At 37.7% G+C, this 65,432-nt stretch overlaps 1 protein-coding gene across 1 annotated transcript; it reads right to left on the bottom strand.

Moving 5' to 3' along the window:
* Positions 1-28,050: 28,050 nt before the first annotated feature.
* LOC103121010 (beta-taxilin) lies at positions 28,051-60,735 on the bottom strand. Its single transcript, XM_060184635.1, has 7 exons — positions 60,473-60,735; positions 47,177-47,371; positions 44,449-44,568; positions 38,902-38,976; positions 34,068-34,160; positions 31,208-31,303; positions 28,051-29,541 (listed from the first exon to the last, which is right to left on the bottom strand). Exons 2-7 carry the CDS (start codon positions 47,252-47,254, stop codon positions 28,765-28,767), a joined length of 1,239 nt encoding a protein of 412 aa, XP_060040618.1. The 5' UTR covers positions 47,255-47,371; positions 60,473-60,735; the 3' UTR covers positions 28,051-28,764.
* Between the last annotated feature and the right edge of the window lie 4,697 nt (positions 60,736-65,432).

A 65,432-nucleotide genomic window follows, 5' to 3' on the forward strand; every position in this document is an offset into this window, starting at 1 on the left:
TAACTTTATTATTGTTGTTATTGATGTTGTCATTGTTAGATAGGACAGAGAGAAATGGAGAGAGAAGGGGAAGACAGAAAGAGGGAAAGATAGACACCTGCAGACCTGCTTCACCGCCTGTGAAGCGACTCCCTTGCAGGTGGGGAGCAGGGGGCTCAAACTGGGATCCTTCTGCCAGTCCTTGCACTTTGTGCCATGTGCACTTAACCTGCTGTGCTACCGCCGGACTCCCACACACATGGAATTTGTGAATACAGGAAAAGGGTTAGTGCTTTGAAGATTATACTGACAAGAGTAAAACATCTAGTTTGAGAACAAAATACCAAGTGTGCTATTTATTAATTGGTGACCAAAAACAAAAACAATCAAGCAAATAAACAAAAACACCAGACAATAACAACAAAATCCAGCATTAAAAAATATCACAACTTCTTAATCTCAGTTTTAAGGAAGTAGAAAATTCATTTGCCTAAAATTTCATTCTTGGATTCATGGTCCCCGTGAAATAAATTATAGGGTTACCTGAGTACTATTGACTGTGAATTCAGGTAAAGGCTTATCAACTTCCTTTTGTTTTTCTAGTATAGAACGTTCACACGTGTATGTATACCTAGTGCCTCATGAGAAGTTCCGTACAAGGTAAGCGTTTAACTGTATCCTGTGTTCCATGCTGCTTTTGCTAATTTGATACCTTGTCACTTATGTGGTATGTAGCCTGGATCTCAATTGCAATTTGTTTTCGTTTGCTTATCACAGAGTAAACTTCCTTGAGACTTTTCAGTCTAATAGTGGTAAACAAACACTAACCTTGACAGACCAACGGGCCTACTTAATCCTTGCACAAAGGTATTTTTCCTTTCCATTGCTGGATGATCAGTAGGTCCCGGATTGAAGTAGAAATATATTTCCAGTAGGTGGCGCTCCTGGTCTCTCTGTGCCGAAGCTGGTGGCAGTGCAGAGACTAGGTTTGGGCAGACAGGAAAGCAAATTGCTGATTCAAAGCAAATTATTTGGCAAGGGAGGCTGGTGAAGAGACAATCAGCACAAGCCTATTATCAGCACGGTGGCAACAGCTTCTCTGTCCTTTCTTGTAGATAGTTTCAGAGTATAGGCACTGGGAATCTGTTGTGTGATTGGAAACGTGAAGAAGAGAAGCCACAGGTTTAAAACCAGCGTTTTAGTACTCAGCTATCTAATTCCTTGGAGACTCATCTGGTAACAGCTTGAAGCCCCAAGTCGGACCACAGGAGCCCCTTCCCTCTTGTAACTCTTACTGCGGAAAAGCTTATGAAAATGACTGACTCTAAAATCCTTTCTTGGAATCCAGTTAATGAATATCTAACCAATTTTAACAGGTGGCAGATTTGTGTTCTTTTGATATCTTTTTATTGGCTTTTCTCCTAGCCAGTTCTCATTGTTAGCATTCTGACAGATGAACGCTAGCTCTTGGCAAACAGTGCTCCTATAGTAAGGTTTACAAAATATGGTCAACAAATATGGTCTGTTTCCTCCCAGCTAAGTTTGTGTCCTGAAATTCCCGTGTTGAAATTTTAACCCCCTGTTGTGTTGGTGTTAGAAAGTGGAACCATTGGGAGTGATTAGATCACTGATGTTAAGTATTGATATGTAGGATTGCTCAAGACAGTGAAAACGAGGCAAATGAAAGATTGGAAAAAAAAAAAACACATACTTTTCAAAGGGAGAAGAGGGCCAAACACAAGAAACTGATTCCATAATATAGGATATATTCTATAATATACGGATATTATGGGTGTATTTGAAAATTTGGGGTGGGAGATGGAGAGGGAGGAAGACCTGCAATGTATGCAGGTGTCCGTTGATAACAAGGCCTTGGTTCTTTCTCTCAACTTGTCTTTGGGTAGTTGTCATACTCATCATGTCTAGTGTTTGCTGACTATATCAGGGGTTCATGGGGGCAACTTTAAAATGTTTACTAAATGCAACTGTTTGCCTTTTCCCTTGAGGAGAGAAGTCTATTTCCCCTACAGGACTATGACTGACAGATCATGCACAAATTACCTTAACAGACTCCATCTTGGTTTGCCAAACTCTATTCATAAGACGATTTTGGAGTCCTTGTAAATGGGATAAGTGTCTTTATAAAAGAGAGGCTAGAGGTTTTATTTTGCCCCTTCAACACAGTGAAAAATTAGACTTTTTAATAAACCAGAAAGAGGGCTCACATTAGACAACGGATCAATCTAATTATCTTGGTTTTGGATTTCCTAGCCCTTTGAACTGAATGGAATAAATTCTGTCCATAAACCACTCAGTCTGTGTTGAAGCAGTTCAAGCAGACCAAGACAATCAACATGTGACTCCTTTTCAAAATCCAAGCTTAAACTTGGATGCAAAGTGATGGGAATGAGTCACTGGGACTTGGTTTTTGTGAGTCATTTAATTTTGGGGATGTTTATCTGTCATATTATCAAATCTTTGTTCACCTTGAGAGAGGCAGTTAATAGCTATCTCGATCTCTTAAAATTTGAGTGGCTTCAAAGAGCTGAATCCTTTTGTAGATCATCTCTGTATCTGATAAATACTTGGTATATAAGCTATCAGCATTCCTCTTCCTTAGGGTGGGCATTATTAATTTATCACAGTGCATTTTCTTGCTAGACCAGTTGTGATCTCACACTCTTTGGCAGAAGAGATAATTTGCTTGGTTTTCACTGTGTTTGATCTTTTATATTTTTGTTATACTAGATAATAATACAGATAAAACATTAGCTTAAACAAAGTCCAAGGAGTCAGCACCATAGGGGGTAGTTTTAATTTTAGAGCTCAAAGGAAATAGAATGAATTTAGAATTTCAATATGATGAAGATAAAGTTCAAAATATAAAGTGGGTGAGAATTCTGTTTCTGGTGAAGTCACTTGTTGGAGGATAATCATACCTATAAGGACCAGAAAAGCTAGGCAAAATACATAAGCTATCTGTCTGAAGGCATTGAAAGCTATATAAGAAGCAGACATAAGAAAGGGTCAGTGTCTATAAGAAAAAGTAAAAAAAGAGAAGTGAACTAATTTTAAACTTTTTTCTTCACATACAAGGTGCTTAATTATATTCATGCTGTTGGATGAAACTTGAAACCATCATGTTAAGTGAGATAAACCAAAAAGGAAAGAATAAGTACTAGGTGATCTCACTTATAGGTGAAACTTAAGAAACAAGGACAGAAAGGGAAAACACAATGGGAATTTGGACTGGGTGTGATGTATTACACCAAAGCAAAAAAGTCCAATGGAGGAGGGAAAGAGAGGAGGCAGAGAGGGTCTTATGGTCCTGAGGCTAAAGGACCTAGGTTTGGGGGTGAGACTGTTCTACAGACACCTATCATGAGGAAATGAGAAAGTGTACCCAGATGTCAACAACTGTAACCCCCAATCAGTAACCCCCAATAAAATGTTAAATTTATGTGCATATATTCTAGCAGTTATTGAGAGGCTGAGAAATTAAACAAAAATGCCTACAGTTTTATGAACTACAGGGAACAAAAAACAAATAAACAAACAAAAATTAGGGCCCTAGAAAACACTCCAGGCTTTAGTTTGAGATCCTCAAAGATTATATACCATATAAAATAGACTACTCATTATAAAGAAACAAACCTGACTTTAAGTGGCTTCCACTTATAATCTGCAGCACATTAAATCATATTGGAAAGCAAAAACAGACTCTCTTCAAGAAGATAACACTATGAAGAACTTTAAAATATCTCAGGAATTTGCCATTGAACAAAAACTTATCTAGTATACCTCAAGGTACATTGGTAAAAACCAAGGGGGGAAACCTTCGTGAAATTTATATATGTTGACAAGAATCTTACTGGGAGAGTGCACCTGCTTAGTCTTCAAACCAAGACATAAACTAGATTTGAACTTGGCAGCTATTGCATTGGTGGAATCTTTAGTGATATGGTAGGTATCTATTTGGAAAAGTCAACTTGGAGTAGTGAAGCCCTAGTGATGACAAAAGAAAAAAAGGAGAGATCCATATACTGTAGTTATTAAGCTAATATGTTAAAATATTTAATATTGCGGATTGGGCAGTGGCGCAGTGGGTTAAACGCATGTGACACAAAGTGCAAGGACCGGCGTAAGGAGCCCGGTTCGAGCCCCCGGCTCCCCACCTGCAGGGGAATCGCTTCACAGGCAGTGAAGCATGTCTGCAGGTGTCTATCTTTCTCTCCCCCTCTCTGTCTTCCCCTCCTCTCTCCATTTCTCTCTGTCCTGTCCAACAATGAACAGCATCAACAATGGCAATAATAATAACCACAAGGAGGCTACAACAAGAAGGGCAACAAAAGGGGGAAAAATGGCCTCTAGGAGCGGTGGATTCATGGTGCAGGCACTGAGCCCAGCAATAACCCTGGAGGGGAAAAAAAAATCTAATATTTTTGTGTTAGAGAGTTTTAATAATGATGAAGAACTACAGTATCAATTTGACAAGGAAATAGAAAAAATCAAATGGAATATCTAAACCTGAATATTAAATGACAAAAAATAAGAACTCTGGAATTGGTTTCAAAATAACTTTAATATAGTCTATGAGAGAGATTATAAATTGCAAGATTAATTAGAGGAATGCATAAATGGATTAGATAGAGTTAAAATGTCCAGGAAGTGGTAAAGATGATAGTGTTCATTGTACTTTGATAAATCAAAGATGGACAGGAGTCAAGATGGAAGCTTGAAGGCAGCAGCTAGACAGATTCTCCACAAAAAAACTGATCAAAGTCCTGGGAATTCCAAGTGGGAGTAGGATTTCTGGGCCAGTAGGAGATAAACTATAGAAGATGGGATGAAGAGCAACCACAGTGGAATATTATTTATTTATTATTTTTTCAATTTTTTAGAAGAACTTATTTATTTATTCATGAGAAAGATAGGAGGAGAGAAAGAACTAGACATCACTCTGGTACATGTGCTGCTGGAGATGGAACTCAGGACCTCATGTTTGAGAATCCAATGCTTTATCCACTGTGCCACCTCCTGGACCACTTGATTTTTTATTATTATTAGTGATGCAATAATGATCCACAAGATTGTGGGATAAGAGGTATACAATGTATACATTTCCCATCATCAGAGTTCTATATCCCATCCCCTCCATTGGAAGCTATTATTTATCCTTTTGGGAGTATAGACCAAACATCTTTATGGGGTACATAAGGTGGAAGGTCTGGCTTCTATAATTGCTTCTCTGCTGAACAGGGACATTGACAGGTTGATCCATACTCCCAGTCCTTTCTTCCTTCCTCCCTTCCTTCCTTCCTTCCTTCCTTCCTTCCTTCCTTCCTTCCTTCCTTCCTTCTTCCTTCCTTCCTTCCTCTCTTTCTTTCTTCCCTTTTTATTAGTGATTTTATAATGATAGACAAGATTGTGGGATAAGAGGGGTACACTTCCATACAATTCCCACCACCAGAGTTCCATATACCCTCCCCTCTATTGGAAGTTTCCCTATTCTTTATCTCTCTGGGAGTATGGACCAAAAATCTCTATGGAGTACAGCAGTTGGAATGTCTAACTTCTGTAATTGCTTCTCAGTTGGACATGGACATTGACAGGTTGATCCATACCCCTAGCCTGCAAGGTAGAATATTAGAACATATCTATAAATTGGCAGAAGGAAGCTGAAAAGAACAAAGGAAAATCAAACCATGAGTCTTCCACCTAAACCCTAAACCCATTTCTCAGGCCAGAGGTGGCCTACTTGGGGAAATAGGGCAGAGACAAGGACGCCCACCTGTGGAGTTAGATTTATCAAGCAAGATTCCAAGGCTGATCCTTTTGTCAGAACTCGGTGGGGAGCCATATAACTGCCTTACTGAATCTTAGCTACAGATAGTACCAAGCAAGCCACAGTTTGGGTGGGGTGGACACTTTGTTTCCTTAACTTGATTTTTCCCTCTATATCTTAAGTTTATTTAGACTTAAAAGAAGAGGAAGCCCTCAAGGAACCAGAAAGACTGAAATAACTAAAGCTAAGGGAGAAATAAATATCATCAAAAATAAGAGAACCACACAAAAGATCAATGAAGCCAAATGTTGGTTCTTTGAAAAAATAAACAAAATTGACAAACCCTTAGCCAGACTCACTAAAAAAAAAGGGGGGGAGGGGGGACTCAAATAAATAGAATTGTAAATGATAAGGGAGATATCACAACAGACAACACAAAAATTCAAAATATCATGTGAAGCTTATACAGACATCTATATAACACCAAGCTAGAGAACCTGGAAAAAAATGGAAGAATTCCTAGAAACATATAACCTTCCAAAACTTAACCAAGAAGAACTACAAAACATAAACGGACCAATCACAGATAAAGAAATTGAAAAACTTATTAAGAACCTTCCCAGCAATAAAAGTCCTGGACTAGATGGCTTTACAGATGAGTTCTACAAAATATTCAAGAATACTTTAAAACTCTTCTGAAAGACTGAAGACTCCTTCCACCTTCTATGAAGCCAGCACCACCATGATATCAAAAGCAGATAGGAACACAACAAAAAAGGAAAACTTTTATAAGACCAATATCTCTGATGAACATATGCTAAAATACTGAAAAAAATAGCCAACAGGATATAGCAATATATTAAAAATATTGTTCATCATGACCAAGTGGGATGCCAGGTTGGTTTAATATACATAAGAAAGAACAGAACTGGAAGCATCACACTCCAAGATCTCAAACTGTATTATAGGGCCTTTATAATCAAAACTGCTTGGTACTGGACCATAAACAGACATGCTAACCAGTAGAATAGAATTGAGAATCCAGAAATAAACCTATGGACATCTAATCTTTGACAACGGTGCTCAGATTATTAAATGTGGAAAGGAGGGTTTCTTCAACAAATGGTGTTGGAAAAATTGGGTTGAAACATTTAGAAAAATGAAACTGAGCCAATATATTTCACCAAACATAAAAGAAAACTCCAAATGGATCAAGGACATGGATGCTAGACCAGAAACTGTTAAATACTTAGAAGGGGGGACATGTGGAGGCACACCTGGTGAAGCACACACATTACAGTGCACAAGGGCCCAGCTTTGAACCCCTGGTCCCCACCTGCAGGGGGGGAGAGCTTCACAGTGGTGAAGCATGTCTGCAGGTGTCTCTCTGTCTCGCTCCCTCTTTATTTCCCCCACCCCTCTTGATCTCTGGCTATCTCTATCCAATAAATAAAGATAATAAAAAATTAAAAATAGGGGATTGGGCGGTGGCGCAGTGGGTTAAGGACACGTGGCACAAAGTGCAGGGACTGCAGTAAGGATCCTAGTTCGAGCCCCCGGCTCCCCACCTGCAGGGGAGTTGCTTCACAGGCCATTAAGCATGTCTGCAAGTGTCTATCTTTCTCTCCCCCTCTCTGTCTTCCCCTCCTCTCTCCATTTCTCTCTGTCCTGTCCAACAACAAACAACATCAACAATGGTAATAATAATAACCACAAGGAGGCTACAACAAGAAGGGCAACAAAAGGAGGAAAAATGGCCTCCAGGAGCAGTGGATTCATGGTGCAGGCATCGAGCCCAGCAATAACCCTGGAGGAAAAAAAAAATTAAAAATATTAAAAAAATACTTAGAAGAAAATATTGGCAGAACACTTTTCCATATAAATTTTAAAGGCATATTCAATGGTACAAATCCATTACAAAGAAGACTGAAACAAAAATAAACCTGTGTGACTACATTAAATTAAAAAGTTTCTGCACCACAAAAGAAACCACCACTCAAGCAGATCTTTACATGCCATATATCAGACGACAGGCTAATAATCAAAACATATAAAGAGCTCACCAAACTCAGAAACAAAAAAACAAATAACCCCATTTAAAAATAGGGAGAGGATATGTACAGAATATTTACCAAAGAAGAGATATGAAAGGCCAATAAACAATGAAAAAAAATGTTCCAAGTCATTGCTTGTTAGAGAAATGCAAATAAAGACAACAATGAGAGATACCACTTCACCCCTGTGGGAATGTCATACATCAGAAAAGGAAGCAGCAACAAATGCTGGAGAGGTTGTAGGGACAAAGGAACCCTCCTGCACTGCTGGTGAAATGTCAATTGCTCCAACCCCTGTGGGGAACATTCTGGAGAACTCTCAGAAGGTTAGAAATGGACCTTCCCCTTATGATCCTGCAATTCTCCTGGGGATATATCCTAAGAAACCCAGCACACCTATTTGAAAAGAAGTGTATAACTATGTTCTTGGTGACACAATTATAATAGCCAAAAACCTGAATGCCACCCAGGTGTCCAAGAACAGATGAGTGGCTGAGAAAGTGGTGGTATATATACAAAATGGAATACTACTCAGATATGTAAAATGGTGATTTCATTTCTTCACCCCATCTTGGATGGAGCTTGAAGGAATGATCTTAAGTGAGATAAGTCAGAAAGAGAAGAATGAATATGGGATGATCTCACTCACAGACAGAACTTGAAAAATACAACTATGATGTTCGCCTGCCTTTCCCTGTTTAATTTTGGTAGTTTGTAGGTGTCTAGGAACTCATCCATTTCTTCCTGGTTCTCTAGTTTGGTGGCATATAGTTTTTCTTTTCTTTTTCTTTATTGGGGGATTACTGTTTTACATTCAATGGCAAGTACAGTATTTTTTTCATGCATAACATTTCTCAGTTTTCCACATAACAATACAGCCCCCAACAGGTCCTCTGTCATCCTTTTCTAGGGCCTGTACTCTCCTCCACCACCCATCACAGATTCTTTTACTTTGGTGTAATACACCCACTCCAGTCCAGGTTCTGTTTAGTGTTTTCTTTTCTGGTCTTGTTTTTCAACTTCTGCCTGTGAATGAAATCATCCCATATGCACATGTATCCATAAATTGAGAGAAATTATTGGGTCATATAGGAGGTCTATTTATAGCCTTGTGAGATTTCTCCAGACTGCTTCACAGAGGTTGAACCAATTTACATTCCCACCAGCAATGTAGGAGGGTTCCCTTGTCTGCACAACCTCTCCAAAATTTTTTGCTGCTGTCCTTTTTGATGTATGACATTCACACAGGGGTGAGGTGATATCCAATGTTGTCTTTATTTAAATTTCTCTGACAATCAGTTACCTGGAGCAAATTTTCATATGTTTGTTAGCCTTTTGGATCTCTTCTGTAGTGAATATTCTGTTCATATCATCTGCACATTTTTTGGATGGGATCATTTGGTTTTTTTGTTGTTAAGTTCGATGAATTTTTAAATATATTTTGGTTATTATCCTCTTGTCTGATGTGTGGCATGTGAAGATCTTCTCCCATCCTGTGAGGGTTCTCTTTATTTGTGTGATGGTTTCTTTTGCTGTGTAGAAGCATTACAATTTGATGTAGTCCCATTGATTTGTTTTAGTTCCTTGTAATTAGATTTGTATCATTAAAGATGTCCTTAAGGTTTAGGTGGGAAAGTGTTCTACCAATGTTTTCCTCTAAGTATTTGATAGTTTCTGGTCTAACATCCAGATCCTTGATCCATTTGGAGTTGATTTTTGTTTCTGGTGAGATAAAGTGGTTCAGTTTCATTCTTCTGCATTTTTCAACCCAGTTTTCTCAGCAGCATTTATTGAAAAGAGGCTTTTCCTCCATTTAATACTATGGGCCTCTTATCAAAGATTAGATGTCCATAGGTGTGGGGGTTTAGTTCTGTTCCACTGGTCTGTGTGCCTATTTTTATTCCAGTACCAGGCTGTTTTGATGATGATGGCCATATAATATAGTTTGAGAGCTGGGCGTGTGATGCTTTCATTTCTGTTTCTTTTCCTCAAGATGGTTTTGGTGCTTCTAGGTGTTTTCTGGTTCTAGATAAATGATTGTAATTTTTGTTCTGTTCTCTTGAAGAAATTTGGTGGGACTTTGATGGGTATCACATTAAATTTGTATACAGATCTGGGGAGAATATCATTTTGATGATATTAATTTTTCCAATCCTTGAGTATGGCATATCTTTCCTTTTCTTGGTATCATTTTCTAATTCTTTGAATAGCAACTCATAGTTTTCTGTATACAAGTCTTTTACTTTTTTGGTCAGGTTTATTCCCAGATATTTTATTGATTTTGTTGTGAACGTGAATGGGAGCTATTTCTGGATGTCCTCTTCTTTGGACTTAGTGTTTGCATAAAGAAATGCCACTAATTTTTGCACATTGATTTTGTACCCTGACACCTTGCTATATTGCCTAATAACTTCCAGTAGCTTTCTGCTGGATTATTTAGGTCTTTCTATGTATATTATCATATTGTCTGCAAAGAGTGAGGCTTTGACTTCTTCCCTTCCAATCTGTAGTCCTTTGATTTTTTTTTTCTCTTGTCTGATTGCTATGGCAAGAATGTCTAGTACTATGTCGAATGGTGGGAATGGACAGCCCTATGTAGTCCCTGATCTGAGAGGGAATGCTTCAGCTTCTGTCCATTGAATATAATGTTGGCTGCAGCTTTGTTGTATATGGACTCCACTATCTTGAGGAATTTCCCCCTTTTCCCATTTTTTTGTACTGTTTTGAGCATGAATGGTTGTTGGATTTTGTCAAAGGCTTTCTCTGCATCTATTGACATAATCATGTGCTTTTTGGTTTTGCTTTTACTGATGTGGTGAATAACATTGATTGACATGTATATTGAACCAGCCTTGCATTCCTGGGATAAATCCTACTTGGTCGTGATGAACAATCTTTTTGATATTCTGCTGGGGGCTAGGGTATGGAGCTGAGGGCTCAAACTGGGTTCCTTACGCCCATACCTGTGCTTCAAGCCATGTGCACTTAACCTGCTGCACTACTGCCCGACTCCCAAAAAGATATTTTATTTTGGGAGCTGGGCAGTAGCGCAGTGGGTTAAGCTGGCTAGGATCTTGTTTAACATTTTAGCATCTATGTTCATCAGAGATATTGGTCCCTACTTTTCCTTTTGTGTTTTGTGTTGGGTCCCTGTCTGCTTTTGTTATCAGGGTGATGTTGACGTCACAGAAGGTAGAGGGAGTGTTCCTGTTTCTTTGACCTTTTGGAAGAGCTTTAAAAGTATAGGTATTAACTGAAGGTTTTGTAGAATTCATTTGTAAAGCCATCTGGTCCTAGACTTTTGTTGTTGGGAAAATTCTTAATAGCTGTCTCAATTTCTCTGTCTGTGATTGGTGCATTTATGTTCTGTAGTTCTTTCTGGTTCAGAAGGGTATACATTTCTGGTTTAGAAGGGTATACATTTCTAGAAATTCTTCCATTTCTTCCTGATTCTCTAGCTTGTGACCATATGGTTGTTCATAGCAGTTTTGAATGATTTTTTAAAAATTTCTCTGGTGTCTGTTGTGATATCCCCTCTATTGTTTACAATTCAATTGAGTTGAGTCTTTTCCCTTTTTTTTAGTGAGTTCTGATAACGCTTTGTCAATTTTTCTTAATTTTTTAAAGAAACAACATTTGGCTTCATTCATCTTTTGTATGGTTCTCTTATTTTCAATGTTTATTTCCACTCTAATTTTGGTGATTTCAATTCATCTCAATGGTTTAGGATTCCTTTGTTCCTCTTCTTCTAAGTCTTTAAGTCATGCAGTAAGGTCATTTACTTAAGCTTTTTCTTGTTTTCTAATGTGCGCTTGTATGGCTATGAGTTTCCCTCTAAGTACTGCTTTAGCTGTATTAGCTATATCCCATATATTCTGATAGTTCATGTCTTCATTTTCATTTACTTTGAGAAATATTTGAATTTCCTGCATGGGTATTTCTTTGACCCAGCAGTTATTAAGCAGTATGTTGTTGAGTTTCCAAATTTTGTGACTTTTAGTAATTTTCTGTTTGTTGTTTAATGTTAGCTTTATTTCACTGCAGTCTGAGAAGATTCTTGGGATGATTTTAATGCTTCTGAATTTGTTGGTACTGTCTTGGGGTGAAGAACGCTGAAAATGTCCAGGAGGTCTAGTCTATCCATCTCTTTGATTAATTCTCTTGTTTATTTGTTGATTCTCTGTTTAGTTGATCTAAGTGTGTGAGTGGGGTGTTGAAGACTTCTACTATTACTGTATTACTATTGATCTATTTTTGTAGCTCTTTCAGCAAATGTTGTTGTATTTAGATGGGTCTTCATTGGGTGCATAAATGTTAATGATTGTTAAATCTTGATTGCTGGATCCTCTGATCATTAGTGACCTGGCCTACCTTTTATTACTTTATTTAATTTAAAGTCTATTGTGTCATAGAAGAGAATAGCTGTTCCTGCCCCTTTTTGTGGCCCATTAGCCTGTATGATATTTTTCCATCCTTTCACTTTAAGTCTGTGTTTGTCTTGTTGGGTCAGGTGGGATTCTTGCAAGCAGCATATGTTTGTGTTGTCTTTTCTGATCCATCCTTCTACTCTGTGCCTTTTAATGAGTTAATTTAAGCCATTGACTTTTATTGATATTATGTATTTAATGTATTGAAGTGCCATTATTCAACAGTTTTTTATTTGCTCTGATATATGACAAATATTATGGTGATGTTCTTGTAAAAGAAGAGGTCTTTTAGAACCTCTTCAGGGCAGGCTTGATGATAGTTGCCTCCTTTAACTGTTGCTTGTCTGAGAAGGTTTTTATCCTTCAATCTAGTCTCAGTGAAAGTCTAGCTGGATATGGTATCCTTGGCTGAAATATTTTATTGTTGAGGACTCAATATATATCTTGCCATTTTCTTCTTGCTTTTAGAGTTTGAGTGGAAAAATCTGCTGATGGTCTTATTGGTTTTCCTCTATATGTGACTTTTTGTTTTTCTCTTGCAGCCTTTAGGATCCTTTCTTTATCCTTACTTCTTTTCATTGCAAGATATCTTGTTGTCTTCAGGTCTGGGTTGATTCTGTTTGGGACTCTCTGGTCTCTTGAATCTTGATGTCCTTTTTGTTGTTCAAAGCTGGAATGTTTTCCTCTATTATTTCCTGTAGGTTGTTTTCTCCCCCTTTGTTCTCTTTCTTCCTCAGGTAGACCAATTATATGAATGTTACTTCTTCTGTGATCATCCCATATGTCTCTGTTGTTGTTTTCAGTGTCTCTCAATCTCTTTTTTTAGCTCTTTTACCTCCTTCATTTTCTCTAATTCATCCTCTGTCTGGTGTTTTCTGCTTCTGTTAATCTGCTTTCCCTTTCCTCAATTTTCTTCTTCACTTCAGTTATGGTATTAGCTTGTTCTGCTCAGCTATTTCAGCTTTCTGTTCTTTAATTACCTTGAGGTAGCTAGTATTTTGCTTGAGGGTCTCATCTGTTGCTTCCTTATCTTTGATAACCTTTTCCTCAATAGCTGTCCTCATTTCTGTGATAGGTTAATTATTGTTTGGACATCTCCCTTATTCATAGTTGATTCTGGTTTACTTGGAATTTTTTCTGGGATCTTGATTCACTGTGGTAGCAGTTTTATTTGCTCTTGATTTAACCATTCTTTTAAATTCATGTGGTTTGGGTCTCATCTGTTGTTTCCCTATTTCTGATAGCCCTTTCCTCAATAGTTGCCCTCATTTCTGTGATTAATAGTTCCATTATTGTTTGGATAGTTCTCCTGTCTATAATTGCTTCTGACTGATTTTGAGTTTCTTCTGGGGTCTTGTTTTCATTCATTATGCAAGCAGTTTTATTTGCTTTTGATTTGACCTTTTTTTAATTGGTGTGGTTTGTTTTTTTCTGTCCTGTTGTTCTTCAGTTGTGTTGTGTGAGTATAGGCCACAATAGAGTCTCAGATGAAGTTACAAACCATGGAAAGTACAATAGCATCCAAAGCAAAGATAAATCCAATTCAACCAAAACCAGATGGTCAAGCAACACCTCCACTCTACAAACAAAAACCAACAATGCAAAGTGAAAGAAAAAGATAAAAAAAAAAAAAAGAAACAGGGAATGTTAAGAATAGACAAAATACAAAAATAGGCTGTCAACTATAAATTCTAGAGATAGTGAGACGAGAAAGAGAGGGAAGGAAATAGGAGAGAGACACAGGGGGAGAGAGAAGAAGAAGAATATACTCTCAGTCAGGTTTCTTATACAAGATAATTCATGAACGAGTGTCAGTGAATAAAAAAGAAAGAAAAAAGCAGTGAAAGGAAAGATTTTTCGGATATGCTTTAAGGAAAGAAAAAGAGATGGCACCCCCCTGGGGGGCAGGGGTGCGTGGGTGGGATGGGACAGTCTTTTGGTGGTGGGAATGGTGTTTAAAAAAAAGAAAAAAATGGGAGTCGGGCTGTAGCGCAGCGGGTTAAGCGCAGGTGGCGCAAAGCACAAGGACCGGCATAAGGATCCCGGTTCGAGCCCCCGGCTCCCCACCTGCAGGGGAGTCGCTTCACAGGCGGTGAAGCAGGTCTGCAGGTGTCTATCTTTCTCTCCTCCTCTCTGTCTTCCCCTCCTCTCTCCATTTCTCTCTGTCCTATCCAACAACAACAATAATAACGACAACAATAAAACAACAAGGGCAACAAAAGGGAATAAATAAATAAATAAATAAAATAAATATTTTAAAAAAATAGAAATAAAAAATAAGAAAAAAATAACAAAGAAAAAGAAGAAGAAGAAAAACAGAAGTAGAGAAAAGAGAGAGAGAGAGGGACAAGTCCTTCCCAGAATGTGTAGCACACCCAATTCCCTATCATTGGAAGAAGCAGCAGTGGCTACTTTTGCTCAAGTTGGAGAGGAGGGAAGAGAGACAAGCACAAGTAATAATTATAATAGAATAAAATTAAATAAAAATCCCTAACAGTCAGTCTGCAGATTGAACCAGGACAGATTGGCTCCCTACAGCTTTGTCTCTTTCCTAAACCAAGCTGAAAATAAGCAATTATAAGAGGTAACTACCAGGAAAATTCAAGTTTAGAAGAAAAACACAGGTATTTTACCCCAGGCAAGACCCTGATTGGTCAGGTATTCTGCTACCTTCAGTGTCTTTTGAATGACACTCATTTGAAAGAATATGTTTTGAATGACACACATTTGAATTGCTAAAGAAATTCCCTCCCCAGGAGTCCCATTAGGAGTAGTTGGTGTGGGGGTTGGGAACTAGCAAAACAGAAAACTCCCAGCCAATCTCTCTGTTTCCTTTTTCCCTTTTTGGCCTCTGTTTACCACCCCAAATATACATTATAGGACTCTTCTTAAGTTCTTGTCTGCCCACCCAGTGCACCCCATCCCACTACTGACCCAGAATTCCTACTCTCACTGGAACTTCCCAGTTTTGAAGTAGCCTCCTTGCAGAGCTCAGGCTATGCTTTGTCTCTTCCCTTCTATTGATTCTCTCTCAATTTCTCTGTATCTAAAACTCAAATAAATAAATAAATATTTAAAAAATCACAACACTATAGTTTCCTCCAGTGCTGTAATGTGTAGGAGCTTTAACTTGGTTGTTGTTCATGACAAGGCATTTGAGCTACCTGGTGAACTCTCTGACTTAGGAATACATTATTTAAAATGAAAAAAGTCCATGTTATCATATTCTGTGTTATCATATATTCTGTAGTGACAGAACAGGGGAAAGGAGAACTTTGGGGATCCTTGGTTAGAAGTGGTAACTTTAGACCCTATGGATTGGAGAGTACCTGATAAATTGATTTTGCAGTGTGGTTGCCTTAAATCAAATGTCACTTGTTGACTAGTCTCCTGCTTCACTTTCATGCAGATTACTATTTAAAAGCCCCTTTCTCTAGAAAAAATCTTGGAGCTTCCACTGTCTTTAAACTAAATACTTGATGGCATACTGTGCTGCTTCAAGCCTGGTGCTGGGACTTATTAAGAAAGATAGAGCTGTATCTAGGGCTTCCTTGAAGGAAAGAATGAGGACAAGAAAGGGCCATTCATTCATTTTTTGTAAGGAATTTTTATTTTTTTAAGTCAGAAAAATTCATGAAATGTAGATACCTACCACTTTTTGGAAGTTCATGTTAGGCCACATTGCTGTAATGAAAGACCTACATCAGAACCTGTTTTCTTTAACTGAAAGAAATCTTTTTTTTTAAATTTAATTATTATTTTTTTAATTATTATTTTATTATTTTTTTATTTACAAAAGTATTAACAAAACCATAGGGTAGGAGGGGTACAATTCCACACAATTCCCACCACCCATTCTCCATATCCCACCCCCTCCCCTGATAGCTTTTCCATCCTCTATCCCTCTGGGAGCATGGACCCAGGGTCATTGTGGGTTGCAGAAGGTAGAAGGTCTGGCTTCTGTAATTGCTTCCCCGCTGAACATGGGCGTTGACTGGTTGGTCCATATTCCCAGTCTGCCTCTCTCCCTAGTAGGGTGTGTCTCTGGGGAAGCTGAGCTCCAGGACACATTGGTGGGGTCTTCAGTCCAGGGAAACCTGGCCGGCATCCTGATGACATCTGGAACCTGGTGACTGAAAAGAGAGTTAACATATGAAGCCAAACAAGTTGTTGAGCAATCATGGACCCAATGCTTGGAATAGTGGAGAGGAAGTGTTAGGGGGGTACTCACTGCAAACTAGTGTACTTCTGCTTTCAGGTATATATTTTGCAGTAGTTTATGGATATGTGTGAACATATGCTCTCTCTCACAGAAACTGGTGTATATCTAGGTTTTGGGGCTTTGTTAGAAAGTGAACCACCTGGGATGGAATTAGAGTATACTATGAAAGGAAAGGTCTCACCCGAGTAATGAAGCTGAAGGGTTGTCATTCCACATGTGTAGTCTCTGGACACAGTCTGAAGTGAAGCATGTTGAGGTGGCAATTGTTGTGTTGGTTAGGTTGTGATCGGCAGATGCAATATTATTTGATATGGATTGGGAGAGGCATACGGGAAAGTGGGCCCTATCCTAAAGTTCCAGGACTGGGGGAAGTAGAGGCTCTATAGTGGAGATGTGAGGTTCCTGCTGTCTTAGGGTTCAAAAAGACAATCGATAGTTAATGTTATCATCACATTATTTGGTAATTGGGTTAACTTTGAAAAGTTCTTTTGTTAGGGTTTGCTGTACAGTACCCAGTATCTAACTGAAAGAAATCTACAGAGGATGTTTTGTCTTGTCTTTATATGAAAGTCAAATTGAAAAAAAAATAGCATTTAGTATGGATTTTTACAGTGTCAGGGTGCTCCCAAGCAGTGAAAATAACATAACCCAGCTCCTTTCCCAAGAACTGCTTTATATCAATATAAATTATGTGTTTACTATAACATTGCAGCTTTTACTTTAAATTAGTGTGATGTTAGGCTTCATGTGCTGTTTTGGGTATGATTTGTAGACTATTCATTGACTTTGGTAAAAAGACAACTATACAGATGAGTGTTAACTGTTTCTTCACTTTGCACTGTTTTGGTCTTTGTAGACACAGTCCACTTCTAGATAGGTGGGAAAATATCTTCTGTCTAAATGCCTTCCCAAAGAATTCCTGGAAAATGGGAGTCCGGCAGTAGCGCAGCAGGTTAAACGCACATGGCACAAAACTAAGGAGAGGCATAAGGATCCCGTTTTGAGCCCATGGCTCCCCACCTGCAGGGGAGTCCCTTCACAGGTGGTGAAGCAGGTCTGCAGGTGTCTTCATCTCCCCTTCTTTGTCTTCCTCTCCTCCCTCCATTTCTCTCTGTCCTATCCAACAATGACATTAGTAACAACAACAATAATAACTACAACAATAAAACAACAAGGGCAACAAAAGGGAATAAATAAATAAATATAAAAAAAAGAATTCCTGAAAATCAGTCAGAAAAATACAGAGATCCAAATACTGGGTCAAGAGTTTGTGAATGTACCAGTTTACCCTTATCATTGCTAATGTGTGATATGAATATTTAAATTTTTGTCAAACTAATGAGCAAAAGTGATAGTATATCATTTTTTTACTTTGTTTGATTTGCTTTGGGCACTTTCATTTTCTTCTTCAATGACTATCCCATCAGATCCAATGCCACTGGTGTACAAATGAGAAATAGGGAGCATAAAGAGAGTGTTTCTCCCTGAGAAAGAGGATAGCTTTCTCACTGCTGTTATTCAGGATTGCTGTGCATGACAATAATGAAAAATTATTGTACATAATGTTGTGCATGAAGATAATGAAAAGACTAGCCTGTAGTCAGTTTTATTGCTGCTTTGAAATTCTCTGTAGACAATGTCCTATCCCTCATTGCCTGCACCTGAATAGACTGACCTTAATTCTTTTGTCTTTTATTATTGCTTTGTTTTCTGTTTGCAATCCAATCAGTGATGTCTTATTGTATTTATTGTCACTGTCTTCTCTAATTTTCCTTTTGTCTTTTAATTTTATTTATGTTTGGTAACTTTATTCTCTTTAACTTTTGAAGATCATTAGTTAACTTGCTAGTATGGCTGACAATTTGTTATAAAGAGCTCTTACACTCCTTCCACTGGGCATTGTTTCCAATTACTCCCAGACTGGATTGGAGTACTTTTGGATCTGTTTTCTAATAATGGCTAAGGGAGCAGCCAGATGGTCTAGCTATGACAATACAGTTAGTCAATACTAGATATTTTTGGAAGATGAATTGTATAACAGTAAAAAAATCTGTGGAAAGAATGAGTCATAGTGATGATGACTGATGGTTTGGTAGCATCTGCAATTATCTCTGGTTTGTTACCCTCTGACTCACTGATTAAAATATAGGATATTTTCTCTATAGAACTTTTAAAAATAATTTTTATTTTGTTATTAATAGCTTTTTACAAGATTATAAGATTACAATGTATAGTTACACACCACACCCACCACCAAAGTTTCATATCCTCACCCTCCAACCTCTAAAAGATAACCATCATAGTTCTCACAAGTCTTAGAAACAGATTGTTGGCTTCTGTTTTGTTTGGATTTTTTTGCAAGTTCATGTAAATAAGATCTCTAGATTCCACATATGAGTGAAACCATATGTTGTCTTTTCATCTCTTTACTTATTTTGCTAATCATAATCACCTCCAGTTCCATCCAGTTTGTCCCAGAGGACACAATATCATCATTTTTGATCACAGACTAATATTCTATGGAATGTAAATCTCTTTAAATTTTCAAACAAACATTCCTAATATCTAGGGGTTGGATTATATGAGTAGTTATTTTCCAGAGTTAAGGGAGATTATTATTGTTGTGCCTGCAAGGACTCTACCTCTATTGGTATGAGTGGCCATGGAAGAAACCCCTCTCTTTTTCAATAAGACCAGCATCAAGTTGGTTTATTGCTACTAGATCTCCTGTTCCATTCTTGGGCTCTGACTGGGCTATGTGAAGAACAGTTGAGTATTTCTCATGACAAATCCACTGTCTTGTCTCGGGATGGAGACTGTGAATACTGGTGGCAACCATCTTGTATGTTGGTATGTGACATGAATTGGTGAATGAATGATTGCCACCATATTTTCATTCTTACCCTTCTGCTTATCTGCTCAGAAGGATGACAAATTGAGTCTTATGACTCTGTAAGTGAAAGAATATTAGTTGTGCAAACAAAAATTTTCAGTAAGACATGATCTTATAAACAATTAACTATATGACTAAAATTACAACTGTAGTGTTTCAGTTTTTATGTTCCAGCCCCATCACAGAATCATACTTGCATACAAGCATATACAGTTAAATATCCTCACTTTAGTTTATTATGCATGCAAGACATCATGTATAAGTATAAGCATTCACATAGAAACACACACAAAACTACAAATATTCATACATACATACATATATATATATATTCATATAACATCCACTCACACGCATTTCATAAAAGCTTCCTTCTCTGGCAGAAACACAACTATTTTCCACTGGGATATCTGGTTATTATTTATAATAAAATATTATTAGGTAAAGAAGTTGTGGGAAATATTTTCAATGGAATACAACGCTGCAATTTAAGATAATGATGTACAGAATGGATAAATGGATAATTATGCTTAGTGAAGTAAGTACAGAGATAAAATAGTACTACTGGATGATTTTTCTCATGTGCATAATATTGGTAATTGAAACACATAAACTTGCAAAGGGAAAAAAATAAAGTAGCCAGCCTGTCTCTAAGACATTGTGAGAACTCTGGTGATTATCTGAGTAGTTAGATGAGCACAGAACTTTGGCAGTGTTTATAGTGTATGTCCTGTAATCTTATAATTTAAAAAAATTATTAAATCACTAACAAAAGTTTTATTAAAGTTTTATTTTAAACTTTTATTAAAGTTTTATTTTATTTTATTTATTTTTATTTTAAAGTTTTATTAAAGTTTTATTTAAGTTTTATTAAATTACCATGTGTAAGGACCTGGATTCAAACTTCTCTTCCCCATCTGCAGAGTTTGAAGCTTCAGAAGTGATGGAGCAGTGCTGCATGCATCTCTCTCTTTCTTCCTCTGCTAAAAATGGGAACAGTGGAGTTGAGCAGACAATGAGCTTCAGTGATAACCTTGGTGATCAAAGCAATAAATTAAAAGAAGAAAAGCACTCCTATGGCTCTCCATCTTATTATTTGACTGCTAAAATCTGTGGAGGCAAGTAGGATCTTTCAACAATATTTACAGCCCCTTCCCTGGGCACTGAATCCTCAGAACACCCATTTAATGAAATCATCAGATCCAATTCAAATGACCAAGTACTGTGATTCTGAGTAAATATATAGGTTCAAGGTATGAATGATCCTAAAATTGTTTATTCTTGTAACTACTACTATCACCAGCAGAAGTCCTCACACATAGATGGCCTTCAACATTTGTTGAATAAAGAAATCTGATTTCCCATCCCATCCATCCTTCATCTAACTTTTTTAAATGAAAAGATGATCTCTAAGTAACCTTATCTATTTCCCCTTGCTTGGCTTTGAGTGCCCAAGATGATATATGGATATCTTGGAATAAAATTGTCCTAGAAGAATGTAAAGCTGTGTATAACTTCATTAAGTCTCTTGAAGATTTAAATGTAGATGGAAAATCCCTGGCAGTCTTCATTTAGTCAAGTTTTCCACTTTACAGATGATGAACTGTATCCCAGAGTGTTTGAATAAGTTCTCTAAAGTCACCCAACTAGTTGGCAACTGATCAGTCACCAAGAACTCAGCCTTATTCCTGACCTAAGGTTATTCTAATTCATCTTGATTAAATTGACTAATTTTATTCCAGGAAATAACCCCTTGATAAGAATGTAAAGAAAAGAAATGAATTAAATATGAACTTCCCTACACACACACACACACACACACACACACACACACACACACACACACACACATATATATATATATACTATAACAATATTTTGTAAGGTATTGTACTAGTTGGATAGAGCATTTGCTATATTCATATAGCATTTGCTATATTAATAAATCTAGGCTATGGTGGCACCTTGGTAGTAATCCCAACTGATGTATGTTTAGCCTCATGACTTTAGATATGATGAAAGGCACCCAGCAACACTAGTTCTGTATATTTGCAATCTAAATTTCAATTTTTTTCTAGTATATGAGAGTATATGGCTGGTAGCATCTGTCTTATAGAAATGTAGCACAATCTTAGGTTCACAATAGCTACTTATCTTACTTGATAGTTGGAATATAGGTAATATTTGGGACCATCATTTCACTAGAGCAATAAACCACTGTATGCTTCCTTGATTATATAGAATTTTAGAATGTTGACCCTGATTTAGTCAATGCTGTGACTTATGATGTTATAAATACTTCTTGTCATTTCATAATCATTAGTTTGAGTTTATTGCTTGGTTCCTGGTTTAATTTTTTGAGCTTTATTTAGTCATTTCATTCTATCTATGTCTGTTTAGTAGGTTTACTTGGAAACCTGTACTTGTGTTGTAGACGGCATAAGTACATTGTGTGGTACAATCTCCTTTCTTCTTTTCTCTTTCTCTTTCTCAGATAGAGTCAGAGAGATGCAGAGTGAAAGAGACCACAGCACTGAATCTTCCCTAAATATATATGGAGGTCAGATTCCATATACTTAATAATAGTTTGGGTACAAAAAATTACACTCAATGCTTTAACATCTGGGAGAAAGACTGTAAGAGCTGGATAAGGGCAAGAGACTGGCTTATTTAATAATGGCCTTTTTGGTCAATACCAGGCTTCTTTATTATCTGGGCCTCTAGTCAAGAAATCTTTGGATTCTCACATTGATATGGTGGGCCTAGTCCTCTAATAGATCTCTCTTTCCACCATTACTGGTCACTTCCATTAGGAATGTCATCATAAGTCCTCTTGTGAGCCTCTCTAGGACCTAGCCCTCACTGTAGAGCAGCAATAGTAGGGAATACCGCACTTTCCAAAGAGGAGCTGGGTCATTCTACTCTGCCATTTGAGGAAGATTGATACTGAAATGAGTAAATAACATTTTAACACATGATGTAATTATTTTAATCTGGTAACTATTAATATTTATTATGCTCACTTGAAGTGCTGTGCTTTCCTCTAGAGATTAGATAATAAACATAAGATATAGTATATATTTATATATATTAGATTGTATATTGTATACATTACAACATATAAATTACTGTAATTTAATGAATGTTGACTGTGATTAAGACTGGATGACAAGAAGGTGACACAACCGTAAAGTACATGCCTCATATGCTTGGGGTCTTGAGTTTAATTCCAAACTATTTAGACAAATGGTTTGCCACTAGGGTTACTGTTGAGGTTCAGTGCTAAGCACTTCGAATCCACCACTCCTAGCAGTGGTCTTTCTTTCTTTCTTTCTTTCTTTCTTTCTCCCTTTCTTTCTTTCTTTCTTTCTCCCTTTCTCTCTTTCTCTTTCTTTTTTCTCCCTTCATCCCTTCTTTCCTTCCTTCCTTGCTTCCTTCCTTCCTTCTTTTTATAGGACAGAGAAAATTGAGAGAGGAGGGAAAGATAGAGAGGGAAAGAGAAAGAGAGACACCTGCAGACCTACTTTGCTACTTTTGAAGCATACTCCCTGTAGTTGGCATGGAGGGAGGGGGAAGTGGGTGGTTTGAATCTGAGTCCTTGCAGATGGTAACATATGTCACCACCTGTCCCCACAAAAGCATATTCAGGTAATGGTTTAATAATTTTTCCACTCTAGCTAAGTAACTATCTTTTCAAAGTCTGTTAGGAAATGTCCACTGAAGAAGCCCTTCCTGGATCAGTATGAAATGGAAAGAGAGAATTACTAAAAATATGGCTTGGAAGAGAAAGAACTCTCACTGCAGTACATTCATGAAGTAGTTAGAAGAACTAGGAAAGGAGAATTAAGCTACCTTCTACAATCCCATTTTCACTCTTTAGAATAATCCTGAGAAGACACATGATAGAGAAACTTCTGTAAGCCTAGTTTTAGTCTTATGGGAACTTAGCACAGAAGAGAAATTTATCTCCTAGTAACTGACAGCAAGGTAGAAGGTTCTGGCTTTTCCTGTTTTGTTAGTCCTGGGCATCCACCTCCAACCACCCACCAATCCCATCCACTCCTTCCTCCCAACACAGATTACCCTTGCCCCCCATTTAAAAAGTGTTTGTTCCATGGGAATTGGGCAGTAGCCCAGTGGGTTAAGTGTACAAGACACTAAGCGCAAGGACCAGGTTTAAACCTCCAGCTCCCCAGCTGCAGGGGAATCACTTCACAAGCGGTGAAGCAGGTCTGCAGGTGTCTATCTTTCTCTCCCCTTCTCTGTATTCCTCTTCTGTCTCCATTTCTCTCTGTCCTATCCAACAACGATGACAACAACAACAGCAATAATAACTACAACAACAAAAAAAGGGGCAACAAAAGGGAAAATAAATATTAAAAAGTGTTTGCTCCATGTACATTCTGCTCATAGATAAACATTTCAACCAATGATAGAATAAAACATAACTCTATTTATGAGATATTAAGAAGGATTAAATATAAATGCAAATTATTGTCACCCAATTTAGATAATACCAGCTAACTTTAGTGTATCTGGAAAGTAGAGTTGGTATTCTAGAAATAATTCAGGAACTTGATACAGAATAGATTTTCCTCATTCTTTCAGATCTTATGAGTTATTTTTATAATTAGAAGGACCAAACTCTAATACAAAGAACTACAATAAAACATTCTTTGAATATTAAATCTACCAAAGCTTATATTAACCTTTGTAAATTCCAGGCAATTTTTTTACCTGAAACTCTGCCCAAGATATATATGTAAATGAGTAATGTGTTTCTATGAGAGCATTTTAGATTTTTTTTTTTTAGAGAACTTTTGGTGTTAAAATATTTGATTTACTGGATTTTGGATTCTTAACAGCTTCTCTTGATAACCACTCAGAATGACACCTAGCTAATACTATTTAATTTTACTCCAATCTTGGAAATTTAGCCTCTTTAAATAGTGGGAGAAGAGACCCTTATGGATTATTATTCATAAATATGTGATTCTGGATTAAATGAATATTTAAACCTCTAAGATTTCCAGTAATGTTGAATTTGGCTGAATATGGTGTGGTTATATTTTAAGTCTTTAAAAATACATAGATACTCAAATAGTTTATTTTTATTTTAGTTTTATAAAAAGGAAACTGACAAAACCATAGGATAAGAGGGGTACAGCTTCACACAGTTCCCACCACCAGAACTCTTCCCTGATAGGTTTCCTATTCTTTAACCCTCTGGGAGTATGGACCCAAGGTTATTATGGGATGCAGAAGGTTGAAGGTCTGGCTTCTGTAATTGCTTTCCCGCTGAACATGGGCATTGGCAGGTAGAGCCATACTCCCAGCCTGTCTCTCTCTTCTCCTAGTGGGGTAGGGCTCTGGGGAATCAGAGCTCCAGGACACATTGGTGGGGCTGTGTGTCCAGGGAAGTCTGGTTGGCATCATGCTAGTATCTGGAACCTGGTGGCTGAAAAGAGAGTTAACATACAAAGCCAAACAAATTATTGAGCAGTCATGGACCTAAGGGCTGGAATAGTGCAGATGAAGAGTTGGGGGGGGGGGTCCTCCATTTTGTAGATAGCTAGTAGGCATATTTTAGTTAAATTCCAAAGGACCTGTGGCTATCCTAGTTTTTTTTTTTTTGTTTGTTTGTTTGTTTTTTGCCCCTGAGCCTGAAATCTGATATGCCAGTGGATCCAAGTTATTGTTTGGGAAGATGATGTCATGGCTGGAAAAAGAACCAGAAAGCTGGATCAGGGAAGAGAGTAGCTCCCTAATATGGGAAAAGGGTATAAATATTGTTGATTGTAAACCCCATCTATTTGATGTGATCTGGGGCCCATAATCAGCTTAGGAGCCTATGTGACCTCTGCATCCTGGTAGATCTGAGCTCACATTCTGTGGTCATGAGTAGGAACATTCCATGCTGCCCCAATATTGACCCATCTTCCTCAGGTGTAGCATAGAGTATGTTGTCCATCCTCCTTTCAGAGGATGGAACATTCTCTACCATTGTTGATCCAGGTTGAGGGCAAGATCCTATGGGGGCCCACAAATGGGTCTATTGTGTTGTTCCTGATAGAGATAACAATGGAGAGAGGGACTAATTCGAGGTCTAGGCCCATCACGTCTGTTTGGGAATCTCAGGACTCCCGAATAGGGCCCCAGCTGATGGAGTTGCCTGATAGTGACTAAAGAGTTATTGTTAAAGTATGCCAGTCTCTTGCCCTTATTCAGCTTTTGCAGTCTTGATTTGATAAGGTTAGCTTTGGAGTGAGTGAGAGAACTGTAATAGGAAGTAGGTGAGGAGGGTATCTAAGTCTAAGTAGACACTATTTCATTATGAACTTGATACTGACTCAGTACAGACTATTGTGTATTTTTGCTTTTAGCTATATATTTTGCCCTAATTTTATGGATACATGTGGACATATGTTCTATCTTACTGGACCTGGTCTATATCTAGGTTTTGGGACTTTGTTAGAAATAGTTTTTATTCATGATCCCCCCCCACACACACACACACACACAAGCTAGCATTTTGCTATTACTCTCACTGTCTACTTTAGACCAATTTTATGCAGTTTATAATTCTTGTAGCATATGGTTGCTGCCTACAAGTACTTTCTGTGCCCTGGCAGACAGCCACATGTAGCACTGAAGAATGTTTTCCTGGATGAGGATAGCTTGGTTTATATCCACTTTTCTACATAGTTCAACTTTTGAGGCTAAGTCAGAATAGAGTTTCATTTCCTTCCTTCCTGCCCCCTTCTCTCCCCTCTCCCCCCACACTTTAAATTCCTTCCTTTTCTCCCTGCATTCTTTTGGCCTTCCATAATTTTTTGTTGTAATCTTTCTTCCCCTGAATACAGTAATGTATGCTGACAGGATTGCTAAAGGCTCTTGTCAAGCAAGCAATAAAATACTCATGGAGACAATCCCAGATGTTTCCAGCTTTTGCCTTCTTCTGAATTCTCATCTTTTTTCAGATCATTGGAGTAGGGATCCATTTGTCCTTTGTATTGTTATTTCTGGCTGAAGAGAATTCCTCAAAGAAGAAAAATGTGCTAGTTTGTAAGCCTCATCACTCGCATTAAGGTTTTGTGTGGAGGTCTATTTTGAAGAACTATTACCTACCTTTCACTAAGCATCAATTGAGATGAGGATTGGTGTAACTTTCTGTTGGACCAAAAAAAAAAAAACCAAGAAAAAAGAAATGGAATGAGTTAGGGTAGGGGGAGAAGTATGAGATGTTTTCAATATAGACAGGGGCAGTGATTTTAAGAGTTGGCTGGGGACCTTGTGGAGAGAGTGGCAGCTGACAGGGGAGAACTGAGGAGTTGGCCAAATCTGGCAAGTAGTCTGCCTCCATGTCTATGAATACAAGAGACAAGAGAATAAGGCGTAGATTCCTTTTAGTCAAAAGAATTCTAATCCTTCAATCTCCTCAGCTCTTTTTTTCACTTCGAACCCTTTCCTTATAAGAAGTCACTAGTGAGCTGTGTTACCACCCAAGGGGGTCAAGACAGTGGATTAAATTGTATAGAAGCAGCTGATAGAGGTGAGCAGTCTAAAATTGTAATGGTTTCCTTTTTCTCATTAGAACCATTTGAGATCACCCTTGTTTCTATGCTCTGAAAAGGTTTGAAACTTTACCCATCTGCTATTCTGTTATTTGATTAGTTAAATTTATTGATATATCATTGGACTGCTTCATTTTACCTCATATCATGTTGTCTAAATACCTGTGTTCTGAACCTATGGCAGTCCAAAGATTAATAATTTCTGATTAGAATCTAAATATTTTTCATGGAAGAAATTAAAAAGGCTTGAAAATGCCATCTGAAAATATCCTAGATGGCATGAATATTGTTGCAAACTGATGGTAATGAGGATCCAGCAGATTCAAGGAAATTATTATTATTTTGCCTCCAGGGTTATGTACTGGAAATAGGAATCCACTGCTCCTGGAGGCCATTTTTTTCATTTTATTGGATAGGACAGAGAGAAATGTATAGGGGAAGGGGAGATAGAGAAAGATAGACTTGCTTTACCACTTGTGAAATGTTGCAGCTGTAGGTTGGACTGGGGGCTTGAACCTGGGACCTTGCACTTAGTACTATGTGTGCTTAAGTGGGTGTGCAACTGCCTGGATTCTAGGAAATTTCTTCTTTTTCTCTCCCTTAATAACCTAAAAGATTTTTGAAGGATGGTGGTGCAGAGGGGCTATATACCTGGAAGGAAACTCTCACCAGAGATAACTATTATAAGGAATGTGAACTAGGTATTGGTAGACAAGGGGAAATTTTAATAAGTCCTGTTCAAAATTCTCTGTCTCTGCATGACATGGCAAATAAATTTTTTTTTTGATAAATGAACATTGCTTTCCCCTCATCTTGTTAATTGTCTTCATCTCTTTTGCAGTCCCCAAGCCCTATCTCATTCTACTTCCCTCAGGATGGCATATAAGTATCATGCTTTTACAAGGTTTCTGTATATACATAATTAAATTTTTTCATGCTAATATGCATGTGATAACTTTTAGACCAGTAAAAAGAAAGGCAGAAGGGACTTTCTTCATTGCTTAGAAAAGAATGAGTGAAATATATAGATGCATTGTATACATGTATGTATATGTTTTCAATGTGTATATTTCTCAGCACACATATTTATGATACTCCTTTATCTGTGAGGGAGGATACCTTCCAAGACCCTTTATTAGATACCTAAATCTGTGGATAGCATTAAACACATATATACTTATCATAATGTTTACTTGATAAATTAGGCACAAGAGAGTAATAATTAATAATGGAATTATAACAATGTGTTGTAATAAAAGTTATGTGAAGGTAATCTCTCTCAAAAGATATATTATGTAATATTTTCTGATGGTGGTTAACAGTGAGTAATAGGAGTACAGAAAGTAAAACCAAACATTAGGGAGACACACAGAAATACATGCATATGCATGTATTATATATCTAATGTTTAAGTGAAGCTTGGACAACCATTGCTTACAATGAAACTTAATTATATGTGGAAATAAATACAAGTGTAGCATGTACATGTTGAAGTAGAATTACTCAAATACCAAGTCTTACCATCAATCAGGAAAAATGTATTAAGTAATATCTTAATGGAAAATCAGTATAAATTTTATGCTGATATATTTTATTGCTATTGGAGAAATTATGCTACCAACTAATGTTAAATAGAAATGCTCTAAATCAATTATATGGTAAGGGCAAATATAACAGGTTGAATGTCTGTATAGCATTATAACAAAATATCTTGACCCTACGGTAGTAGCTTACATTATGCACCCCTATGTTTAAACAACTATTTCAGAGCACAATCTGCTTTGCCAAAAATGTAAAGACAAGAACAGCCTCTGAAGGCACTATAAAGTTTTAGTCTACTCCTTCCAGATTGGTGTCTGCTGCTCTGGGGAGTTGTGGCTCGGATGAGAATCCTGCTGGTACACCCTCTGCTGCTCCTGCTGCTGTGGGTGAGGGCTGTCTACTGGGCTCACTTCCGGACATTCTAGTTGGAACTTGCTCTCTCGTTAGAGGTGGTAGAGTGGCATCATTTGCCTCCATCACAGGAAAGGAGACCTCTTCTTGGGCTTGAAAGGAAGCTTCTGCTTGTGGCCTCTGGGTCTGCTGATCAGCCTGTGCTCCAACCTTGACTTGGGCTTCTGCTGACCACCCTTCACGGGCAATACTGACTTTTGCGAGAGGGTCTGATTCATTGCATCCTGGGATCTTAGTCTCAATTGGAGGTGATAGTCGACTCTCTGAAGGACTTGATGGACTCAGAGGGGGCTGTTCTTGCTCCTTGAGGGTAGTATCCTTGGTCCCTTGAGAACTTCCCAATTCTGGTTGGTTATCTTTGGACTGATGGGGTGTGGATTCTGGACAGTGCATTACCATGAAGGCTGTGGTCAGATTTTTCACTGCGTTGTGAACTCTGTTCACTTCCTCTGTGTCAACCTCTCCACTTACAGAGAGAGTTGATTCTGGCTCTTCATCGGAGGTGTGCTGACCTTGATCATCTTTTATGGGCATTTTCGCTTCTTTAATTCTTTTATAGAGTTCATTTCTTTCTTGTTGTAAAGCTCGACATAAATTCTCTAGTCTGCCAATTTTCATCACAAAGCACTCGTACTCTTTTGCTCTCAACGCTTTCTGTGATTTGAAAACATATACACACATAAAATTGATTTGAGAGGTAAAATTGCCAGGATCCTCTCTGGAGACAAAACCATTTCTGAGCTCCAGTGGCATAATTGGCTAGTGCACAGTACTTATACAACAAAAGCATTTCTTTGGGAATTTGACTATTAGAACTGGCATCTGGTCACATAGTGACGACTGGACAGCACTTAATTGAGGACATCACTTATTTATTTATTTATTTTATTTATTGGCACTGTATGCTAGTGGCATTTTAATCATTTTGGTTAATTTTAGGAAATATAACTGGTAAAAATTTCTCTCTGCTTTAGTCTAGGAGTCCTAAAAATTTTGAAACAGACATATTTCTGCTCTCAAGATTTAGAAGGCATAAGTCAAAACTTGTAGCAAAATAAATGTTATGGACTAGAACTTAACTCAAAAAACTTGTCTTCTCTTTGGATAAACTGCTATATGCTAATCTAGCAACTGTTGTTGAGTAATAAGCACATCTCTCTGTGATGTTAAATAGTCATTATTATAGTCACCACACACTAATTCATGATGTTGGGTATACAAATTGTCCAATTGTCCTTTTATTTTCTCTAGAAAAGCTTCTGTGTTTGTACATGAAAATAGTCCTGATCATCATCTTTCTTTATTCCTTCCTTCCTTTCTTCCTTCCTTCCTTCCTTTCCTTCCTTCCTTCTTTCCTTCCTTCCTTCTTTCTTTCTTTCTTTCTTTCTTTCTTTCTTTCTTTCTTTCTTTCTTTCTTTCTTTCTTCCTTTCTTTCTTCCTTTCTTTCCCTCCAGGGTTATATTGTCATTAGGACTTGGTGATTGCACTATGAATCTATTGCTCCTGGAGGCCTTTTTTTTCCCCCCCTATTTTATTCAGTAAGACAGAAAGAAATTGAAAGGGAAAGGGGAGATAGAGAGGGAGCGAAAAAGACACCCACAGATCTGCTTCACCCCTAGAGAAGCATCCCTGATGCAGGTAGGGAGTGGGGGCTCAAACCTTGTTCCTTGCAGGGGTCCTTGCGCACAATACTTTGTCCACTTAACCGAGTGCACCACTGCCCACTGCTCCCTCCTCCTCCCAAGCTACTCTTTAACATGTTTTGCACCTGTTTGCATGAAGAGACCTTCACCTGTAAGGCCTACTTCTCAAATGGAGGATCATGTATCTTTACCTTTGTAGTCTCAAAGCCTAGCTAGAGTCTGATGTAATAATAGTACTTAAATGCCTACTGGAGAAATAAAATAATACATGGATACATATGTGTGCAACATAACACATTGCCTGGTTGCTTGGGTTGGTGTCTTCTCATATGCTCAATCAACTCTTTAATTCATTTTGCACCTGTTATGTGCTTAACACCAGGGAATTTAAAGACAAATCAGACATTCATCCAGCCTTTGAAGAATTTGTAGGCCATCAGGCCCATGGTGCTGCTTCGTGGATGAATTTGGAATTAAAAAAAAAAAGGGGGCCTTAAGTGACTTAAGGTAAAAAACTCTTTATGAGTCTGAACTTGATTTTAAATTACTTTTTAGAAATTTTGCATACCATATTCTAGAAGAAATTCCCTTCTAATGTAATTATTTGTACTGTTAAGTAGTATTTTATAGGCATGATATTGTTATGGGAAAATAATCTAAGGGAATAATTTTCTCACCTCTTCAATCATGTCCAAAAGAGCTTTATTACAGTTTTCAAAACGAGCTTTCCATGTAGCTGTGTCTTTTTCCAGCTTCTTCATTTTCTTAGTTGTCTACAGGAATAAGAGTATTTTTAAAGTTAGTCTGATGCAATAATACATCAAAGAAGTTATTAGTTTCACGTGTGATATCAAAAAAGCTCCTTTTATCATCAGCTGCTGAAATAAAGAAAAGTTCCATGTCAAGGAATGAATACTGACTGGGGAAGTGTCATGATCTATTTCTGAATCATCTAGGTCAGTGTTGAAGAAACTAACTTGCACCACAGACAATTTAAGGAAAAAAATGAAGATACTTAGGACCATGCTATTTTGTCACTGTTTTTTATTTTGTTTAAATTTGAAGAAATAGCTTTATTGCATTCCCAAGAATAAGCTTGTGATTTAGATTATTTACTTTATTGACCATTTGTGATGAAAGATGGCTTGACCTGTTAGCCATTAAAGTGTTGATAATATCTGGGCACTTCTGAGAAGTAGCCACACAAAAGCAATGTTCTGTTTTCTCTTTATTTGCATTTCCAGAGTGCAGTAAAGTTCATGAAATGTGATTGCACATATTATTCATTTTAGTCTTGAAACAGTGCTGTGAGAAAGGTTCTCTTTTCACCTCTATTTTATAAATGGAGCTACCAAGGCTCAAGAGGTGGAGCAGTATTCAGGTGAGCCAGCAGAAGGGTAGGACTGGTTACTTCATTTTATTTAGTGTAATGTGTGTAATGGCTGCTGGGCTGGATGTGGGAGATAGAGGTAAATACAAAGCCACCTGTCCTTCTCAAATCTAAATGAACTTCATAGTCAGAAGTCTGGCTCTTGGAGAGCTGGGTGGTGGTAGAGTTGGTAGAGCACATGTTATTATGCACAAAGACCTAGTTTCAAGACCCTGGTTTCCTGTTGGAATGGAGGTTTACATGCAAGGAAGCAGAGTTGCAGGTGTCATTTTAGCTCTCTTCTTCTCTACCTCTGCATCCCTCTCAGTTTCTCTTTGTATCTATCAAGAAAAGAAATAAAAAAGGAGTGCTGGGTTTGTCATGCAGGCACCAAGCCCCAGTAATAACTCTGGTGGCAACTAAAATAATGATAATAATAATAATATTAATGTTCTCAGTTTTTTAACATTATGATTTCTCTTTAAGATTTATTCTAATTTTAAACTTTTATAGGTAAATATATATCTAGTACATCTGTCCTAGCATAGCAAAGTTGCAACTTAAAAAAAAAACAGTGGTGCCAAGGAATGAACTGAGGAAGGGTCTTGTGCATGTACAATACAGCCAAGTGGCCCCAAGCCTTTTTTTTTTTTTTTGCTTTCTACATTTAGAAATGGTTAATGTCAATATTTAAAAATTTTTTTCCCAGAAGTACAAGTCCGATGCTGATTTTGTAATATGTGCACACAACCAGGTGCACCACTGCCTAGCCCCACTGAGCTGAGCAAGACTCAAATGTTATGTTCAACAATAATAGCACCTTGTATTTATATAATATATATTTTTAAAGTTTAAAACCCCTTTAAAATGCATTAACTTGTTTGAACTGCATAATATTGTAAAGTAGATAAGAGACTTAGTATCTTAATTTACATATAAGAAAAATAAAGTTCAGGGAAGTTAAGTGAATTACTCAATGCTATTTGATAAGTAAGACAGAATCCAGATTTTAGTTCAAACTTATATTTCCTCATTCAAGTTCAATTACAGCTGACTCTTGAACAACAGGTTCACTTACACAAGGCATTTTTTTTTTCTACTGGAAGGTTCCACATGCATGGAGTCAACCAACTTCAGATATTGAGTAGTTGAATCCAGGATGTGGGGACTTCACTTAAAGAGAGCTAACTACAAGTTATATTTGTATTTTTTTTTTTAATGCATGGAGGGGAGGGCTGCAACTCCTAACCCCCTCGTTATTCAGGGGTCAACTGCACATCATGCTTTTTCTTCTAAGAAGGATTTTATTAAATGGTATTTTCTACTCTAACATTCTAACCTTGTGTATTTGTGTAAAAGTTCTTATTTTCATATTTAGAAGATTTGATATTTTAAAAATTTAACTATAAAAAACATTATTTTGTTAGTGCTCGTCATTTTTTAAAAAAGCTCTTCATGGCGCCCGGTGGCGTCCCACCTGGATGAACACATGTATTACAATGTGCAAGGACCCGGATTGGAGCCCCCATCCCCACCTGCAGGGGGAAAGCTTTATGAATGGTGAAGCAGTGTTGCAGATGTATCACCCCCCTCCCTCTTGCTTTCTGGCTATCTCTATCCAATAAATAAAAATAATAAAAAAATTACTTTAAAAAAAGCTCTTCATGGGGTAGAAAAAAGAAAACATTTTTTATATGTATTTATTTATTTTCCCTTTTGTTGCCCTTTTTTTTTACTGTTGTAGTTATTGATGTTGTTGGACAGGACAGAGAGAAATGGAGACAAGAGGGGAAGACGGAGAGGGAGAGAGAAAGATAGACACCTGCAGACCTGCTTCACCGCCTGTGAAACGACTTCCCTGCAGGTGGGGAGATGGGGGCTCGAACCGGGATCCTTATGTCGGTCCATTGCACTTGGTGCCATGTGCACTTGACCCCCTGCGCTACCGCCTGACCCCCAAAAGAAGACATTTTTTTCTCAGAGTGAAGAGTAATTCACCAGATACTTGTTGAAAACAAATATAGCGCAAATCTCATTTGCACCTATAAATGTTTCATTACTTCATAAAATGCACTGAAATATATTAGTAGGAAAAATCAGCTCAAAGGAGAATTACCTGTCAAAATAGGAAAAACGTCAATATTTTGTGGGGAATAAGCAATACTTACTTTATCCATTTCCTGTTTGAAAGTGGCAAACACCTCATTGCTTTTTGTCAGTGTGTTCTGGAACTCTTCAAACCTTCCAGAGTAGAGTGTAAGCTATAAACAGGAGGAAGAGTGGATCTATTTTAGGATTGCTCTCAGAACAAAACAATATGTCATTGTTATTATTTGAGAAGAAAAATGATTTAAAGGAATCTTCAATATAATGTCAGTGATATTTTCAGTTCTTTTCCTAAGGCAGTGAGTATAATTCAAGTACTTCCTTAAAGGACATTGACATAATAAAATTTTCCATCAATATTGCACTATAATATAGCTTTCCCCCATTGTATTGGGTGGTTAATGGTTTACAGTACAGTTGTTGACACATGGGTACAATATCTCATCTTCCTATGATGTCTGCAGAATGCTCTCACCCCCAATATAGGTACTTCTCCATCTATATCATAACTTTACCAGCAAACAGTTACTGAGCACTAAACATATTCATAGATTTTATGTACAGAAGATTTAGCAGAGAAACCTACACTTCTTGTGGGAGGACATTTCTTTCTTTCTTTTTTATTTTAATTTCACTAGTGACTCAACATTAATTTACAAAATTATGAGATAATAGGGGTATAATTCCACATCATTCCCAACACCAAAGTTCTATGTTTCCACTCCTTCCATTGGAAACTGCAGTAGTTCTCTTAAAGTCACAGATATGGGTCAACTATTTTTCCTATAACTACTTATGTATAATTATATATATTTTGCACATTTTTTCCTATGGTTCTGCCTTCTCATTCTTTTTAAGTCACACCTATTACTACTTTATAATGTCCTTATTTTTTTACTTAAAAGAATTTATTTATAAAAATGAAACACTGACAAAAACATAGGAGAAGAGGGGTACAGCTTCACACAATTCCCACCATCAGAAGCTTTTTTACTTTTTATCCTCTTCTCTCTCTCTGGGTCCTAGTGGAATTGGAATTCAGAGCCCTTTGGTCATCTCCCCGTTTGGGAGTTTGAACCAAAATTCTTTATGGGGTGCAGAAGGTGGGAGTTCTGACTGCTTCTCCACTGGACATTTCTAGAGACAATTGGACTATGGGACAGTGAATAAAAATTGTAAAGTTGTGCTGATCACAGGAGGTGAGCATGGCAGATGATAACGCAACCCACATTTCTGTGGAGGTAATGAGCCTTAAACTTGGTCTTGAAGGAAGTGAGAAAGTAGAAAAATGAAAAGAAGTGTTAAAGGAAATGTGGATCTGACAAGGACCACCGCTATTGTGCAAATTGTGTGGCTCTTAGCAATTTACACTTCTGTCATCATAGTTTTGTATATTTATGAATACAATGACTTTTTCTAATGCTTTTTTAATTAAAAACATTTTTATGATCTTTATTGGATAGAGACATCCAGAAATCGATAGAGGAGGGAAGACAGAGAGAACATTACCTGCAGTAATGCTTCACAACTTGCAAAGCTTTCCCCTTGCAGATGGGGACTGGGGGTTTTAACCTGGGTCCTTATGCATTGTAACATGTGTGCTTAACCAGGTGTGCCACCACCCAGCCCTCTAATGACTATTTTGATTCTTTAAAAAAAAAAAAAAAAAACATGAAAACTTTTTTTTTTTTGCCACCAGCATTATTTCTGGAGCCCAGTGCCCGCATAATGACTCTATCATTCCTAGTGGGTATTTTCTTTCTTTTTCTTATAGAGACAGTGAGAAATAGGGAGAGAGGCAGAAAGAGAGGAAGAAAAAGGTACAGAAACCTTCGGCACTTCTCCACTGCTTGTGAAGCTTCCCCACTGCAGGTAGGGGCCATGGGACTTGAAACTGGATCCTCACATATGGCAATGTGTACTCTACAGGATGGGCCACTGCTTAGTCCATTACATTATTATTATTATTATTATTATTATTTAACCAGAGCACTGCTTGGCTCTGGCTTATGGCAGTGTGGGGGATTGAACTTGGGACTTGAGAGCCTCAGGCATGAACATCTCTTTGCATAACCATTAGGCTATACCTCCACCCCCATTACATTTTTTTATTGTGGTGAAATATACCTTTTATTATCATGTGTTAAGTATATTCACACTGTTGTACACTGGTCTCTGGAACCTTTTCACTTTATAAGACTTAAACTTGATGCTGACTAGGCAATAACTTCCCCATTTTCCTCTTTTAGTGACCAATTTTGAGAGAAAAAGTAGAGAGGAGAAGGAAGGATGGAGTTTTGGATATTGTGTTCATAACTAGCCCAGGAGAAAGCTCAAAATTCAAATTTCAAAGTACAGTATCTACTGTATGTGTATCACTTTTGTATGTGTATCACTATCAAACCAAAAATCACTAAGTCAGGCATGCATGTACTCTATTAGCTTATATACTTATATATTATATACTTACTAATTTTTAGTAGTTACATTAGCATAGTTGCCATAGTGAGTTTAACTAGACAGGGATTTTGTAATGAGTGCAATTAACCAGGTGCACCACTTCCTGGCCCCTAATCCTTTATTAATTACAATATCATCAGTTCTCAGAAATATACTTAGCACATAGTAGGTACTTGTTTAATTAATTAAGCTTATTACAAAATAGACACTGAGGTACATGCTTCACATGCATATTTTGAAAGTCATCTGCATATATTACACACTCATTTTCCTTTAAAAATTAAATCAAACAGAAGTAGTTGTCACCTCTCTAGTTGTTGAGTGAAAGCTGATAATAGTGTCAAAAATAATTGCGTTTTAGAACCTGAGAGAAGATTCAGTAGTGTGCCTGCCTTGCACAACTGAAGCTCTGGTTTAATCCCTGACACTACATGGGAACAGCAAAGAGAATTCTACAGATTGTGTAGTAGTGCCATGCTCTTTCTTTTTTTTCTCATCCTCTCTTTATAAATAATAATAAAAAATTTAAAAAGGGAAAATGCTCAGAGAGGCAGTACAGTAATAATAAACATGCCTGAGACCCTGCCATTTCTCTCTAGCATCATATATAAGAAAAGAGGCAGTCTATGTTTTAGACAGTAGCTGCTATGTGACATTCTAATTGGGAAATATCATAATGTACTGGGCTTCTCAGGGGTTGTAGAGTTCCACTTTAGAGTCATTGATACATTACACTGGAGATTTAGGTCCAGGAATTTTAGATAGCATCGGACACTTTCTTAGCAGAAGAGCCCAGGCTCTGATCCTGGTTGCTGGACTCAGTCATTATTGACAGAAAAAGAAGAGAAATTAGCAAATCATGAACTACTGGTAGATGTTTTTTCAAGTTTGAGGGATGTAAGTGGAAACTTGAATTGACCTTTGCTGGTTTTTACTACACAGATCATTAAGGTCCTAGATTCTGATAGCGACTGAATGATGACTCATTATCTTCATTTAGAAGAAGAGAATAATTATAACAGTGATGTGAATAATGCATAGCCTTAAGTATTGTCTACTGTCTCTCTCGGGGCTCTGTGATGTGAATGGCAGAGATAGGACCAGAAGCCCTGGCTTGATTCTCTGCATTCTCTCACTCTTCCATCGCCCCCACTGAGGGATAGATGGCACTCTCTGCTTTCCCTCCATTCTCTCCACCATAGGCTCATGGTGTGATGGGGCTGTGACTACGGAAGGATGACCTTGAGTTTGTAACTGTAGTGTTTAATATTTCACTCATGTGACCTTTAGTTCTAATAATACTCAAGAACATTATGGCTCCAGTTTCTATGTAATGAGTGTTTTAAGATTATTTTAGTATGGTATATTGCCAGCTGGAAACAAGTAATTGCTGCATTTGGTACATATATTGAAAAATATGTTTTAGAAAGTAGTATCAGTGCTTGTATCAGAATCAGTGCTTGTATCTATGTAGTAGTAACACTTATGATTTTAAGTTTCTACTTTTTAGCTTTTTCTTACAAGAACATATATTTGTTAATCTTTTTTATTCTTACAATGAGCAAGTCATTTTATTTTTACAATGAGAAGTATCCAGCAATTAGCAAATAAATATTTACAAATGAACTGCCCAATTCTTAAATTAATATGACATGACTGTGATCTCACAGTCCCTTTAGAGCTTAGGCATTTGTTCCAGCAGGGGAGTTAGAATCCCAGGATGGCTCTCCTACTGAGGCAAAAGAACATTTGCCAGGAGTAATCCCCATGGGTGTGGGGAAAATGGTTAGGTCTGGCTGTATCCCCAGATCCAGCAGTTGCCTGTGACTTTATTTTTTATTCTGAAATATGATATTTAGTCTAGGAAAATCACATATGACATCTTAAAGCCAAAACAGAATAGTCTCTGAATTTCTCCACAATTTCTAGTCATTTCTCATCTGACAGTGCAAAGAGCTTACATATTATTCTTACCTCAGTGGCAGAATGGAAGAAGAGAAAAAGGAATTATGAGTTGATAGACAAGAAACTAAACATGTTTCCACTCTTTTGACTATTTGTCAATAATTTTTTGACTGGATATTGTTGATGTTAAGCTCTATCTATATCCGTATCTATCTATATCTACATATATATGTATGAAATGTATATCTCTCTCTCTCTTTTTACCAGAACATTGCTTTGGTTTATGGTGGTACCAGGGAGTGAACCTAAATCTTTGTGGAGTCTCAGGCATGAAAGTCTTTCTGCCAGATCTGAGTTATGCTCTGCTCCCTCATAAATATAAAGAACTAAATAAAAGAAAATGTAAATATCAAAATAAGACTATATAAAGTTATTCTTTCAACCACTCTCACATGGAAATACCTCTTTAGACCAATAACAAGGAGAGCAGCCCCCCCCCAACCACAACCATACTGTTGTCCCTCCACTTACCTGGGTCTGTAGGACTGTCTCTTGTTCTTTCAGCACTTGGGCCTGAAGTTTCCATTCTGCTGCCTGGTTCAGCAACTGTAAGAAGAAAGAATGCATGGAAGAACTGGAAAAATGTCTTTTCAATTATGATTTTATTGTATTCTGTGTACACAACAACTTGTTGACTAGGTCCCTTAAGTAATTTTCTAGAACTTTGTACAAAAGTCTAAAGAAAGTAGAATAAAAGGCTGGAATTTCAACAGAAAATTAATGACTTTAATGGAAGGAAAAAGGAAAACAATCTCCAACTTAAGAATGTAGCAAACAACTTCTGGGCAAATTATAAAGTCTTTCCTATCCATCTAGTTCAGTCATCCTTTGCCCTCTACTTGAATACCCTTACAACATCCTACAGGAATTGTTGTGAGCAATTTCTCCTGTTATCAAATCCAAAGTTACTCTTCTAGATTGCTGTTTTCCACTCTAGCATGTAGCATAATTTTCTTTAAATTTTTTTTAATATTTATTTTCCCTTTTGTTGCCCTTGTTGTAGTTATTATTGTTGTTGTTATTGATGTTGTTGTTAGATAGGACAGAGAGAAATGGAGAGAGGAGGGGAAGACAGGGGGAGAGAAAGATAGACACCTGCAGGCTTGCTTCACCACCTGTGAAGCAACTCCCCTGCAGGTGGAGATCCTTATGCTGGCCCTTGCGCTTAACTTGCAGAGCTAACGCCAACTTCCCATATCATAATTTTCTAGGGACATGCTAGAACACAGGTTTCTTTCAGACAATTTGAAATTAAGAAAATTAAGAAATTTACAGTGTTATTCCAATTTGCATTTGTGGTAAATACCCCAAAAGGTTTGGATACTGGTTGTCATTTTTAAAAACTTTGGGTTAGAAATATGATTTATTATTTTTAAGTCCTACCCTTTTCAATGATGAAAAGAGAGAGAACAAAAATCACTCTACAATTTTTAAAATATTTATTTATTCACTTTTGTTGCCCTTATTGTTTTATTGTTGTAGTCATTATTGTTGCTATTGATGTCTTCGTTGTTGGATAGGACAGAGAGAAATGGAGAAAGGAGGGGAAGACAGAGAGGGGGGAGAGAAAGATAGACACCTGCAAACCTGCTATACCGCTTGTGAAGTGACTCTTCTGCAGGTGGGGAGCCGGGGGCTTGAACCAGGATCCTTACGCCAGTCCTTAAACTTTGCACCATTGGTGCTTAACCTGCTGTGCTACTGCCCGACTCCCATCACTCTACAATTTTTATGATGTTCTAATTCCTTGGTTTATTTCTATTGTTCTTCTTTTTTCTTCTGTCCCTCCCTCCATTCCTTCCTCCTTACCTCCCTCTTTCTCTTTCTTTTGACAATATTTCTCTGCTTTGAGCAGAATTTTTTCAGACAGAGAGAGAGAGAGAGAGAGAGATCTTACAACACCAGTGTTCTCCAGTGTGGTATGGGGTGGGATCAAACCTGGGTGGTGTGCATATTATGTCTCATATATTAGATAATAAAAGTGCTCAAACCCTGCAGGAAACATCTTACCTAAGAGTAATCAATATCTATTTTCCTGGATTTTGAATAGCAATAAAATCTTGTGTTTCTTACTATTAGAGCTAGGTATTAGGTTTAGTAATGTCATCTCTTTTGTAAGTCTTTAATTAATTTTTAAAAAGTTTTTTATAGTGATTTATAGCCAAAAGACTATCTTTTCTTTAAGAGCACATAGATTTCTTATGTGAAATTATCTAGTGTCTAACAGTTTATATTCTTCAAACTTCATTGCTACTTGGAAAACAAACCTATTTTTTAAATTTCTAATCTAAAAGAAATAAAGTGATATGGTCAGGCTTTAGATAACTGTATCATGATCAACTATTCAATGGTTAAATTTCAATAATATATCAATTGACCATGTCTTAAATCTCTTCCTCCTCAGCAATACACATTTCAAACCAGGCCCCTGGTATACAAATTTGAATATGATGTGTTTTCATAAAGATTGGGTTGGGAGACATGCATAGGAAGTACAGGTAACTGTTGGCATTGTGACAGCACATTTTTATGTTTTTGCATCAATTGAAACCTTAAATGAAGTTTTCATCTTTAAAAATATAAATTGCATATTATCTTTGAATTTCAATTCTCTCACTTGTAGAATGATCTATTTTTTTGGAGTGTTTGAGGTTAACATCCATAAAGTCTACCATGTGACAGGGAGTTGGAGGTTATACAGTCTCCTGTGCTAAATATGAATAGATATAGGCCTCAAGCTAGATTAATGTGGTAGACAGTCCATCATATTTATAGTTTCTTCATGTCTGGGAGTTATTCTATACCCTAATCCTACCTCCTAGTTTTGTTCTCAACTCTGACACAATCTTCCCAGAAAATATTTCTAGTCTATCTGCATGTTAACTATCAAGCTCAAGCAAAAATTACTAAAGACATGGGCTTTTAGGAACATACCTATAATGGACTACCTAACTTCCTTCCAGCCTAAGATTCTTATTCTCATTTGCTCTACTCCTAGTTTTTGGTTCCTGTTTATTAAAGATTTTGTCCTACTTTGTATCTTACTGCCTTTCAACCACCAAGCTACAGATGCTACTATAATTCCATCCTGACTTCCCTGAAAAGATGACCCTACCAATGTCTGGAACCTCTAGACCCTACTCCACTAGAGAAAGACAGAAACATGCTAGGGGTATAGATCAATCTGCTAATGCCCATGTCCATTGAAGTAGCAACTACATAAGCCGGAACTCCCACCTTCTGTACCTCAAAAAGAATTTCAGTCCATATTCTCAGAGAGATAAATGATAGGGGAAGATAACCATAGGGCTCTGAATCTTTATTCCAGCAGCACCTGAAGTGTTTGCTACCAGGAGCCTTGTTTTATTTTATTTTTTTGTAGTTATTGTTGTTGATGTCGTCATTGTTAGACTTGACAGAGAGAAATGGAGAGAGGAGGGGAAGACAGAGAAGGGGAGAGAAAGTTAGACACTTGTAGACCTGCTTCACTGCTTGTTAAGCGACTCCCCTACAGGTGGGGAGCCGGGGGCTTGATCCGGGATTCTTACCCTGGTCCTTGCCCTTTGTGCCATGTGCACTTAACCCACTCCACTACTGCCGGACTCCCAGGAGCCTTGCTTTTATACCATTAGTGAAAAGGAGCTGAATCTGGAAAAGACCAGAGGAAGTCAGGCACTGTTTCTTCTACCTGAGAGAGGAGAGAGAGAGAGAGATAGAGAGAAAGAGACCCAGAAGTAGTGATAGATGTAGGTATGACTTAGAAAGGAAATGAAGGCAGGGCTGTAGAAAAAAAGGGACAAAAATATATAGATAAATAATTGTAAAATCACCCCATATTTGTGAACTTGGGAGAACTACTGCAGTTTCCAGTGTAGGAGGATGGAGACAGAACTCTGGTGGTGGGGACAGTATGGAATTACATCTCAATTATCTTATAATTATATAAATTGATATTAAATCACTAATAAATTTTTTTTTTAAAGAACGTGTCTCACTGTGACCATTTTCAGTTCAGAGCATCGACACTGAAAACAAAGCTTTTATCCATGTCCAGGTCTTTCTCTATTGCCACCTCCCTAACCCAAGCCATCCTCCTGCAGATTGCTAAAGTGGATTATTTTTTTTCCTATTTATAAAAAGGACACACTGACAAAAAACACAAGATAAGAGGGATACAACTCCACACAATTCCTACCACCAAAACTTCATATCCTATCACCTCTCCTGATAGCTTTCTTATTCTTTATCCCTCTGGGAGTGTGGACCCAGGGTCATTATGGGGTGCAGAAGGTGTAAAGTCTGGCTTCTGTAATTGCTTCCCCACTGAACATGGGAATTGGCAGGTCAATCCATACTCCCAGCCTGTCTCTCTCTTTCCCTGGTGGGGTAGGGCTCTGGAGAAGTTTGGCTCCAGGACACATTGGTGGGGTCATCTGCCTAGGGAAGTCCAGTTGGCATCATGTTAGCATCTGGAACTTGGTGGCTGAAAAAAGAGTTAACATATAAAGCCAAACAAATTATTGACTAATCATGAACCTAAAGGCTGGAATATTACAAGATTTGGGGGGTCTGTTTTGTAGATAGTCCTATGTTAGTTATATTCAAAAGAGCCCATGATGATACTAGTTTTTTTTTTCTTCCTGAGCCTGACATCTGATATGCAGATGGGTCCAAGTTATTGTTTGGGAAGATGATATCATGGCTGGAAAAAGAACCAGAAAGCTATATCAGGGAAGAGAGTAGTCCCCAAATATGGGAAAGGTGTATAAATATTGTTGACTGTCAACTCCATTGATTTGATCTGATCTGGGGCTTATATTCAGCTTAGGAGCCTATGTGACCTCTGCATCCTGGTAGACCTGAGCTCACATTCTGTGATCATGAGTACGTACAGTGGATTCTTAATTATCTTCTTGCTTTCTTAACCTTCTTCAGTTTATTTTCCTTTCAGGAATCAAATCTATCTTTTTTTGGGGGGTGTGTGTCTGGAGTCTTGGAAGCTTGACTACTCTACGTTCTCCTACAAATGGACCTTGAGACCTTGTTTGGAGATTCTAGCAGGGGAACTCAGCTACTCCTTGTATACCCTTCCTATACCAGAAGACCCAGTCCATCTCTATTTCAGGAAGGCCGTCCTCTTTGTCCGAGGGCGCAGATTCTGGAAGGACGCACATGAAGTGGTGAGGGAGGAAGGGGACACCCGCCTAGCCAGTCAGATCAGCCAAATCAACCTTGGTGATCAGTGTGCTGACAGATGTCGCAGCCAGATCACTCTCACATCCTCAAATCTATCTTTTAAGAAAAGAAAACTGATTATATCATTTCTTTTTTTAACACTGTTCAGCAGTTTCTGACTGTATCTAGAATAAAAGCCAAACCTCTTTTCAAGACTACAAAACCATCCTCTGTGGATTCTGTTTACCTCTCAAAGTTCATTTTGAACATTCCTCACTAGGTCAGCATGATCTTGCACCCTTAACTTATTCCTTTTTCTGGAAGATGTTAAGCTGGTTCAAGCCTTTGTTGCTGCTCAGGCACTCTGGTCAGAGAGACTCACTTCTTGATTCTTTTTCAGGACTGGAATCAACCATCCTCTCATTTGAAAGCCCTGCCTGGAAGCCCAGGTTAAATTAAGTTCAGTCATTCCTTGTTTTTCTAGTAACCCTTATTATGACCACAAATTATCCTTTTTTGTTCAGTTGTTTAAAGCCTGTCTCTTCCCAGTAGCCCTCTGTTTTCCATGCTGGGATATGGTGATTTTGTTCTTGTCCCAGTTGTGTCCCAACATCTGGGAATGTGCTTAGCATATTATAAACATTTGAAAAAGAGTTATTGAATTAATGAATATGTTTTGTAAAGATAAATAGTGTAGTGCCTCCTACAGACCGAGCAATTTGGTTTTCAGGGAAGCTCAGGCTCTTTCTCCACAAGCTAGTGCTCTGTCTGACTTGTTATTATGATAACCACTTGCCCAGAGGCTCTCTGACTCCAGGTAGAAGTTGACTACATGATAATTACATATTCCTTTTCACGTGCGTGTCGCTCCTCCGTTTCCTTCATCATTTCTTGAGCCTGTTCAAGTTTTGCATCCACCAGTTTCTGCTGCAGCTCTCTGTGCTTAAATATTTTATCCAGATGCTAAGGGAAAAAAGGCCACAGATCAGGCTTGACTTACTGTTGGTGCTAAAAATGTAAAATAAAAAAATGTAATATTCAAATAAATACACACCTTTCAAATTTAAGGTTAAAATAGAAGTAATAAATGAATAATCATTACTTATAATATGTGTATATATATACAATTTTGTCATGTGTAGCACTCTACATAAGATAAATACTTTGAATATGGGATTTATAAGAGCTGGTGAAGTCCTCACATTTTATACGACACAAAGACAGCTTCAAAATATAGCTGTGTCAATTGTTCACTAGTGTTAGTGTATAGTTATTTATTTAATTTCACTAACTTTGGTAACTTTGAGATAATAAGCTAGTTATTACAGTAGATTACACAAATAATGATGTATATTACAAGTACTATTCTATGATCATTCAGTATTTGGGGCCTCTATGAATACAAATCCAGTTTTAATGACAATATTAATACTATCATGATGAATTCTCTTCCACTTTCTCGCCTCAAGGATGAAGAAGCTCTGTGGTACTATTGTGTTTCCTAGGTCTAGGACTGAGGCGGAGACCCTGACTACAACTTTGCTGATCAGGTGTCTATAATAAATCAAATCAAGTGGCAACTGGAAGTGATTTGATATGAAAACATGCAACTGCTTCTACCACATTATTTGGCCTTTCATCTCTTGGGGAAGAGAAGCACCTGATTTTGCCTTAGTGTGGAGAAGTTCTTGGCATTAGGAGGTCCTATTGGCAAGAGGACATGTGGGGTTCTACAGAATCAATCCCAGAAATATCTAATAATTATATCAGTCATTTCCATCATGAAATCTCTGTGGAGAGTATGGGTGTTTTCATTTTCCCTTTGTTTTAGCCTGATTTGATCTTCACAATGTGATAAAATGATAGCATGCACCCGCCTGCAGAGAAGACACTTCATGATTGGTGAAGCAATGCAGCAGGTGTCTATCTAACCCTCTCCCTCTCTACCTACTCCTTTCCTCTCAATTTCTCAGTCTTAACAAATAAAACAGAAAAAAAGGATGTTAAATGTGGTGGATTCACCAAGCCTTAGTGATCACCCTCGTGGCAATAAATAAAATAAAATAAAATAAAATAAAATAAAATAAAATAAAATAGTGATATTATGTCTCTTAGGACAAAGTGGATTGAACCAAATGGTTTAATCCATATGGAATCTAGATAACTGAAATACATGAATTTGTGAACACACACACACACACATACACACACACACACACACACACACCACTGTAAATCCAAAAGTAAACTGTCTCAAAGACTGTTGAGAACTGTGGTTGCTACTATTGGGAGGGTGGGAGCATAAAACTTTGGTGGTGGTGTGGTTACCCTGTAATCTTATAATCTTGTAAACCACTAGTAGTCATAAATTTTAAAAAGTGGTTTTAAAATAAGAACAAAATCCTGAGGAGCATATAGGATCTTAAAAACATCTAAAGTATTGAAATATAATTTTGGAATAATAAAAGATTCTTAGAGTTTTTCTCATGTAAATCATTAAAGGCAAAATTCTTCTTCTAACATTTGTGAAAACTCTTTCCCACCTATAAAATATATTATTACCTAAGGTGTAAGGTTGCTGAAATGATTCAATGGCATATTGTGTGAAATACTTAGTATATTTTTAGGACAAACTAGGCACCAAATAAACATAGCATTATAACTCTTATTACATTAAATTCTATCACTAGCTACAGGTTAGCTAGAACACAGACCTTAAGGGGCCAGGTGGTGGCATACCTGGTTGAGCGCACATGCTACAATGTATAAGGACCCAGGTTTGAGCCCCGGGTCCCCACTTGCAGAGGGAAAGCTTTGAGAGTGGTTAAGCAGGACTGCAGGTGTCTCTCTATCTCTCCCTCTCTATCTCCCCTTCCCCTCCTGATTTCTGGCTGTCTTTATCCAATAAATAAAGATAACTTTTTAAAAAACTTTAAAAAATAAATACAGATCTTAATTTGAAAAAATATAGGGGGTGGGGCGGTGCCACATGTAATATGAATCGAATATACCCCAGTTCGAATCCCTGGCTCCCCACCTGCAATGGGAGGTCTCTTCACAAGCGGTGAAGGAGGGCTGCAGGTGTCTGTCTTTCTCTCTCCCTTTCTACCTTCCCCACCCCAATTTCTCTCTGTCCTATTGAAAAAAAAAATGGCCACAGGAGTGGTGGATTCATAGTGCAGGCACCAAGTCCCAGTGATAACCCTGGAGGCAAGAAAAAAAAATGTGATTCTCCAGAAGTGTGGAGATACTTTCTGACTTATAGAGAGGGTTTTTTTTTTAAGGCTGATAAATACTGTTTACAAAGATAACTATGTTCACAGTTCATCAATTTCTATTTATTGCCTTTGTTTTGTAGTGATTCCAGTATGGAAGAAATATCAGATGGCTTTCAACCAGGCATTTTACAATGATCATCTCTTTTTATTTGGGGTTGTAAAAGAGAACCAAGGCTAAATATTAATCCATGAAAAAGGTTGGCCATAATTTTCTTAATGACCTGCTTCTTCACCTTCACAACCCAAATCTGGATCTATAAACAGGCCTCTAAGTTATTTGATGTAGTTCTCACCTCCTCTCTGAGTTCATACTGATCAATGATACTTTTCAGTTTCTCTGCGAGCTCTGAGTTCTCCTGACACAGCTTCATGTTTCTCTCACTTTGCTGTTCAATCTGGGCCTGGATATCAGTTAGGGTACTTTGGAAATGACTTGTGATCTCCTTTCTTTTCTCTTCTTCTTCTCGAGCCCGCTGCAGGGTTTCTTCCTTTGAATTCAAAGCAAAATATTTTATTATACAGGTTTATGTGCATGCTGGGCTTATAGGACTCAGGACTAGGTCAATAAAAGATGGGTGTGTACGATAAATAGTATTTTTATCCCCTCAGTTCTCTAGAGCTAATACTGCTCAGCTCCAAAATAAATGTCTGAGCAATAATTTCAGCTGTGTCTACAGTCATTCAGAACAGGTGCAGAGAGGGCCTTGAATTTGATAGCTGATGATGAACTGGCTTATTTTAGAGATGATGGGTTTCCTGTTGAATGAATAAACTGCAGCAATTTCTAACAAATATGCAGTCATATGTTTCTGATCTGTTGACTGTGGCCTAGAAGGAAAAAAAACCTAATTTATTGATTGAGAAAATAGGTTATGTGCACTTTTCACTTGGTATAGAAAGAACAATAGATCTCTGTTCATCTACAAAAATTATTACACATTGACTTCATAATTATATTACCTAATTTTTATAAATACAAGTGATCACAATATATGATTTTTCACAATAAGAAAAACTCTCATTAAACACATAAAAAAGCAAACTAAGAAAGCTATAGATCAATCACTGCAATGCAAGAATGTAAGAGGAAATCTTTGCAAATAAGATAGAACTTCTATTTCTGAAAGAATAATAATTTTACATGTTACTTGGGGTAACCGAAATTATCAATATAAAACTTGAGGCTGAAAGTAATATAAGGCTTCAAATCTTATTTTAACTACAAAATTAAATATCTATATTTTTCTTCTACTTTGTTAACCTTCAAGAATTGGAAATTAACTTTTCCATCATTTCTATTCTCTTTTATTCTAAATCAAAGCTCTCCCTTCAGTCCTAACTGCTAGCAGTGTTTCTAAACTTCCTCCATATATATATATATATATATATATATTGAGAATTGTTTGCTGTGTGATTATTCCTTTCATTCTTTTAGAAGGAAAGGATTTAATCTTGCTACATCATAGCAAAGATAGAGACATTGCTGACAAGTGATACAGACATTTTAGGATTCATTTCAGTTCTGATTGATTGTTATTATGAAAGATTGTTTCATAGTTGGCAAGGATAATTATACCACATATAGTGGCCTATCACAATCAAATTATGTAACGAGATTTTGTAAGAGAAATAGACTTAAAAAGAAGTAATTGTGCAAATGTTTATTAAAATAGTAGAATAAGGGGTTTCCCGGAAGATGGCGGACTGAGAAGCTGCTAGTGGCTGAGCTCTGACCACATCTCCTAGAAACGGTAAGATTTTCTGCCTTTAGCAGGCAAGCCAATAAGGGGTCCTAGCGGTAACACCAAGGGGGTGACTATAACTTAATTTGGGTTAAGAATTAGAGTAGGGAAAAAAGGGGGGAAAAAAAAAGGGAAAAAAATTTTTTTTCTTCCTTTTAATTTTCAAGCATACCTCCTTCTCAGCCCCCCCCCCCCCACTAACCAGTCCTTTCCTTTACCAAATTCCTGTTCCACCAGGGAGTATCATTAATTCTAAGTCTATACCCTTCTGAAAACTCTGGCCTTTTTTCTTTCTAAGTAGCCAACCCCCCCACCTCACCCCGCATAGCTAATTAAATAATTAAAAATAAATACATTTAAAAAAACCCTTTCCTTTCACTGCCCTTTTATGACTGTTCTTTTTCTTCTTCTTTTTTTCTCTCTCTCTTTCTTCTTTTTTTTTTATCTTTTTCTCATTCTTGTCATCCCTTCTTCCTTAATCCTACAGCTTCCAAAGTCACAGCCCCCAGCCCCCACACTAACAAACAGTGTGCTTTTTTGAATTCACTGATACACATTTGGGAATTTCCTTTCACTGCTCTTTAATTACAGCTCTTTTTCTTATCTTTTCCCTTTTCTCTCTCTTGTCTCTCTCTCTCTCTCTCTCTTTTTTTTAATCTTGTCATACACCTCTTCCTTCTTCTTTGCCTTTCTGAATTTGTGAATTATTTTGGGAAGAAATCTGACTCAGAGTGGACTCTCTATGTGTGTATCTCTGCTCTAGTTCCCTTTGCCCTCTTGTTACCCGTAGAATATACAGTGGATAGTAGATTTGCATAACTGTCTATTCTTGCTATCCTTTCTTTCTTTTCTCTTTCTTCACTGGGATTTGGTTACTATTTTTTCACGGACTGGAAAAATAGTTTGGCTAACTGGTAACGATTAAACTACTTCAAAACTTGCTTCAGTTGCTACTGTAAGTCTTGAGGTTGGTGAGTGCAATTGTCATAAAAGTATTTAGTACAGTGTTACTTGTACTCAAGATACAACAACTGAGGAACAACAGAGCATAAAAAAAAAGAAACACATAAAACAAAAAAATGGGTAGATTAAAAACAAATAAAACTGCTACTCCAATGAATGAAGACAAGAGCCCAGAAGAAACTACAAATCAGCCAGAAGTAACCATAGATAAGAAAAGTATGCAAGCAATAATAAAATTATTAATCACAGAAATGAAAACAACATTGGAGGAAAGGAATGGCAGTACAAGGAAACAACAGTTGAGACCCCCAAGGAAAATACTGATTATCTTGAGGCAGTTAGAGAACTGAAAGCTGAAATAGCTGTAATAAAGAAAGAAGCTGAGGCAAGGGAAAGCAGACTAACAGAAGCATTAAACAGAATTAGTCAGACAGAGGATGAGCTAGAGAAAACGAAGAAAGAGGTGAAAGAGCTTAAAAAGAGATTGAGAGACACTGAAAACAACAACAGAGACATATGGGATGATCTCAAAAGAAGTCACATTCGTATAATTGGCCTGCCAGAGGAAGAAAGAGAGGAAGGGGAAGGAAACATTCTAGAGGAAATAATAGAAGAAAACTTCCCAGACCTGAATAACAGAAAGGACATCAAGATTCAAGAGGCCCAGAGAGTACCAAAGAGAATCAACCCAGACCTGAAGACACCAAGACACATCATAGTCACAATGAGAAGAAGTAAGGATAAAGAAAGGATCCTAAAGGCTGCAAGAGAGAAACAAAAAGTCAATTATAAGGGAAAACCCATAAGATTAACTGCAGACTTCTCCACTCAAACTCTAAAAGCCAGAAGGGAATGGCAAGATATCTATCAAGCCCTGAATGAAAAAGGGTTTCAGCCAAGGATAATATATCCTGCTAGACTTTCATTCAAACTAGATGGAAGGATCAAAACCTTCTTATATAAACAACAGTTAAAGGAGGACACCATCACCAAGCCGGCCCTGAAAGAGGTTCTAAAAGACCTCTTATAAACAAGAACATCACTATAATACTGGCAATATATCAGAACAAACAAAAATTTTTTTTGAACAATGGCACTACAATACATTAAATCCATAATATCAATAAATATCAATGGCTTAAACTCACCCATCAAAAGGCACAGGGTGGGGTGATGGATCAGAAAACATAACCCAACCATATGCTGCTTGCAAGAATCCCATCTGTCACAACAAGGTAAACACAGACTTAAAGTGAAAGCATGGAAAACTATCATACAGGCTAACGGACCACAAAAAAGGGCAGGAACAGCCATTCTCATCTCAGACACGATAGATTTTAAATTAAATAAAGTAATAAAAGATAGGCAAGGACACTACATAATGATTAGAGGATCAATCAGCCAAGAAGACTTAACAATTATTAACATCTATGCACCCAATGAGGGACCATCTAAATAGGTCAAGCACTTACTGAAAGAATTTCAAAAATACATCAATAGTAATACAATAATAGTGGGAGACTTCAATACCCCACTCTCACACTTAGACAAATCAACAAAACAGAGAACCAATAAAGATACAAGAGAATTGAATGAAGAGATTGACAGAATAGACCTCTTGGACATTTTCAGACTCTTCCACCCCCCAAAATTGGAATACACCTTCTTTTCAAATCCACATAACACATACTCAAGGATAGGCCACATGTTAGGCCACAAAGACAGCATCAATAAAATCAAGAGCATCGAAATCATCCCAAGTATCTTCTCAGACCACAGTGGAGTAAAACTAACATTTAACAACAAACAGAAAATTATTAAAAGTCACAGAATTTGGTAACTAAACAACATACTCCTTAAGAACCACTGGGGCAGAGACTCACTCAAGCAGGAAATTCAAATGTTCCTGGAAACTAATGAAAATGAAGACACAACCTATCAAAATATTTGGGACACAGCTAAATCAGTACTGAGAGGGAAACTTATAGCCATACAATCACATATTAAACACCAAGAAGAAGCTCAAATGAAGGACCTTACTGCACACCTCAAGGACTTAGAGGAAGAGGAACAAAGGAACCCTAAAGCAACCAGAAGGACAGAAATCACTAAAGTTAGAGCAGAAATAAACAACATCGAAAATAAAAGAACCATACAAAAGATCAATGAAGCCAAATGTTGGTTCTTTGAAAGATTAAACAAAATTGACAAACCCCTAACCAGACTCACCAAACAAAAAAGAGAGCAGACTCAAATTAATAGAATTGTAAACGATGGAGGAGATATCACAACTGACACCACAGAAATCCAGAGAATCCTGCGAAACTTCTATAAAGAACTATATGCCACCAAGCTAGAGAATCTGGAAGAAATGGAACAATTCCTAGAAACATATGCCCTTCCAAAACTGAACCAAGAAGAACTACAAAATCTAAATGCACCAATCACAGACAAAGAAATTGAAACCGTTATTAAGAATCTCCCCAACAACAAAAGTCCTGGACCAGATGGCTTCACAAACGAATTCTACAAAACTTTCAGGAAACAGTTAACACCCATACTTCTTAAGCCATTCCATAAGATTGAAGAAACAGGAATACTCCCTTCCACCTTCTATGAAGCCAACATGACCCTGATACCAAAAGCTGATAGGGACAGAACAAAAAAGGAAAACTACAGACCAATATCTCTGATGAACATAGATGCCAGAATATTAAACAAGATCTTGGCCAACCATATACAGCAACATATCAAAAAGATTGTTCATCACGACCAAGTGGGATTCATCCCAGGAATGCAAGGCTGGTTCAACATCCGTAAGTCAATCAATGTCATTCACCACATCAATAAAAGCAAAGCCAAAAACCACATGATTATCTCAATAGATGCAGAGAAAGCCTTTGACAAGATCCAACACCCATTCATGCTCAAAACTCTACAAAAAATGGGAATAGATGGGAAATTCCTCAAGATAGTGGAGTCTATATATAGCAAACCTACAGCCAACATCATACTCAATGGACAGAAGCTGAAAGCGTTCCCCCTCAGATCGGGCACTAGACAGGGCTGTCCACTGTCACCGTTACTCTTCAATATAGTATTGGAAGTTCTTGCCATAGCAATCAGGAAAGAGAAAGAAATCAAAGGAATACAGATTGGAAGGGAAGAAGTCAAGCTCTCACTACTTGCAGATGATATGATAGTATACATAGAAAGACCTAAAGAATCCAGCAGAAAATTACTGGAAGTTATTAGGCAATATAGCAAGGTATCAGGCTACAAAATCAATGTACAAAAATCAGTGGCATTTCTTTATGCAAACACTAAATCTGAAGAAGAAGACATCCAGAAATCACTCCCATTTACTGTTTCAGCAAAATCAATCAAATACCTATGAATAAAGTTGACCAAAGAAGTGAAAGACTTGTATGCTGAAAACTATGAGTCGCTACTCAAGGAAATAGAAACTGATATCAAGAAATGGAAAGATACCCCATGCTCATGGATTAGAAGAATAAATATCATCAAAATGAATATTCTCCCCAGAGCCATATACAAATTTAATGCAATATCCATCAAAGTTCCACCAAGCTTCTTTAAGAGAATAGAACAAACACTACAATCATTTATCTGGAATTTGAAAACACCTAGAATTGCCAAAACCATCTTGAGGAAAAGAAACAGAAATGGAGGCATCATTCTCCCAGACCTTATAAAGCCATCATCATCAAAACAGCATGGTACTGGAACAAAAATAGGCACACAGACCAGTGGAACAGAATTGAAAGCCCAGAAATAAATCCCCACACCTATGGACATCTAATCTTTGATAAGGGGGCCCAAAGCATTAAATGGAAGAAGGAGGCTCTCTTCAATAAATACTGCTGGGAAAACTGGGTTGTAACATGCAGAAGAATGAAATTGAACTACTTTATCTCACCAGAAACAAAAATCAACTCCAAATGGATCAAAGACCTAGATGTCAGACCAGAAACAATCAAATACTTAGAGGAAAACATTGGTAAAACACTTTCCCACCTACACCTCATGGACATCTTTGATGAATCAAACCCAATTGCAAGGAAGACTAAAGCAAAAACAAACCAATGGGACTACATCAAATTGAAAAGCTTCTGCACATCCAAAGAAACTATTAAACAAACAGAGAGACCCCTCACAGAATGGGAGAAGATCTTCACATGCCAGACATCAGACAAAAAACTAATCACCAAAATATATAAAGAGCTCAGCAAACTTAGCCACAAAAAAGCAAATGACCCCATCCAAAAATGGGCAGAGGAAATGAAAAAAACATTCACCACAGAGGACATCCAAAAGGCTAACAAACATATGAAAAACTGCTCTAGGTCACTGATTGTCACAGAAATGCAAATTAAGACAACACTAAGATACCACCTCACTCCTGTAAGAATGGCATACATCAAAAAGGACAGCAGCAACAAATGCTGGAGAGGATGTGGGGACAGAGGAACCCTTTTACATTGCTGGTGGGAATGTAAATTGGTCCAGCCTTTGTGGAGAGGAGTCTGGAAAACTCTCAGAAGGCTAGACATGGACCTTCCATATGACCCAATAATTCCTCTCCTGGGGTTATACCCCAAGGACTCCATAACATCCAACCAAAAAGAGGTGTGTACTCCTATGTTCATAGCAGCACAATTCATAATAGCTAAAACCTGGAAGCAACCCAGGTGCCCAACAACAGATGAGTGGCTGAGAAAGCTGTGGTATATATACACAATGGAATACTATGCAGCTATCAAGAACAATGAACCCACCTTCTCTGACCCATCTTGGACAGAGCTAGAAGGAATTATGTTAAGTGAACTAAGTCAGAAAGATAAAGATGAGTATGGGATGATCCCACTCATCAACAGAAGCTGACTTAGAAGATCTGAAAGGGAAACTAAAAGCAGGACCTGATCAAATTGTAAGTAGGGCACCAAAGTAAAAACCCAGTGGTGAGGGGTAGACATGTAGCTTCCTGGGCCAGTGGGGGGTGGGAGAGGGCGGGAGGGATGGGTCACAGTCCTTTGGTGGTGGGAATGGTGTTTATGTACACTCCTAGCAAAATGTAGACATACAAATCAGTAGTTAATTAATATGAGAGGGGGAAATCAATTGTACGTCTCAAAGTTTCTCAAAAGACAAACTGAATCTTTTTAATATATAGGCTACGTATTTGATATGCGGACTCTCTCAAAGGCCTAGACCAAGTAGATTAGAAGCTTCCAATAGCACAGCTATATACAAGATACTGGGTACTGTACAGCAAACCATAACAAAGGGACTTTTCAAAGTTAACCCAATTAACAAATAATGTGATAATAATATTAACTATTGATTGTCTTTTTGAACTCTAAGACATAGGAACCTCACATCTTCACTATAGAGCCCCTACTTCCCCCAGTCCTGGCACCCTTGGATAGGGCCCATTTTCCCATATGCATCTCCCAATCCAAACCAAATAATATTGCATCCACCGATCACAACCTAACCAAAGCAACGATTGCCATCTCAACATGCTTCACCTCAGACTGTATCCAGAGACTTCACGTATGGAATGACAACCCTTCAGCTTCATTACTCGGGTGAGACCTTTCCTTTAATAGTACACTCTAATTTCATCTCAGGTAGTTCACTTTCTAACAAAGTCCCATAACCTAGATATACACCAGTTTCTGTGAGAGAGAGCTTATGTGCACACGTATCCATAAACTACTGCAAAATATATACCTGAAAGCAGGACTACACTAGAGTTTGCAGTGAGTACCTCCCTAACACTTCCTCTCCACTATTCCAAGCTTGGGATCCATGATTGCTCAACAAATTGTTTGGCTTCATATGTTAACTCTCTTTTCAATCACCAGGTTCCAGATGCCACCAGGATGCTGGCTAGGCTTCCCTGGATTGAAGACCCCACCAATGTGTCCTGGAGCTCAGCTTCCCCAGAGACACACCCTACTAGGGAAAGAGAGAGGCAGACTGGGGGTATGGACCGACCAGTCAATGCCCATGTTCAGCAGGGAAGCAATTACAGAAGCCAGACCTTCTACCTTCTGCAACCCTCAACGACCCTGGGTCCATGCTCCCAGAGGGATAGAGAATGGGAAAGCTACCATGGGAGGGGGTGGGTTATGGGGATTGGGTGGTGGGAATTATGTGGAGTTGTACCCCTCCTACCTTATGCTTTTGTTCACTAATCCTTTCTTAAATAAAAAATTTAAAAATAAAAAAAGAAAAAAAAAAGAAAATACAATGATTTATACAATAGACTTTTTTTTTGCCTGAGGCATCAGAGGCCCCAGGCCCAATCCTTGCACCACTATAATAAACCAGAGATAGATCTAAGTAGAAAATATTTGACTTAGTACTTCATCATTTGTTTGTTTGTTCTTTAGGTCTTTCTACTTGCTCGTTGCACGTATTTAGTCACTGAAGACTATTAAATACTTTTACTTTAAGGTACATATTTCTGCTTAACTTATGGATACATGTGCATATGTGCCCTATCTCATATCTAGGTTCTGTACCTCTGTTAGAAAGTGTGCTGCCCAAAATGGAATTAAGGAGTCCTATGAGCTAGGAAAGGTCTCACTAGAGTAATGAAGCTGGAAGGTTGACATCTCAGACTTGCTCTCTCTGGACACAGTGTGAAGCTGAGATCATGCCTTGTTTTGGTTGAGACTAGCAGATGTTGGTGTGGATGGTATGGATGAAGACAAGTGTGAAGAAAAGCAAAGACCCAGAGCTTTGAGGACTGGGAGAAATAAGGGTTTTATAAAGAATGAGGGAGAGTCCTGATGTTGTTCCTGATGGAGATGAGCAGAGGTGGTAGAGAGAAGAATCTGTTAGAGGTCTGTGTCCATTACATTTATGTGGGAATCCCAGAATTCAATGACTAAGGCCTCTGATAATGAGTTGGGCTGGTAGTGATCAAAAGGGCCATCATTAAAGTGTGCTGGTCTCTTGCCTTTATCCAGCTTTTGTATTCCTTACTTTATCTGACAAGGTTAGAGTTATTGTGATTGAGGGAAATGAAATAGGAGGTAGGTGAGGAGGATATGTAGGTCTTGTATGATACAGTAAATTCTTACCATAGGATTTTCAAAGTAAACTAAGTTTCCAAATAACTTGGTTATAATAATATTATCTATTGCCTTCTTAAACTCTAAGACTTCAAGGACCCTTCCTTATTTTATATAAAATTCGTGTTTATCCCAGTCTTGGAACTTCTGGGTCTTTGTTTGCTTTCCTTCATACGTTTATTCATCCATACCACTTGATACTGCATTTGATACTCCATTGTTACTGGTCATCTCTACTAAGAACAAAACAATAGACCCTCTGTGGGCCTCCATAGGACCTAGCCCTCAATGTGGATCAATAATGGTAGAGAATGTTTCATCTTCCTTCCTCCAACTGAGGAAGATGAGTCCTGAAATTGGGGCAGCTTGGAACATTCCTACTCATGACCACAGAATGTGAGCTCAGATCTTTTGAAATTCAGAGGTCACATAGGCTCCTAAGCTGAATATGGGCCCCAGATCAGATCAAATCGATGGGGCAGACAGTCAACAATATTTATATACCTTTCCTATATTTGGGAGCTACTCTCTTCCCTGATCCAGCTTTCAGGTCCTTTTTCAAGCCATGATATCATCTTCCCAAACAATAACTTGGACCCATCTGCATATCTGCATATCAGATGCCAGGCTCAGGAAAAAAAAACAAAAACTAGTATAGTGATGGGCCCTTTGGAATATAACTAAAATAGGCCTACTGGATCTCTACAAAATGGAGACCCTCAAAATCTTCATCTGAGGGGGTCGGGCGGTGGCGCAGTGGGTTAAGCGCATGTGGCGCAAAGCGCAGGGACGGCGTAAGGATCCCGGTTCCAGCCCCTGGCTCCCCACCTGCAGGGGAGTCGCTTCACAGGCGGTGAAGCAGGTCTGCAGGTGTCTATCTTTCGCTCCCCTTCTCTGTCTTCTCCTCCTCTCTCCATTTCTCTCTGTCCTATCCAACAACGAATTGCGTCAACAAGGGCAATAATAATAACCACAGTGAAGCTACAACAAGGGCAACAAAAGGGGGGAAAAAAATGGCCTCCAAGAGCAGTGGATTCGTGGTGCAGGCACCGAGCCCAGCAATAACCCTGGAGGAGGAAAAGGAAAAAATCTTCATCTGAACTATTCCAGCCTTTAGGTTCATGATTAGTCAACAATTTGTTTTATTTTATATGTTAACTCTTTTTCAGCCACCAGGTTCCAGATGCTAACATGATGCCAACCGGACTTCCCTAGGCAGATGACCCCACCAATGTGTCCTGGAGCTCAACTTCCCCAGAGCCCTGCCCCACCAGGGAAAGAGAGAGAGACACGCTGGGAGTATAGATCGACCTGCCAATGCCCATGTTCAGGGGAGGAAGCAATTACAGAAGCCAGACACTCCACCTTCTTAATGGCCCTGGGTCCACACTCCCAGAGGGATAAAGAGTAAGAAAGCTATCAGGGGAGGGGAAAGGATATGGAGTTCTGGTAGTGGGAATTGTATGGAGTTGTATGCCTTTTAACCATGGTTTTTATCTATATCTATCTATATCTATCTATCTATCTATATATATATACATATATATATAACTAAGGCCTTCCATATGTGAATGAAGCATGTGATTTTACTGCTGAACTACATACAATGTTGACCCCTTTAAGACTTTAATGTTGAAAGGACACATAAGTTTAATTCAAGTTTGTAGGATATTTTGAGTGCCTACACAGAATTTTATGATAGGAAGTATGTCAGGCTAAGCAGTCATGTTAACATCATATTTTAAGTGTTCTATGTCAATCACTGCAGATGACAAGCCTTGACCTTCAGCATTAATCCAGACAGACACAGGGAGAAGTTCATTGAAAGAATCATCACTTGATTCTCTTCTATTCCTGTACCTCCCACTATCCCAAGATCTCATAATAGCCTATCTGTTGGAAAGGGCCCATTGTCTGGGAAGTCCAAGCCATTATTTCCATGAGAGTCTGAGTGGGTTGACCCCAAGCCCCCTCCTTCTCAGGAAAGGTGGTAGGCAGGTCCTCCTGACCTCATGAACTTATGATGGATGGGTTTTTCCAGACAGGGTACCTTCCTGTACATGCTTCCCAAACCTCTTTGAACAAAGACCATGAATTACTGTGTATGGCCAACCTGAAACCCAAGCAAATATCCTGGCTTTTCTCAAACTGCTCCCTTCCCCCCATCCTGAGATGCTTGTAATTTATCCTTAGAGAAAACAGCCTAACTAGGCATTGTGAGCTCATGACCAGACCTTACAGGAAACTTTCCGGTCGTGATCAAATACTTGGTAGATTAAAATGTAACTATGTTTTGTGTGCGGATTAATGATTACTTCAACCTTCTTTCTGAAACCTTGGGTATATCTACTTGCTTGTATCCCTTAATAAACGAGTCATCCATGAGGCTTCTCGCAGAGCTGGCTGTGTGCTTCCTTCCTCTCCGCGCATGTCACTCTCATCACCAGGGCCCCCTTAGGACTCTCAGGGGCTGCCCTAGTCTCCCAGGATGGCCTGCACCTATCTACTACACCATTAACCGCACATCAGAATTTCAGTGTGCTTGCCATCTTCCAGACCCTAGTAAAAAAAAAAACAACAACTATACTGTACACATATTATGGCTTCTTTATAAAGACTAATTTTGTCATATCATTCTCTTTTACTTAATGACTATATTATTTGGCATTTTTTTAGGTTAATTTAGGAAGTTTAAGGACACTGCAAAATTTCTCATACTAATTAATGGTAATGGATTCTTCATTTTGTGTCATCATTACTTATGAAAGGCTTCACAGAAATCCTGTGGTTTTAGGGATTTTGTGTCATGTAAACAATAAGAGTAAGTAAGAAAACTGCAGTGCCTGTTCTCTTTTTTCTTCCCTGATCCATGGCATAGACTCACCAATGATTTTTAATCTCTATCTTAAAGTATCTCCTTTTAAGCATATGTAACTGTCTCACAGGAATATAGGATTTATTATTGCTTATCAAAAGCTTAAGGATTTTCAGCTGGAAAGGGATACTGGATATTATGTATCTGCAATATTATAGACAGCTCTGTATCTTGCTTCATTGAATGAAGCTCATGTAATCAAGTTAGTTACACTGCTAGAGGCTTTCATTGTAATTAATGAAACTCATGCAGAGTGAATGAAGTGATCAGTCTATTGTCTTTACATTGAGTAAGTCAGCAAAACCTGTGTGACCTTACTTATGTCACCCCCCCATTCCTTTTGCCTCCAGGGTTATCTCTGGGATTTGGTGACTACACTATGAATCCACTGCTCCTGGAGGTTGTTTTTTTCCTTTTTATTGTCCTTGTTTGTTGTTGTTATTATTGTTGCTGTTATTGCTGTTGTTGTTGTTGGATAGGACAGAGAGAAATCAAAAGGGCAGAGGAAGACAGAGAGAGAGAAAGATAGACACCTGCAGACCTGCTTCAGCGCCTGTGAAGCACTCCTCAGGTGGGGAGTCAGGGGCTCGAACCGGTATCTTTACACCAGTTCTTGCACTTCACCATGTATGTGCTTAACCTGCTGCACCACTGCCCAGTTCTTGTTTCCCCCCCCTTTTAACCACACTGTGAGGTTAGTATAACTCCCTTTTCATGGATAAGGAAGCAAGTAATGGAGGCAAAAAAATTTACTGAAACTTACAGATGAGCAAGTGCCAGTGTTAATATTTGAACCCAAGTTTCCTTGACTCTAAATAGTACATAATTTTTACCAGTAGCAGAAGCCTTTGACTATGCAGTACACAAGAAAATGGATCTCAGAATCATGGAGTTGCCTACCTTCAGAGTCTTGTTGTGTCTCTGCAGTTCTCGGCACAGACTTTCCAGTTTGCTTCGAGCAAGGATAGCTCTACTGTGTTCACTTTGCAACTGGTCCTTTTCTTTTTGGGTTTGTACCTGTTTCTTTTGCACAAGTTTTAACTTCTTTTGCTCTGTGCGATGTTCATCCAGCTGGGCATGGGGATGCAAACATGAACGAAAATGGCAAGAATCTCTGAGTTAGTAGAAAAGGAGCAAAAACAAATATAAAGGCCACTGTGAGAAAGGCCTAAAGATCACACTATTTTTTTCATGACATTTTTTGCTTTTGTGGCCCTTCCTCTGGAATCAAATGAATGTCACAAATGTTACTTTTGCAGTCCCTAGATGAGACTTTTTCAAGGATGATCTTGTAGGTAAAAATTTTAGAGTATAACACTTATGGACTTTTTTTTTCTGATATAATTATTATTGCTCTTCTTACTATAATTTGTATGGTGGCCTAGAAATACTTATTACTTTTTCCCCCATTTTTTTGCCCTTGTTACCTTATTGTTGTTGTTATTATTGTTATTGTCATTGCTGTTGCTTTTGTTGAATAGGACAGAGAGAAATCGAGAGAGGAGGGAAGACAGAGAGGAGGAGAGAAAGATAGACAACTGCAGTCCTGCTTCACCTCCTGTTAAGCGACCTCCCCCTGCAGGTGGGGAGCTGGGGACTCAAACCTGGATCCTTAGAACAGTCATTGCTCTTTGCACTATGTGGGTTTAACCTGCTGAGCTACCACCTGACCCCCTACATTTTTAATATTAGAGCACTGCTTACTTCTGCCTTGTTGTGGTGGTTGGGGGCTTATCTCTGAGACTTTGTAGCCTTAGTCTTTTTTGCATAACCATTATGTTATTTCCTCCACCTGAAATATTTTAAATTTTCTCAAAATTACTTCACAATGGTACTCACTTTAGAATCTGCAAGCAGCCAGAAGTCATGATAATGTTGAGGCACTGGTCAATAAGTTGTCTAATTTTTCCCCTTCCTTAAATTTATTTATTTATTTACTTACTTACTTACATTAATGAGCAAAATATAGACAGGAAGAAAGGGAGAATGAGGGAGATAAAGAGGGAGAGACTGAAGCACTTATCACTTCTGGTTTACGATGGTATTAATGTTTAAACCTGGGACCTCAGTACCTCAGGCATAAAAGTCTGTTGCACAACATTATGTTGTCTCCCCAGCTCTCTAACTGGCTTCTAATTAATTCTCACAATTCTTTCTCAAAATAAGCTTGGGTAACTATTTTTAAAAACAGGGAGAAGAAAAGCAGCCTCCTGGCAAGTAGAAAATTTAATCTCTGCCATATGAGAAAGGGGGTAAAGAGAAAGTACCTCTTGACTAAGAACAGATGAATTTTTACCAGAGTTTTAGAGAGTGCCATTGCACTGCTCACTGGCATGATTGGCAAGTATCTGAAATATGTTGTATTCACAGCCTTCTCTCACACTCCTTGTGCTTGTGGCAACTAAACCAGGACATTCTGCTGTGCACAAGTGGGCCCTCATCTCATATTGCTCCACCTGCCATAAGTCAGATATCCAGGGTGGGTGGCATAGATTATGAAAACAATATGCCACTGGACTTTTCCGTTTAGGATGAAAAGTTCTGGGGTAGGGTTTTGCCAGGTAAAATGTAGGACACTCAGTTAAATGTGAATTTTGCAAATAGGGAAAAAAAAGTAAAACAATGTGAGTTTTGAATAAATAACAAATCTCTTTCTAGTACAAGTATATATAATTTACAGAATGATCCATTACTTTATTTTAAAATTGTACTTGTTCGCTTGGTATGTAAATTTAACTAGGAATTCTGTATATTTATTTCCAGTTCAGTAGGGATCAGTCTCCTAAAACCACTAGAAAATGGTTTTAAAAGGGTCCATCTCAAAATATACCCTTGTGACAGTAAAGATCCTGTAAGTCAAGCATTTATTTCTTCAATAAAGTGATATTGGAATTGAAAAAAGGAAGTGTCCAATTTAGACTTAACAATTAGTAGAGGCATATGTAAGTGCTAGTTTTTGTCTAGAATCCTTTTTTTCCTGCTGTACTTAGTGCACCGGTTGCTTGAATGGCTCTTTAGTTAGGCACATACTTGACCTGATGATGACCTTGTGGGATAATGAAGAAGTGCTGAGAATCATTGAGTGCTTTTGGATGACAGGAATTCCTGATATCTTACAGAGCTTGATGAAAATAGATACACACTTGTCATAAGTCCAGATAACTACGCTGGTTTCTCAGACTTAAAAAAGCATTTTCTTTCTTTCTTATTTTTTTTCTAAACTGTCTGGTTGGAATTGTCATACTTTGTTCCGTTCACTTACTTTGTTCTTTTCCTCTTTTCCACATATCACAGTGACATGATCATTATCAATCCTTGCCAGACTAAACTGGTGACATTCATACATGATGTTTTATCTTCATGTTTACAGGCAGTTTTTTGCTTAGTAGTGAGAATTTGCATCAGGAAAAAACCCATCTCTTGCTATGATAAGTATTGATTAAAATCAATATTCCTCATGAATTTCAGTTAGAAAATCAATGATATTTTTTATACATTTCTTATACTGACCTCCTGTTTATAGGTTAGGTGAGATTGTTTCATTTTGTACCTTAGTTATTAGATAGCAGTGAAACTTCTTGTGCTTATGCTTAAATGTCAAATGACCTATTGCCTTTTCTTGAAATTTATATATAGCTACTGTTTTTATTGTCATTATGGCTAGATTCTATCTTCTGAAAGTTTAATTATAGGTCAGGTTTTCTCTACTTTAGCAATATTGATATATTGGATATATTGTGGTGGTACTGTGCGTTATTGCCTACTTAGCATTTCTGGAGGCCGGGTGGTGGTGCACCAGGCTGAGTGCACATATTACTTAGTAGTATTTCTGGTCCCTGCCCATTAAGATGCACCCTTCCTAATTGTGATGTCCCAATACCTCTAGACAGACCTTTTCAAAAGTGCCCCTGTTCAGAGAACATTGCCCTATGTATATTTATTGAGTGTCAGAAGGAAGATTCTCTACTCTTGCTTCATAAGATGGAAGAGATGATTGGTGCTTGTTTGTTTGTCTTCCAGGGTTATCACCAAGGCTTGGTGCCTGCATTACAAATCCACTGCTATTGGTGGGAGTTTTTTCCATTTTATTGGATGAAATGAGAGATACTGAGAAAATAAGAGGAGATAGAGAGGGAGAGAGAAAGATGCCTGTAGACCAGCTTTGCTGCTTGTGAAGCTTCCCAGCTGTCGTGTTTATTGATTATTTAATGTCTGTCTTTCTGCAGGTTCATACATCCTTGAAATTTAACAATGTCTATCTTGGTTTGTTCTAAATAAAAATCCTTACCTCTCCAAAAATTTCATTTGAAATTGGTCAAATGCCTCAGACTTAAGGGAATGTACATGGGGTTTCCTAGTGAATGTAAGTGATCATACTGTGATTGAGTCAACTTCAGCCAAGTATTTGCTTGGTGATTTAATTTATTTAATACTATTTATTTATTCATTTACTAGATAGAGGCAAAGAGAAATTGAGACGGAAGGGGGAGATGGAAAGGGAGAGGGAAAGAGACTGCTTCACCATTTGTGAAGCTCTACAGCCTCCAGCCCCCACAAATGGGTATGGAGTGTGAGGCAGGGAGGAGAGAGGGGCTTAATCTGGGTCCTTGTGTGTAGTAACATGTGCACTCAACTGAGTGTGCCACTATCCTTCCCCTGGCTTTGTGATGTAATAATGTACTTAAACACACAGTTGTTCTATATACTTCTAACTGATATAATAGGATTTTTTTCCTGCAGTTTACACTGTTGTCTTTTTTTAGTAAGTTAATAAAGTAAAACTAACAAATACAAAATTAAAATAGTGATGCTTTTGTAACTACATTAAAATTAAGGAATTTTGCAAAGAAATATTTCTTCTAGGTCATTTTAAAGTTTAGTCATGAAATGCCCTTTTTTTTTTTTTTAATGAACCCAATCTTATTTATTAGTGAATACACTGGTAGGCAGTACTATAGGATTCAGAATCTTCAAGGATGAATGAGTTAGAATGGCAATTTGATTCACACTTTGAATTTGATGATGTATTTTGCTTCAGACACTTTATGTGTTTATATCCAAATCAGTGAGCAGGGAAATAAGTTTTAGTTTCCAAGTAAAAGACTGAAATTATTAATGATTTTTCTTTTCTGAAAATGAAATATAATGAACTGGGGAGAGTCAGTTTTCTTCTATCCAATTATTCTAGAGTGAGGCTTTAGTCTCTAGTACATAGTACAAATGTATTTAAATTAATTAAAATTAAATGAAATAATTAACACTTGTACTGAGTATGAATTTGGGGAAGAGGAAGTCTTTGGGGGTGACTACTTGGCTAAGAAAATGAGTGGGTGCCATAAATCCCCACTTCAGTCTTCTCAGGTATATAGTTGTGGGATTATAGTGCCATATGTAATGGCTTCTAGAGAATGCTTCTCAGTCCAGCCAGGAATGGAACAAATTACTAGAAACTAAATACAAGTGACTTTGTTATAAGTCAGTTACTGGGATGATAAATAATATGTAAAATATTGAAAAGTGTGAACACAAATAGGTGAAATTGGGAGCCACATTTTTTGGAAAATACTTTTTTGACACATAAATGGCATTGAAATTGTTCATAAATGGGTAAAAATCAGTACTAAATAAGCTATAAAATTGATACCGAGTCATTCTTAAAATTTTTTCCATCATTCCTTTGGAAAGCAACATTCATCAGGAAAAATATTCATGCTGTTTCACTTAATAATCTCATTTCTTAAATTTTCTCATAAAATCATAAAAAGAAATAAAAGAAAAAACCCAATGTATTTTGATGTGCTCTGGAGTAGTATTTAGTAAAGAAAGCAGTAAAAGAAATCTAAGTATCCCCAGATCAGAG

This window comes from Erinaceus europaeus, unplaced genomic scaffold (genome assembly GCF_950295315.1).
Source record: "Erinaceus europaeus unplaced genomic scaffold, mEriEur2.1 scaffold_636, whole genome shotgun sequence".
NCBI lineage: Eukaryota > Metazoa > Chordata > Mammalia > Eulipotyphla > Erinaceidae > Erinaceus > Erinaceus europaeus.

Coding starts and splice junctions, on each gene's coding strand:
- LOC103121010 (XM_060184635.1), bottom strand. CDS start 47,254: ATGAAGCTGTGTCAGGAGAACTCAGAGCTCGCAGAGAAACTGAAAAGT. Junction 38,977..44,448: donor ACGCACGTGAAAAGGAATAT/GTAATTATCATG, acceptor TTCTTCTTACAG/TTGCTGAACCAGGCAGCAGA. Junction 29,542..31,207: donor TTTTGGACATGATTGAAGAG/GTGAGAAAATTA, acceptor TTCAAATCACAG/AAAGCGTTGAGAGCAAAAGA.